This window comes from Phoenix dactylifera, chromosome 1 (genome assembly GCF_051530095.1).
Source record: "Phoenix dactylifera cultivar Ajwa chromosome 1, Ajwa_hap1_PhDact_Kaust_v1.1, whole genome shotgun sequence".
Lineage (NCBI taxonomy): Eukaryota > Viridiplantae > Streptophyta > Magnoliopsida > Arecales > Arecaceae > Phoenix > Phoenix dactylifera.
In genome coordinates this window covers 31,076,160-31,148,124 of record NC_143190.1, presented here as the reverse complement: position 1 = coordinate 31,148,124, position 71,965 = coordinate 31,076,160, and the positions used below count along the sequence as shown (strand labels likewise).

General features: G+C 42.6%; 1 protein-coding gene and 1 pseudogene across 1 annotated transcript; both read left to right on the top strand.

Moving 5' to 3' along the window:
* Positions 1-18,518: 18,518 nt before the first annotated feature.
* On the top strand, positions 18,519-19,890 carry LOC103723873 (expansin-A23-like). The gene is made up of 2 exons (XM_008779338.5): positions 18,519-18,591; positions 19,271-19,890. The coding sequence occupies exons 1-2, from the start codon at positions 18,519-18,521 to the stop codon at positions 19,888-19,890; spliced, it is 693 nt and encodes a 230-aa protein (XP_008777560.4).
* A 20,492-nt stretch (positions 19,891-40,382) lies between these two features.
* LOC148715148 (expansin-A2 pseudogene) lies at positions 40,383-41,205 on the top strand (annotated as a pseudogene).
* Positions 41,206-71,965: the final 30,760 nt, after the last annotated feature.

Sequence of the window (71,965 nt, the reverse complement as noted above, 5' to 3'; positions counted from 1 at the left end):
AGCTATGGTGAGAAAGTAAATAGAGATGAGTTCAGATCTAGAAAACTAGATAATTATGAAATAAAAATAGATCCAGAACTCAAAAATGTCATGTCCAATCTGGTGAATGGGGTGAATCTAAGCAAAAAGTTGGATGCTTTCACTATATCCACTAGTTCAAGTTCATATAAAGAGTCAAATCCCATCATGAAAGTGGATCACGAGTCATATAGTTTGTGTGTCTTGTGTAACAGTCCGGAGCATCTAGTGGAGTGCTGCCCTAATCTGCCCACCATAAAGGCCGAGCAAGCAAATGCTCTAAATTCATATAGTGCCTTCAAGAAGCCCACTCCCAATTCATTCAGCTCAGTCTACCACCCTGATAATAGATTCCACCCAAATTTCTTATACAAGCAAAATGAACCTATTAGCATCAAGGTGATCCACCAGATTTTCAGAGAAACTTTTCCAAGATAGGTCCATCACAAATGAACCAACCTTTAGTTCCATCTGTACCTCGTTACAATACCCCTATCCCACAACAATCTTCACCATTAGAAACCATGATGGCTAATATGATGAAACAGCAACAAGATTTTATCCAACAGCAACAACAAACCAACATGACCCAAACCCAGACTAATAAATTCCATGCGCAAGCAATTGCAAAACTTGAAGTTAGTCTGAGTCAAATAGCAAACTCTCTAGGGGATAGGAAGAAAGGTGAACTACCTAGTCAACCAGTGCCTAACCCTAGTAGACAACAAGGTCAGGGAGGTCAGTATCAAATCGATTCTAATGAAAATCCGACCCATGAAGTCCAGACAATTACCACTTTAAGGTCTGGCAAGCAAGTGGACAATAAACTCCAACTTCCAAAACACGTAAAAGAAAATAAACATGAACCCAATAAGAACCCTATTCAAAAGAGGGGTCAAGAACAGGACAAACCAGAAAAAAAGGAAGAACCCATAGAAACATACAAACCTAATGTTCCCTTTCCCAGTAGACTTCAGGACTCCAAGAAACAATCTAACTTTGATGAAATAATGGAAGTCTTTGAAAATGTTCAAATAAATATACCTTTCCTCGATGCCATACGACAAATTTCCTCCTATACAAAATTCTTGAAAGAGCTCACCACGGTCAAAAGAAAAACCAGCATTCCTAGGCAAGCTGTTATGGCTGCACAGGCTTCATCTCTCATTCAACAACAGATTGCCCCAAAATACAAAGATCTTGGTTGCCCTACCATTGAAATAAAAATAGGAGAAACGATCATCCAGAGAGCCCTATTAGACTTAGGAGCAAGTGTAAACCTGTTACCCTATTCTATCTACACCGAACTAGGTTTGGGGGAATTAAAGCCCACAAACATTACTTTGTCATTAGCAGATAGGACTGTGAAGTATCCTAAGGAAATTGTAGAGGATGTAATTGTAAAGGTAAATGAGTTTTACGACCCTGTGGATTTTGTAGTCCTAGAAACTGAACCAGTGAAAAATCCAGGTAGTCACATCCCGGTAATCCTAGGCAGACCATTTTTGGCCACGTCAAATGCTGTGATAAGTTGCCGAAATGGGATAATGACCTTAACATTTGAAAACTTGACTGTCCAGCTCAATGTCTTTCACAGTAGTAATCAACCATCTGAGATAGACGATTTAGAAGAAATTCACATGATTGAGAATATAATCAACAAGTCCTTCGAGGAATCAAGTTATTCTGATCCACTAGAAAGATGTTTGGCCCAATTCAGTCAAGATTGTGAGGAAGGAGAGTCGAATCAGAAGGTTAATGCATTGTTAGATTCCATTCCTGTAATGGATACTAGCAGATGGGCTACTAAATTTGAATCATTACCTATACCTGAATCCCAGCTAGTACCTTTAAGTGTCAAACCTCCCCAGCTTGAACTTAAAGATCTGCCTGAAAACTTAAAATATGCATTTCTCGGGGCCAACAACACCTTACTTGTTATTATTGCATCAAATTTAACTGAAGAACAAGAAGAGAAGTTGTTAAATATCCTTCAGAAAAATCAAGAAGCAATCGGCTGGTCTATAGCTGATATCAAGAGGATTAGCCCTTCTGTGGGCCAACATAAAATTCATTTAGAAGAGGATGCAAAAACCTCTAGAGAACCACAAAGGTGACTTAACCCAGTCATGAAGGATGTGGTTCGAGCTGAAATCATTAAACTTTTAGATGCAGGGATTATATATCCTATTTCTGATAGCCAGTGGGTGAGCCCAGTTCAAGTCGTACCAAAGAAATCTGAAATCACTATAATTAAGAATGACCACAATGAGTTAGTCCCAACTCGAATCCAAACTGGATGGCGAGTATGCATCGACTACAGAAAGCTGAACGCCATGACTAGGAAAGACCACTTTCCACTACCCTTCATTGACCAAATGTTAGAACGTCTAGTTGGCCACTCTCATTACTGTTTCTTTGATGGTTATTCTGGATATAACCAAGTTCCAATTGCACGTGAGGATCAAGAGAAAACCACATTCACCTGTCCCTATGGCACTTTTGCCTATCGTCGCATGCCTTTTGGGTTATGCAATGCACCGGCTACATTCCAGCGGTGTATGATGAACATTTTCTCTGACATAGTGGAGAAATTTTTAGAAGTTTTTATGGATGACTTTTTTGTATTTGGATCTAATTTTAATGAATGTCTGCATCACTTGACCCTTGTTGTAGAACGATGTAAAGAGAAAAATTTAGTTCTCAACTGGGAAAAATGTCATTTTATGGTGTAATCAGGTATTATTTTGGGACACATTGTGTCACAAAGAAGAATTGAGGTGGATAAAGCCAAAGTAGAATTAATTGCTAAGTTACCACCTTCCAAAACTGTTAGGGAAGTCAAATCCTTTTTAGGGCATGCGGGTTTTTACCGCCGCTTTATCAAGAATTTCAGTAAGTTATCGAATCCCTTATGCAATCTGTTGGCGAAAGATGCTACTTTTAATTTTTCGCCAATTTGTATAACTGCTTTCAAAAGACTGAAGTCTGAACAAACCTCAGCACCTATCATAAGGTCTCTTGATTGGAATCTGCCATTTGAAATCATGTGTGATGCATCTGATTGTGCAATAGGTGCCGTCCTAGGTCAGCAAGTGGGGAAGCTTCCCCATGTGATTCTTTATGCGAGCAAAACTCTGAATGACGCCCAACTCAACTATTCTACCACTGAAAAAGAGTTGTTGGCTGTTGTCTTTGTTCTTGACAAATTTCGTCCTTATCTGATAGGATCCAAGGTTCTTATTTATTCTGATCATGCCGCCCTTAAGTACCTTCTCACAAAGAAGGATGCCAAGGCAAGACTCATTCGTTGGATCCTATTGCTTCAGAAATTTGATCTTGAAATACGAGATAAAAAGGGATCTGAAAATGTTGTAGCTGACCACTTATCCAGATTAATTGTTGAATCATCTGGAGAATCTATGCCTGTGTCCGAGACCTTCCCTGATGAACAATTAATGATGATTTCCCATACCAATATTCCATGGTATGCTGATGTAGTCAACTATCTAGTTACTGAACGAATGCCCAGTTCATGGACCAAATAAGAGAAATTTTGCTTTTTAGCTCGTGTAAAATAGTATTTTTGGGATGAACCATACTTGTTCAAATACTGTCCTGATCAAATCATCAGACGATGCATCCCTGAACACGATCAAAGGAATGTCCTTTTTTTTTGTCATGACCATGCTTGTGGTGGTCATTTTAGTGGAAAGAAAACTGCTGCAAAAGTTTTGCAGTGCGGATTTTACTGGCCCACACTTTTTCGAGATGCGCATGACTATTGTAAATCTTGCGATCGATGTCAACGGTTAGAAAAACTTTCGAAAAAGAATGAGATGCCCCTGAACCCTATCTTAATTGTAGAAATCTTCGATGTTTGGGGTATTGATTTTATGGATCGTTTTTCTATGTCGTTTGGGCACCAGTACATTCTTGTGGCAGTTGACTATGTATCAAAATGGATTGAGGCTATCGCATGTAAGACCAATGATCACAAAGTGGTGGTCAAGTTTCTTAAAGAATCTATCTTTGCTCGTTTCGGCACCCCTCGTGCTATCATTAGTGATGGAGAAAAATATTTTTGTAATAAAATCTTTAAAGCCCTTATGAGAAAATACAATATTAATTACAAGGTCAGTACACCATATCATCCACAAACAAGTGGACAAGTCAAAATTTCCAATCGCGAAATCAAGATCATCCTTGAAAAAACTGTTAATACATCTCGAAAGGATTGGTCTCTTAGGCTAACAGACGCACTATGGGCATATCAGACGGCTTACAAAACACCAATTGGAATGTCTCCATATAAAACTGTGGCAAGGCCTGCCATTTACCTGTCGAGTTAGAGCACAAGGTCTATTGGGCTATTAAACATTTAAATTTCGATCTTGACAAAGCGGGAGAACATAGGAAGCTTCAGCTCGATGAGCTTGAAGAAATTAGAAACGATGCTTACGAGTGTGCCAAGAAGTACAAAGATCGCATGAAGATCATGCATGATAAAATGATCATCCGTAAGGAATTTCACCCAGGACATAAAGTTCTTTTATACGACTCTCGATTACATCTGTTCCCTGGAAAACTTAAATCCCGCTGGACTGGCCCATACATTGTGGAGAAAGTGCATCCGCATGGTGCGATAATTATAGGCAGTACCAAGGATGGCGGATCTTTTCAAGTTAATGGACATCGCCTCAAACCATACCTCGATTATCTGAGTCTAGAAGTTGAAGAAACACTTCTGGTATATCCTGTTTATACTAATTAAGTTAGAATTGTCTGGCTGAAGACATAAAACTTAGCGCTCTTGGGAGGCAACCCAACATGTAAATATTATAAAAAATAATAAATAAATAAAAATTAATAAATTACTAACATGCAGGTTTGGAGATTTTGCCCCAATTTTCAATTTACCCACCCATATCAGGTAACTTCTTCTCTGTCCTCTTACTGCTTTAAATTTTTTTAACATTGAGGACAATGTTAGATTTAGGTTTGGGGGTATTTTTAAGCATTTGAAATTTTATAAAAAAAATTAGTTAAAATTTTTGGAAAAAAATCTTTTAAAAAAAATTTTAATTTCTTTACAACACACAAGGTATATAAAATCTAAGACCCCAATGACTAGTCGGAAGTAGTGCAAAGTGAGTTCTTTTTATTAAATTCTTTTTAGTGAGTTGTAAGCTAATTAGTGCTTTGAATTTCACAACACATCTGGCCTGCATTTTCTAAGATATAGGTTCGACATTGTGTTGAGAATATGGTAGCAACCTCGAATCCTGATGAACCATCTTTTTCTGATCCAAAAAAAAATTATTATTATTTAGTGGATTTAGGCCCTGTTTGGGGGAGCTGTTGGCAGTAGAGCTGTTAGAAGTAGAGCTGTTGGAAGTAGAGCTGTTGGAAGTAGAGCTGTTATAAAAAGCTGTTTGCTGTTTGGTAACTACATTCATAAAGTGCTGTGGTACTTTGTTTTGTGTTTGGTAAACAAACTGAAAAAGTACTTTTGTATGACAAAATTACCATAAAGGACATTGCATAGTATTATACAACAGAACATAATAAAACATAACATAAATTAATACATAAATATACGATATAGTATAATATTATTGTAATATAAAATAATATTATGTTAATATAGCATAATAGTAATATAATTATTAGAGTAAATTATTATTTGGTAATATAACATAATATTAAATTATTTAACATAACATATTAATGTATTATGATATAATATAATATATATTATATTTATAGTATAATACAATAATAAAAGTATAAAATATTATAATTATTAGTATAAATTAATTTCTCATAATATAACATAATATTAAATTATTTAAAATAACATATTAATGTATTATAATGTAATGTAATATAATACAATATTTATAGTATAATACAATAATAAAGATATAAAATATTATAATTATTATTATAAATTAATTTTTCATAATATAACATAATATTAAATTATTTAAAATAACATATTAATGTATTATAATGTAATATAATATAATATAATATTTATAGTATAATACAATAATAAAAGTATAAAATATTATAATTATTAGTATAAATTAATTTTTCATAATATAACATGATATTAAATTATTTAACAAAACATATTAATGTATTATGATATAATATAATATGATATTATATTTATAGTATAATACAAAAATAAAGATATAAAATATTATAATTATTAGTATAAATTAATTTTTCATAATATAACATAATATTAAATTATTTAACATAACATATTAATGTATTATGATATAATATAATATGATATTATATTTATAGTATAATATAAAAATAAAGGTATAAAATATTATAATTATTAGTATAAAATAATTTTTCATAATAATTTCCCATAAAATAATTTTTCGCGGTCCAGGGGCTCTTCTTCGTGGTCCACGCTCGAGGAGGACCTCAGCGTGGGCCGCGAGGTTGATGATAAAAAAAAAACAATAGATTGATTTTGGAAGGTATGGAAAAGGATTAAAATTTTTTTCTTCTAAAATGTGGTTCAAGAGATGCATACAAAAATTGAAAAGAAAAATACCTTTTCTTACGGAAGGGAGTCTGACGGCTAGGATTCTTGACTCCAGCAGATTTTTAGGTTTATAAATGGACAAACTATGTAATTATGTTATTTTAATATGGGCATTTTTGTCAAAAATACAGCTTTCCAAAAAAGCTAAAACAGCTTCCTTCCAAAAGCTCCAAATTGGAGCTTCCTCCTAAAAGCTGTTTTCAGCTTCCCGCAAAAGCTGAAACAGCTTTTTGAAAAATTTACCAAACACAGTTTTTCATTTAAAAGTACTTTTGGAGGGTCAGAAAGTACTTTCTAGCCCTCCAAAAGCTCCCCCAAACAGGGCCTTAGTTAGGTACATCGAAAAGGGCTACCTATTGTCAAAGGTCAGCGGGCTTGTGATGAGGAACCCGAGCATAGGTCTATAGGGGAGTCTTGATGCCCGACACCTCATGCCAACTGGTGTGAGAATTGTCGACTAATTGCTCATTACATGAAGGAATCATTGCAGAAGTAAAAGTGCACAATATATACATTTTCATGTTTCTTAAAAATAAAAATAAAAAAAAGAAAAAAAGTATTTTGACCTTAAGAAAGACAATAGTGTGAAAGCCATCGTTGCAAAAATTTGAGTAAATTGGAATATTACAGATAAAGCCCATGAGGTATTAAAGTAAACATCCACAGCTCTCGAAATCCTGCAGATAAGATGATTTTGAATCAGCAAATAGATCTTGTCCGACCAATTCTTGGAAACTACTAGCATCAGCGATATTTTGGAGATCCGAAATGTTAGCTTGTGCATGATCCAGACTTTACTGAGCACTCAAGTATAAATAAGTCTTACAACTCCCTAACGAAAAACTTAATGACTTCAACTTAAATTGCATACTCACCTAGAATTTGGGCTACTTAGTAATTAAAACCTCTTATGTACTTAAAATTAGACTTTCATTTCATAAAACAAATCTTTGGGATTGAAGTTTGTGGGTAACTTCACTGCAAACCCTCATGAGACAACACTCGTCTACTAGGGTAACCTAGGGTTTAACGGCTTGTTGCACGTGCTAAGTGCAATCGTAATGCTCTACGAAAGTGAGTATTTATCTTAGTTAATGTACATATATAATAATAATAATTAATACTTTTGCACTCTCATTTCTGCACTAAATTGCTAAAGACTAGCAATAAGCTGGTTGGGGGGTGTGATGAGAGCACAAAAGTGCAATCGTCAGACCATTTTAATTAGTATTTTAGCTAATCATTAAAAATAAAATTAACTTATTAATGTTTTATTTGTGCAAGCATCCCACGTTCCATGCCCTGGTTCAACCGAGTCCCAGCTGCATCTGACTTCTCTTAATTCCCACGGCCATCACCCTGATGGAGTCGAGTCACTGCCGGCTGCCATCCCACTGTTGTCTCAGCCCAACTGTGATTCCAGCTCCCAATCGCGCGCATCAGCGTATCAGCCATTGATTCTGGTATGGCACCAACTTGACCCATGTATGGGACAAGCCAGCGTCATCCCTGTACCAGCCAGCATGCCATGCATGGCACGTCCCCCCATCTCAGCAATCAGCCCGTCGTCCGCATTGCAACGCCCGCGTACCAGTGTGCCAGCCGGCACGCCTCAGATCTTTCTATCTCAGCGTGCCAGCCAGCACGGCCGCCCGTTCCAACCGCATCCCACACCTCCTGTTCTTCATCTCCGTGATCCAAGCATCTCAAGCCATGATCCCAGGATAGCCCGAAGAAGGAAGTCCACGTCCGCCTCTTCCGTGTCTCCTCCCTTCCATTCCAGCACCGGGCCACAATCAACCGTCCTAAAAATTCCTCCCAAAGATCGCGCGTCCGTCCGTGATCCCACGCTTCACCCCGCCTTTGCATCCGTCTCTTCAGCGTCAAAAGGAAGAGCAATGATCCCGCATTCCCCTCTTTCGTGATCCTAGCACCTCACAGCTGTCCGCGCGTCCCCAGCGCGTCTCCAGCCATCCGCGCCTTCCGCATCAGGCGTTCGGCGATCCCGCATCCATGTTCCAAAGAAGAAAGTCCTCCAGATGAGCGATCCGCCCGGCAACCGCATTCTTCACGCGGTGAAAATGCCCAGATCACCTTCCATATTCACTGCTCTCCAAGGGCTATAAGAAGAGGGGAAGAAGGCAGGCAGAGGGGAGGGGGGGAGGTTCTCGGCCAAGGTAGAGGAGCTCACACCAAAGAACAGAGGAGGAAAGGGAGGCCATCGGTTTGGGAGAGAAGAGAGAAAGAAAAAAACAGAGGAAGCTCTATTTTGGGGAAGAAAAGAAAAAGAAAAAAATTAGTATTTTATGTTCCACCGAGAGGAAGAGGTTTTCTTTGATTTTTGTTATTTCTTTCTTTTCTTTATTTTATTTGCAGAAGAAAGGCAGCATCAAGCTACCAATCTTCATTTCTACCTTTATAATTAATTTATTTTTATAAAATCTATCATTTCTCTTTCATGCAATCCTTGTTCTAGGTTCAGTTTAATTTCTGTTTTCTTTATGCAATCTTTTAATTTTTCTTTTTATGTAATACATTAAATCTTCCTTTATGCAATTTGTGTTCGCTTCAATCTTCTTGTTTTCATCCATTTTAATTCATGCCAAAGCTTTTCTTTGATTAGTTAAATATATAAATATTTTTCGAATTTAAATATCTATCTTTTTGTCAATTTCAAGTAGAAAATATTCTCTGGTAGCCCAGAGAATCATTCAAACATCCTCGAAGTAATGTTTTTCTTTTGTTATTTAAGAATCGATTTCGAATCCGAGTGAACGTTTTAATTTTTATGCAACTCCAATCGCCTTCCTATAGATCGACATCTTACGACCACTATTCTTCGAGTAGAACAGGTAAGAGTAAAATTAATTTAAACTTTGTTTGTCGGTTCTAACAATGATCTGTCTAGCATATTTTTAGGTAGACAGGAATCGACAACAACTTTCCTCTTGAATGGCCCAAAGTGGTGCGATTTGAATGACATAAAAACTTGCTCCGCATTTTAATTTCCTTCAAAATATTCCGCCAGCCCCGAGTGCCAAGGAACTCGGACCCTAAATCGGCAAGAAATCTTTTTTCTACTGTCTCATACTAAATTGTTGGTAAATGTTGCTAGAAATTGGACCCGGAGGTGACCGCGGATCGAGCAGGAGGAGCTCCGGCTGTGATGCAGTGGCGAACGGCTGTCTCCGACGGACCTGCAAGAAGCCTGGGCCGGGGGATCCGACGAAAGCCCTCCGATGCTTAAGTCAGAGAAGGATTTTGAGGTATTTAATGGAGAGATAGTTTTCGTAGAGGGAGAAAGGTCGAGAGAGATAGATCCCCGACCTCGCCAGCATTCCCCTTCTTTATAGGAGCAGGTGTGGCGGTTACTCATCCTTGATTGCGATTGCGCAGATCTCGGATTAAATAGGTTACCTTAGATGACGCGAGATTTCAGGATGGCTGGCGATCAGTTGAGATTATGAGGATTTAAATGTTGACAGCCGTTGTGGCAGAGATTGCGGAATTTGATCCCGGATATGGAGGACTTGATGACTCCTTCTTCATGTGGACGTTACGATGTAGGGGTCGGCTTGATTTTCGGTGGAGTGGGAGTCGGTTTCTCCCTTTGACTAGGTCTTCCTCGATCTTGAGGTCAATCGAGCTTAACTCAGCCGAGACCATACCTGCCGAGGTCATGCCTTTCGAGGACAGGCATGCCGAGGTCGTGCATGTTGAGGTCGCTCATGCCGAGGTCGTGAGCGCTGGGTCGTTCATGCCGAGGTCGTGAGCGCTGAGGTCATGCGCGCTGAGGTCGTGCGTATTGAGGTCATGCGCGCTGAGGTCATGACTATCGAGACCATGTTTGCCGTCGTCACGCTTGCCACCGGATTTCGATGCTTTGACCATGTGCTCCGGGTGATCCACTTTGTCCCCCAACACTACCCCCCAACTTTCGAGTTCGAGCCATCTCTGAGCTCGGGCGAAGGAAGTAGCCGTTTCTGTCATGCTGATGAGATTAGGCGGCTTTAAATTATTTTGTCGTTTTGAAAGGAGGGAAAATGACGCTTTTGAGTGTTTTCAATAGAGGCGACGACTTTTTATTTTTCAAGGCAATTTTGAGCTGCGGGTTCATGATGAGACTCCAGTAGTCGAAGAGATGGCTGCTTCGATTCTGCTTTTAAAGCGACGATCCAGGTTGATACGCTAGTTCGGTTTCTGAGGCCGGCACGTGGTGTGATCTGGGCAATAGACACGGCTTGCTCTCATCGATCCTATCCGTTGGAGGAATCAATATAAAGCCTAGTTTAGCCCTAGAATCTTTATTTGGCCGCCGTAGCTTTCATCTCCCCCTTTCTTCGTTTTCTCCTTGCCTCCGTTCATTGTGTAGTCTTCCTGAAGGTATTTTGGAGTGCTGTCCGGCAATTCTTTTAGCCGTCGGTGTTTTCGACGAGGACCACCGGTAGGTTCTTCAATCACGCTCGCTCGGAGGCTGGCTTTTTCTTCTTTTTCGTTCTCCTCATCCTTCTTCCTCTTCCTTTTTGTTTATTTCGTGAGCGGGGTAAATGTCAGGCGGTGCTTCATCTTCTACTGGGGCTCCTTCTCGTGAAGGAGCTCGGGCGTGATTCGAACCCAATTCTCCTTCCCACGCGAGTTTGCCTTTGAGTTCGCAGAGCCGTGGGACCGAGTTACTAGGTCCCCTCCAGGTCGGGTTGGAGCGTATATGGAAATATTTCGGGCCGGCCTGAGATGCCCCCTGCACGGGTTCGTGAATGAGCTCCTAGAGAGGTATCATCTCGTCCCAGCGCAGCTCGCTCCGAACTCGTGGAGGATAATTATTGGCTTTCTATCTCTTTGCCTTGCTCACGGGATATCGACCTCGGTAAATATCTTCCGCGGGTGTTATATGTTGAAATCTAACCTCGCAGATGGAGAATGGCTGTACTTTGCCCTTCGGAAGGTAGGGCGTTGTTCCGAGGTACTCCTACCTCTATTCGTGGATGGAAGGAGAAATTTTTCTTTTTCTCCTCCAAGCATTTGTGGGGGTTCAACCCGTTGTGGGGCTTGCCGATACTTAAGACCAATAATAAGACCACTGAACTAACCATGAGCGAGCAGAAAATCCTTGTGGCTTTTCACGGTCTAAAGGGGGATATCTCTCTAAACGATCTCCTGAGCGAGGAGACCCTGATAAACGTTTGCCTGAGCTCGGTGCGCCCTGGGGTAAGGACGGTTGTGCTGCTCCTCCCTTCACTCTATCGTTCTTCGTTTCATTTTTTTCTGTTTTTCTTCCTCCGTTTCTTTTTAGGGTTGGTATGACACTTGAGTTTCTTTCTCCCTTTTTCAGAGATCGCAGGGATGGTGTCAAGCAACGAGGCCCTTCTCGCCAGGTACAATAAGAGGGCAGCCGAAGCAGGCGGAGCTCGCCTGATGCCTAAGAAGATGCTTAGGCTGGCTTCGACCTCTACTCCGGTGGAGGTTGAAGATCTTGAGGCTGAGGCCTCCCAGCTCGTTCGGAAGAACAGCCGGAAGAGAGCAGGGGAGTCTAGATTGGAAGAGGCTCCCCCTGCCGATCGCGCAACTCGCTCCGAGGCCGCAGAGGAACCATCGGCCCGTACTTGCCTGTCCACGGGCCCTTCTAAAATCTGCAAGGTCATTCGTCTGTGGTGCTCGGGACCCGAGCCGGGCAGCAGCCTCAGGGTCCCGAGTTCTTCTCATGCCCCTCTGCCGAGCTCTTCAAGGTTCGGTGTCCCAAGCTTGTCGGGGGTTGGGGATCACCCTGAGAGGAGGCTCTACTGCCCCGAGTGGTTGGTCTTCGAGGATGACTTGGCCCTCCACAGCAGTGACGTCGCTCATGAAGTCGTTCGCTGCGCGTTGCTTCCAGCCAACCAAGCCGAGCTCGAAGCTGGCGAGATCGGCGATTTTGTCGACCAAGCCTACTGTTCCGCCGTCCGAGTAAGTCTTTCTCGAGCTTTCATTTTCATGTCCTTTTAAGTTTTTGACTTCGGCTAACCATCGCTTTCCTTCGTTACAGCACCTCCACGAAATCGATATGTTAGACTCTGCATTGGCTAACTATCAGGATCTGGCTTGGAAGAGTCAGAGGGGGTAGGAGTTCACTAAGAAAAAGCTCGCCGAAGCCGAGGCCAAGCAGATGGAGGCCACTGCGAGGGTGGAGGCTGCTGAGGCCGAGCTTGGATCCAAGGCCGAGCGCCTTGATGAGGAAGAGGCCTCGCATGCTTTGACCAGGTCGGAGCTCCGTGCCTCTGAAGCACGATTGGCCGACGCCCATTCTGAGCTCGCGGGCCAAAAGTATGAGGCGGGGGTCCTCAGGCTGAAGATCGAGCACCCTGAAGCTCGAGAGAAGAAGGCGCTGGAGCAAGCTCAAAATGCGGTGCAGATCTTCTGTGAGTCGGCCGAGTACCGGGAAGAGCTGGAGGAGGAGGCGGTCGATGGGCTTATTCGTGGCTTCGAGGATTTTCAGACCTAGGTGCAGAGGTTTTTCCCCAAGCTCGACTTTAGCAACCTTCGACCTCGTCTGTTCGGGGCCACTGAAGATGAGGATGTTCCGGACAGCCCTGCCCCTGTGCCCGTTGAGCCTGAGTCCGAGGTAGCTCCCGAGGCAGCCTGTGAAATTTCACCCGAGGTTGCTACAGTGAACGCTCTCAAGGCTGCTCCAGCAAAGGATCCCGGGGCTGCTCCTGTAGGGGATCTCGAGGTGGTTCTTGTGGAAGAACCCGAGGTCGGCGTCGAGATCATCGCCACCCCGGAGATATCTTAGGACTTAGCTTTTTCTTCCTCTTTTCTTTTTGTAAATGAGGCCGGCCATTGAAGCCATTGTGCGGCCGAGTGGGTCGGCCTCAGAACCAATATTTTGTACTTAGCCTTACGGCTTTTTATTAATAAAACTTCAGCTTTCTTCAATTTTGTTGTGTCTTTGGACTTGTTTCTGCTTGTGCTTTCAACGAACCTTTGTCTTTGACTATTTGTGTAGGACTTAGCGCGTCATTCACTTTTGAGCTTAATTTCGGCGCTCTTGTAGAATTTTACTAAGTCTCTGAACTTGGTTCTAGCTGTCGTGCGGGCGGAGGTCGACTTGTTATTCGTTTGTTCGGATCGTGAGCTTTTACAGGTTTGGATGTCCTTCGATCCATAGCATCTGCCTTAGGTGTCTCGGACTATAGCTCCCATTTTCGTTCGGTAGTACCCGAGGTCGAGAGAGCTTTTGCTCGCGGTCGATACAGCGGGGTATCCCAAGCTCGGTCGGGACGTCATTAGGTAGGACCCGAGGTCGAAGGAGACTTGGCTCGCGGTCGACACAGCGGGACGTCCCGAGCTTGGTCGAGATGCCATTAGGTAAGACCCGAGGTCGAGGAAGACTTGGCTCGCGGTCGACACAGCAGGGCTTTCTGAGCTCGGTCGGAATGTCATTAGGTAGGACCCGAGGTCGAGGAAAACTTGGCCCGCGGTCGACACAGTGGGGCATCCCGAGCTTGGTCGGGACGTCATTAGGTAGGACCCGAGGTCGAGGAAGACTTGGCTCAAACCATGAAGTAGTGAGAGGATCAAAACTTTGAACCACTTAATCTAACCATTTCAAACTATTTATTAATAGAGAGAACATCAAATTTTCCATTTATATGAATGAATATCAATGTTTAAATGTTAAAAATATGGAATGATTAAAGTACAATGACACATAGTCAGCTTAGTGAATAGAGGTTGGGTGATATTTTTGTGATGTAAAAAATATATGGTTTATAATCTAATATTTAATGAACTTTCATCGAGTTTCTAGTGATTTTTTTTTTCTTTGACCAAATGGTTTACCACAAAAATTAGACAATGGGTCATTGACTTGCAATTGCAACCATTAAATGGCCTAGCAATCCGTTAATTATCATTTCCATTTAAGTGGAGGTGTTTTTTTCTCATTTGCAAAATTTGGATCACTCACTTTCATAGGAGAGTATGATACCTGTGGAAAGCGAAGATATAAGTAAGTGGAGAAGAATACAAAAAATTTGCTGATATCCAAAGTTTAACAACAATATCGTATATAATCAACCTTTATACCTTTGATAAAGATACATGATTCTAAACTACAAATTAATAGCATGTATATCTTTCCATCACATTGTCCTCTATACAATACACCTCCCATAATTAAATCTATTGCTATAAGTTGATCAATTAGATAATCCTCATACAATAACTTCTATGGAAAACTTTTATATGCAGAAACGATTAAGGTCTCATTTGGTGTTGTTCAAGGCAGTACAATTTTTATATGCAGAGCTTTGGATAGTAGAGCTTTTGCTAGAAAAGTTTTTAATAAATACTATTTGTTATTTGCTAACTATATTTTTGCAACGTTGTGGAACTTTATATTTGTTGGGTAACCAAACTAGAAAGTGTTCGTGGCATAAGAAAATGTCAACATTAGTTTTATTCACCAGTACTTCACTTATATGAATTTTATTTTTGCTATAAAGCAATGCTTAAAATTTTTAAACTTCAAGGGTTTGACCAACAAAACAAAATTTAAGGGAGCACACCCTTAACTTCATATCTACGTCTCTGTCAAAGCTGCAAATTCTTTAACTCTGTCCCTCCATTTTCTGTGCAAGCATAAGTCGTGCATCATTTCATATATATCATTTTGCATGATAATTACTTGTTATGCACAAAAATTTTTAATGAACAATAAAAATGACGAGACCATTAGGTTGTGCTCCATCTGAACGTCAAATTAATCCTCCAAATTTATAGAAGAAATCATGCATACAAACTTTGGCATAATATCATGAACTAAAAACATATAGAAGAAAAATAAAAAATTGAAAGACCTTCAAATCTGTCTGAAGTGTAAAAGAAACTTTCCAAGCTTTTTGAACTTCATTGAACAGCAGAATGCATTGATCATTGGCACCTTTGAGAGCAAGCTTTAGTTCAATATCCATCTTATTGGTAATGAATGTTGTTGTAGAAGCTAAGATTAAATCTTGTTGATGTTTATGCAGTCTCTAGTTGAACTAAAGAGAATTATTCTAATTCCATTATTCGAAATAATGGAAGTTTTTGGTTGGACTAGGTCCAATGATTTTTTTCTTCACATTGGAGAATTTTCTACATTACAAAAATGTGTTGCCTCTTATTTATGGATTGTTTGATTATTTTGCTTGTTAATTAATTGTTTGAGTAGATGGTAGAGATTATTGTTGCTGGGTGAATGATATCCTATTTGATTAACGAAGAAGAAAAAGAAGTTGGCGGCATCATTATTTCTTGATTGAATTTTTTCAATTGTACATTCTTACTTGAGCTAGTCTAGGCAAATAAAGATGCAAATGGCTCTAGCTTAGGCCAAAGTTATCCGACATTTACCACTAGAGAAGCATCATGGTTAGGCTTGAACGATTTATTGTATGGCCTATATGCTAGTTCATTTTCATTTCTATAAACAACATACAAAAATAGAAGAACAAGATCAAGAAGTAACATTACTATGTCTTTATTTTCTCCGGTAGCCATGGTTCTTTTTCTTTTGGCTTTAGGAAAAATTGCTCTAGGTAAATGAGATATTGCTCAAGGTTAATGTAATGTTTAATTTGATTTTTTTTTTTTTTTTTGTGCACACTTGGTGAGGATTTTCTTGCCTTTTTCTGTTTAGAAGAGAAATATAAGGCAATTAAAATATTTTACAAAGAATGATGCAACATGTAAGATTTCACAGTAACACAAAAGGAAGAAACTTGACAAACAACCATCTTTGGTCACTTTGATTCAACCATCTTTATTCAAAGGGGAAAAAAATATAATAGTTAACCTTCCAACAACATTTTTCTTTGATTAAGCAACAATATTACATTATGTAATGGTCTATCCAAATCCTAATCCTGGCTAATGAAAAGTGCCAACATGTGACAGCTGGCTTATATGGCTATGAAATAGGAATGGGCTCTTGACTATGAGGATGAATTTTTTTTCCTTAATTAATATATAAACATATAAAAATTATCTAATTACCTCTATAATGCGTCAAATGCTCACAACTTCTTGCGAATCTTTTTTGTAAACACTCCATTTTTGTCACGCCCCCGCCTCTGCGAGGCACGTGAGGCACCTAGTGCCCACGTGGGGGCCACATGAGGGGGGAACACGGGGCTCCCCTGCCAGATATTGTCCGGTTCTGGGGCTTCACGCAAGCGTCCTTCACCCCTCCCCGGTTTTGTTTTCCACCCATGCCAGATATTGTCCGGTTCTGGGGCTTCACGCAAGCGTCCTTCACCCCTCCCCGGTTTTGTTTTCCACCCAAAACGCGTCTGCAGAATTAGGAGACACCCGCCTCATATGCCCAGGCTCTGGAACGAGTCTTTCCGATGTGGGACTATTGGGCCTCACAATTTTAGTCATTGATTTGCCCTCTTTTGGTAAAAATTTTTCACTTTAATTTTTTAAATAATAAAAGTTATTTAAAAATATAAAAACAGAAACAAGATAAGTAAATATATTTGCTACATTGGATTCTACATTTCAAGTTTTAAAAAAAACTTTAAAAAGTTACCAATCACGCAATAATCCTATAGACTGGTATTTTCTCCTCATGCACCAAAATGGGGGAATCAATTAATTGTGGGAAGATTTCAGGCCAGGCGAGTTGCCTATTTCTTCTCTCTCTGAGCTGTGAAAAGAGTAGTCTCCGTGGCCTCGCAATGTTAGAGAAGACAAAATTGGAGAATCAAGTCAGCTGGCCCCACGATCCAAAAATAATCCAATGACTTTGTATGGAAACTCTCCAACTCTAGAGAATTCTCTGTCAAATTTTTTTATGCGTCCCTAAACAATAGAGCACTCTTATGGCTATACTGCAAAGCTCTTGGGAAGGTAAATGGTCCGGAAAATGTAAAAAAAATTTGATGGCTCGTCCTAAGACATAGGCTAGGAACCAAAGAAAATTTAGCTAGGAAAGGATGGCCTGCAAGCCCTGGTTCTTACTGATATGACGCTCCCTAGGAAATAACCACTCGCTAATTCTTTCATTATCCATTTGTTAAACGAGTATGGCGAACCATAAAAAATTACCTGAATTGGTGTCCTCCCTTGCTTAGGGTGGACGCCTTAAGAACGAGTTTTATGAGACTTCTTTAAAGTTGGTGGCAGATGCAGAACTTGATTTCAAAACTTGAAGTAGATCTGGATCAGTGTAAGTAATAGTAAAATCTACCTAAATGCGATCCGAATATATGTAACTCTACTAATCACCTAAACTTTGTTTCAGTTTTTTTTTTTTTTTTTTTGTTATGTTAATCATGCAGCAGTGCTAAACATTTACCACACAAGGCCTTGTCCCAGGCCCAATGTCCTCGGAATGATGCCAGGCCGGCCGGTTTGATACGTGTGAATTGGTAGCCATAAATGGACTCGATGTTGCAGGTTCACTACACCATCTGGACGTCCAATTTTAGGCGTGCATGCTAATTGGATATTCTTCATTTAAGTTCTTATTTTCTCTTTCTTGTTTTAACTGTTGCTAGAATTAAATCAACCTTACTATAAACTCATTTGCAGCACTTCACTTTCCTCTTGAATGGCCCAAATTGGTGCGATTTGAATGACATAAAAAATTGCACGGCATTTTAATTTCTTCAAAATATTCCGCCAGCCCCGATCGAGTGCAATGGATGCCGGTCACTAAATCAGTAATAAATCTTTTTGCTACTGAAAGATTTTCAAATTGGCAACATCCATTGCGGAGTTCATACTAAATTCTTTGGATCCTCTCGTCACATTAGTTCTTTACAATTAAAGATGTTTTTTCTCCTATAAATAGCATCTGGTTTGGCTGCTCTGATCAACTGATAGCAAGAGAGCGGAGATGGCAAAAATTGCTATTGCCATCGTTTGCATTGCAGCTACTGCCTTGCTCATGGCCTTCGGAGCCATGGCCCAAGGCAGTGGATGGGAAACCGGAACTGCCACTTTCTATGGAGACATGAGTGGAGGAGAGACCATGAGTAAGTATATTGATCTTTTCTATCATTAGGAAAATAATAACGTCTTCACTCACAAACTATTTTTCTTTGTATTTATTCTTTTGTTAGAGCCATTTTCTTTATTACCATTTGTTTAGTAGCAGTATATATAGGATTGTTTCTTTGCAATTAAGATTCGCTGATATGTGGTTTTGAGAGTCTTTCCTCGAAAAAGAACGGAGGACTTGATCAATATATTTTTTTATCAAAAGATCTGCAAAATATTTTTAACTTGGTATGCAAGATATGCAAGATTATAAAGAGTTTAGAATCGAGATCCTTGTATAATGATTTTTCATTCGTGACTAGCTTGATATGTCTTGGCTCTTGCTCTAACAATCTTGGAATAGATTTTCATTCGCTTGTTTGATGCTTCATGCAACAAATGATCAGCTAGCTAGCATGCATTGTGTCATCATGGATTACATGCAATCAAGATAGCAGCATCATGCGACTGGAATGCACTTGCACACTGGTCCTAACTCCGTGCACGACCAGTTTCAAGATGGAATTTGGCAATACTAGCTTTTCATTTTTTTTTGGGCCTAACAGCATCAGAGATATAGCTAGTGTCCTAGTTTAATAACAGATGATGACATCTTGCAACGTGCTTAATTTGCCTTTGAAAACATCTCTGATTCCTTCCGTTCCACTCAAACAGAAGGAGCGTGCGGATATGGCGATCTCATCAAGCAAGGGTACGGCCTCGAGACGGCAGCTCTAAGCACAGCCCTCTTCAACAATGGTCTCACGTGTGGAGCGTGCTATGAAATCCAGTGCTACAACGACCCACAGTGGTGTGTCCCGGGAAGCATTACCATCACTGCCACCAACTTCTGCCCCCCGGATCCCTCGAAGCCCAGTGACAACGGTGGCTGGTGCAACGCACCCCGCAAGCACTTCGATCTCTCCATGCCGATGTTCGTCAAGTTGGTGAAGGACTACCATGCAGGGATCATCCCGGTGCAGTACCGGAGGGTGCCGTGCGTCAAGAAAGGAGGGATGAGGTTTGAGATGAAGGGCAACCCCAATGCGATCCTTGTGTTAGTCTACAACGTCGCGGGTGCTGGAGACGTGACCGCGGTGTCGGTCAAGGGCTCGAACACGGGCTGGATACCGATGACGAGGAATTGGGGCGAGAACTGGCAGACTGATCAGAAGTTGGTAGGTCAGAGTTTGTCGTTCCAAGTGACTGCAAGTGATGGGAGGAAGGTGGAGTCTGATAATGTTGTTCCTGCGAATTGGAATTTTGGGCAAAACTTTGAAGGGAATCAGTTCTAATGGGGATGGTGATGGGGACATCGGAGCTGATTATGTCCCCGCTTAGTCCACCATTTTATTTTTCATATTTGTTTTATGTTATTTCTGGGCTTGTTTGCATTTTAGGGCTTATTTGTGTTATTCGTGAGCTTATTAGGATTTATTTTTGTATAAGGGGATTTATGCAAATTGTGTATTTGGGCCCTATATATAAGGAACTATTTTCATGATTAGGGTTTTAATGAAGTGAATTGAAATTTCTCCTCTACGTTTTCCTCTCATCTTTCTTTTCCCTCTCCTTCTTCTCTTCTCTTCCTCTCCTCCTCTATTCTCCTGCGTCTCTATAACCTCTTCTTCCTTCTCCCTCTCTTGTTCTTCCTTCTTCTCCTCTTTTCCCGCACTTGTGCTTCATCAACTTGGTATCAGAGCCGCCGGCTTTGCCCCCGCTGCCAAAGCCACAAGCTAAGTTATCTGCCCACGCCCGGGATCTAGTTCTCTTTCTCTCTTGGTTCACGCCAGAAGGGGAAGATCCCCTCTCTTGGACCTCACCAGAAACAAAAAAAAAGAACAGCCCCTTCGTGGTTGGCCCTTCCCTGTCGTTGTGCCCACACCCACCGCCGTCTCCCCTCACGACACTGCCGTGCCGCTGGTTCGCCGCCGGAGATCATCGCGCCCCACGAAAACCCACTGTGCCATGATTTCCACGGTTCTACCACCGTCGGTCCCGCGATCGATTGTCGGAAGAAGTCGCTGCCCGCCGGAAACCCATGCTCGACTACCCTGGCACCACCATCTACGGAGCCGCAACCGGGCCTCTGCCTCCGTCCTGCAACCACCGTCGTGAAGACCGCGGCATTACACCAAGTCCGTTAGCAGTTGAAGACGGACTTCATTAACGGGTAAGATCCAAACCCGTTAACCCGCTAGCCCGGTTCCGCTAAGAGAGAGAGAGAGCCGCACGTGATCTGCGCGTGCTTCCCTTGCATGTGCGTCACACGTGCTTGCCACAAAACCCTTGCACGTGAGTCACACGTGTTTGCAAAAAAAAAAAAAAGAAAGGAAAAAGAGAAAAAAAAGGGAAAAAAAACCTACCTCTATTCATCTTCTTCCGCAGCCGTTTCGCCACATGCCTCCGCTGTCGCTTCCCCGCCACCGCCTATGCCGCCGCCACCTCGCCATCTCTACTGCCATGCGCTGTCGCTGCCCCGTGCCCTGTTAGATGTATGCCCTAGAAGCTAATTTTGGCTGACATTATTAATTCTAAGACATAATTTGTACTTGACTTTATTATTATTGAATAAATGAAAGGCATCTTTTTTATTCATATTATTATTGTGTCTATGAATCGTCCAAGAAATTAATAAGATGATGATGCATATTCTCAAGAGTTGAGAATTTTGAGCCATGTATCATTAGTGATTAATTTCTGAACGCTCCTGATCGATGGATCATTACGAGGACGGTGATCGATCCGATGAGATCAGTGCACAGATTACTTTCCTTATGGATGGACGAGACTCGAGTCCACAGTGTGGCGACACTGAAGTAATAGTGCAGGTGCTTGTTAAGAACAAGGATACTGAGCGTGACCAATACAAGAAGTCACTTGGATGTCTATCCACTCGTCAGTGACTTGCTTGATGTTGCAGTAGTGTGACTGGTCCTTTGACCTGCGGTGCTTCGGCTACTCACAGTGAGGTTATTGTAGTTTGACTGCACACATACATGGTCTCTAGCCATATGGGTCCATGCAGTGTAGATTGGCTGCATTAAGTTCACTGTAGGAGTAGGGTATGCACCTATAAGGAATCTATCGACCTTGATAGATAAGGAGAGATCCTATGTAATTTATAAGACTGAGTTCGTAAGACCTCGGCCGGGGCAGTATGCACAGTGGAGAAAGAGTTTTCCACTCTTGAACTTAAGTCGAATAAATCTTCACATATGACAGACGATGGAGTTTGACGAGTTGTCCATGACCTCCGTCCTGTAGGGATCCACGATAGTAGGACTGTATCACATGATAACTGCACCTAGAGGTTCATCATTCTATTCTACTGGGTAGCCACTACATGCTGCTAGGTGTCACTAGTGGATGGTGGGACTCACAGGGATTATCTCGATGATCGATAAACCCTAATGAGTAGAGTTGGAATCGTTCCAATCCATTGAAAGGAGTTTTCAATGATATTATGATAGAGATCATAATATATCTCACTACCAGTCAGAGTAGAACCTATGGGGTCACACACACTAGAAGTATTGACCGATCCGATGGTTGAAAAGTGATTATGAATCACGAGTAATCAATTCGATTGATAATAAGTTGAAGAAGGAACAATGGGAATTGATTAATTGGACTTAAAACACAAATCCTACTTAGAGTAGAATTTCTAGAGTCCTAATTGGATTAGGACTGGGAATCCTATTTGGAGTAGGACTGGGATTCCTACTTGGAGTGGGATTCCTAAAATCCTAATTAGATTAGGATTTTGAATTTATTTTTGGATTCCTACTTAGAATAGGATTCCTAGAAATTCTAATTGGATTAGGACTTCGGATTCAAATAAGAGTCCTAATTAGATAAGGACTAAAATCAAATATATCCTAATTTGGATTAGGATTTCTTAAGTCCCAATTAATTATTAATCTAATAAATCAATAAGACTCCTAATTGGATTAGGATTGAAGAGTTCAATTGAGTCAAAATTGATTTAAGTTCTAATTGGATTAGGACTTACCTAGATTGGATCCAAATTGGTTCACCCTTGGGCTAAGCCTAATTGGATTTGGGCTTGACCACATTAGGGCATTCCAAACCCTACTAAATGTGGATTAGGGTTTACCAAGAGGGAGGGGCGCAAGCCCCTCCCCTTTTTGCTTCCTTGGTGCGGCATGAAGAGAGGGGGCCGGCGCCCCCTCTTAGGAAACTAGTCTAGGGCTCCTAAGTTGTAGGAGCCCTAGATGCTTTATAAAGAGGTGAAAAGGGGGCTGACGCCCTAAGCATTGATCTCCTCTCCTCCCAGCCGTAGCCACCCTCTCCCCTCTCCTTGTTTCATCCGCAAGCAAGAAGAAAAGAAGAAGAAGCCTTGGCGGCCTCCTCCCCTTCCCTTCCTTCATCCAACGCAGGGAAAAGAAAGGCTGCAGTAAGGGCTTTGGTTCTTCTTCAAGATCCCTCCTTCTTCTTCCTCCTCTCAAGCACAATCAAGGGTTGATTGATAGAGACGAAATCAGCCATCCAAAGTTGTCTCTGCAAGGGAGCTAGCACCCCGGGGAGACAAGGAAGCTTTGATCGGTCCTCTACTTCGTGTGGATACCCGTAGAGGCCGTGTACTTGAACGTCTTCAAGCGAACCTTCATCCTAAACCACGAACTTCAGTTTGCGGTGATCATCTACCCGGACAAGGTGAAGATCTGATCTTCCTAAAGTTATTAAAAATTTTTAATCCTTACCTAACTACGAACGGTTATCAAATGATGTTCATGCGATGAACGTCGATCCCGCACATGCCCCTTCCGCTGCCATCTGATTTTGTTTTGAAATATCAGCGGCACTTAGGCTTCGTAGATTAAGGTAAGAATTAATTATCTAAAGGCTTATTAGATCTGAAAATTGAATGATCATGCATGCTGAAAACTTCTGCATGCAGATTTTTCAGGGTTGCTGAATTTTTGCATGCTGATTTTTATGTGATAAGATGATGATTCTAATTGCATTGTTAATGAGATTACAAAGTTTAGAATCATGATTAGCATGATCAGCAACCTATGTCATAACATAATCAATTAATTCTCAGATCTGAAAATTATAATTGTTGCATATGGTGATAATCATAGGATTCAAACCCTTTTGGTATCGAATGTAATGACCTGCGATGTGATCTGTAATGTCATGTAATTTTTCAGATGCTTGCATGCATCTTATTTAATGTTTTGAGAGGCCTGCGTGCCTCCTAAAAGGGAGATGTAATTTATTTTTGTTTTTATTTTATATCTGGTTGTATTTCTGTGATGTGATGTACGTCAACGATCAAGTCAAAGATGATGCATGAGATGAGCAGGGGTCTAAGCGGTTGATGGCGATTGGATCAAGAGTTGGTCATGGATCGAATCAAGGAGGCTTGGAACCAATTCAAGAGTTGAAGACCAGTTGATCGATTGACGTGCATGTGCTTGTAATACGACCTAACTAGAATCCATGATCATCACCTATTTAAAGTTTAGCTTTAATTATTGCTACGATTATAACTGCCTGCAATGTGCCGTTTGCATGTGATGTGAATGAGAGTCGGGTAGATAGGTTTACATGTGATGTAGCAAACCCAATTGAGACCTAAATTAAAACCTCCTCAATCAAGTCGAGAGTGAACCGACATGAGCAAGTCATATTAGATTAATTGATCTAATTGGTGTCTAGGAAAGCATGAAAGGTGGTTACTTAATTAGGACCTTACTCTCTGAGTAAGGGGAGCCTCCCACCTGCTTACCTGGCCAATTATTCGACTACCTCTTATGAAGAGCTCAAGTTGCAAACACTAAGACCTGATTAACCAATATTAAGTCAATAGGTCTTCCACTGTAGTAGAGCTGCTAAGGTCTTTCTGATGTTGATTTGTCTCGGCTGGACACAGTGGACAAGTTGCATCGGGGGGCTGGACCTCTCTATAGACATGAGATGTTGTAGAGTAAAGGTGGGGTTGGGCACCAATAACTGTTAGGTGAGGACCCAATGACGACTTTATTCCTACGGTTATACGGTGGGTCTGACTTAACTAAAAAATGGCACCAATAACTGTTAGGTGAGGTTTTCATGGCTTAGAGACCAAGTTACACTGCAACATGCTTGAGAAGCATTGTACAAGAGTTGTACATTCATCAATCTATGTGTCACCAATAACTGTTAGGTGAGGTGGCATGTAAATCGGTGGGACCGCAGTACCCACTAGAAACCCTAGTCGTGTGGGATTTCTGTTTTCCTACCAGGAGAGTGTGAGGGATTCGAGAAAATGGTGGGAGTTACATTTGTTCTAAAAGACCTTAGAACAGATTAGGATCAAGTACAAAAGTCTAACTAGAATCTTTACTCTCTGCAGATCATAATGTCAGCCTCAAACGCTTTGACCCGTATTCTTGAGACCAACCGATTGACCGGCACCAATTACAGAGACTGGCTTAGGAATCTCAAAATTGTTCTGAGTTGCGAGAAAATAGGCTATGTGCTCGACAATGACATCCCCGCATTACCAGCACGTCCGACCACTGATCAGCGTATGACGCATGAGAAGTGGACAGACGATGACACTAGGGTCAAGTGCTATATCATGGCATCCATGTCCAACGAACTACAATGCCAGCATGAAAATATGAAGACTGCTAGGGAGATACTGGCACACCTGCAAGAGTTGTATGGTGAGCAGAGTCGCACAGCTCGTTTTGAAGTGTCCAAGAGGCTCTTCAAAGCAAAGATGCGCGAGGGGCAGTCCGTCCATGATCACGGTCTGACTATGATCAAGGACCTAGAGGAGCTTGAGAAGCTCGGTATGAACATGCACAAGGAATTGCAAGTTGATCTGATCCTTCAATCCCTTCCTAATTCATTTGGTCAGTTTATAGTAAACTACCATATGAATAAGATTAAATGCACTAAGACTGAACTAATAAATATGTTGGTAACTGCTGAGGGAGCCTAGAAAGGTTCAAGGGGCGATGTCCTTGCTGCTGAGTTGACTTCTGGTTCCAAGAGAAAGTCTACTTGGAAGAAAAAGAAGCCTGCTAAGAAGCAGAAGAAAGACAAGAAGCCAAAGAAGGAAGTTCAAAAGAAAAGGACCAATGACAAAGGAAAATGTTTCCACTGCAATGTCGACGGCCACTGGAAGAGGAATTGTCCTTCATACCTCGAGAGCCTGAAGAACAAGAAAGGTGACACACCTTCAGAAGGTATAGACTTGCTCATAATTGAAACTAATCTAACAGTTTCTTCTACTTCTAGTTGGGTTATAGATTCTGGTTCTAGTGCTCATCTATGCACTACCATGCAGGGTCTAAAGGAAAGTAGAAGGCTGGCGAAAGGTGCAGTAACCCTTCGGGTTGGCAACGGGGCAAAAGTTGCTGCTGTGGCTGTGGGCACCTACCATCTGCGACTACCGTCTGGTTTTAGTTTATTACTTAGAGACTGCTATTATGTACCTGTTGCTAGCAGAAATTTGATTTCTATTTCATGTCTAGCACAAGAAGGTCATGTTTTTACATTTGACAAAGACTGCTGTTCTATTTATTTAAGAAATAAAATAGTCGCACGTGGTTTTATGATTGACAGTCTCTATCATTTGCATATGGATGTATCTATAAATGTGTCTGAGCAAGGAGTGCCAAAGGATCCAAAAGATCCAGAGATGAGATAAACCAAAAATATTTGTGTTACCTCAGGCTTGGCCATAATGGAGAGGACAAAATGAACAAAATGGATAAAGATGGACTTCTCGACTCATTGACTTTCGAGTCATATCTAGTTTGCGAATCCTGTCTTCAAGGAAAAATGGCTAGATTGCCCTTTGTAGGACATGGGGAGAGGACCACTGAAATGCTACCCTAGTACATACAGATGTATGTGGCCCATTCGATGTGATAGCCAGGAGACGTTATTCGTACTTCATTATCTTTACCGATGATTATTCACCGTATGGGTATGTGTATCTTATGAGACACAAATCTGAATCTTTTGAAAAGTTCAAAGAATTCAGAAATGAAGTAGAAAAACAAACTAGAAAACCCCTTAAGGCTCTTCGATCAGATCGAGGAGGAGAATACCTTAGTGGAGAATTCCGGGACTATCTCAGGGACAATGGCATAGTCTCACAATGGACACCTCCTGGTACACCTCAACTCAACGGGGTGTCAGAGAGGAGGAATCGGACCCTATTGGATATGGTCAGGTCCATGATGAGCTTCACTGATCTACCGATGTTTCTTTGGAGAGATGCCTTACTTACCGCAGTATATCTACTTAATAGAGTTCCCTCTAAATCCGTTCCTACTACACCGTATGAGATATGGCATAGTAAGAAACCATGTCTTGGTCATCTCAAGATTTAGGGATGTCCGGCCCACGTCAAGAGACTACAGGCAGACAAACTAGAGGCTAGGACCATAAGTGCTCGTTTTATAGGATATCCCAAAGAGTCATTAGGATACAATTTTTACGTCTCAGAGGATCACAATGTGTTTGTGAGCCGTCATGCCATCTTCTTGGAAAACCAGTTTATCCTTAATAGAAGCAGTGGGAGGAAAATTGAGCTTGAAGAGAAAGTCTCTGAAAAGCAACGAGTCATGGATCCTATCGAACCCATTAATACCGAGCCAGTACACGATGTCCCTCAACCACCTCGCAGATCAAGTAGGGTCTCCCATCCTCCCGATAGATACTTAGGTATACTAGAAGAGGATACCGAGGAAATGTTCCTAGTGGGAGATAGGGATCACATACAGGATCCCAAAACCTACAACGAGGCGATATCTGATGTCGATTCTGAGAAATGGTTGGAAGCTATGAAGTTAGAATTAGACTCCATGCATTCCAACCAAGTTTGGACCTTAGTAGATCCACCAGAAGGTATTGTACCTATTGGATGCAAATGGATCTACAAAAGGAAGATAGGTTCGGATGGAGAGGTAGAGACCTATAAGGCAAGGCTTGTGGCGAAAGGGTATAGTCAACGAGAAGGCATTGACTATCAGGAGACCTTTTCACCTATAGCCATGCCGAAATCCATCCGAACATTGCTTGCCATTGCAGCATTTTATGATTATGAAATCTAGCAGATGGATGTGAAAACTGCTTTCCTAAATGGATATCTTGAAGAAGATATCTATATGGAACAACCTTTGGATTTCACTTCCTGTGATAGAGATCACAAGGTCTGCAAGCTGCAAAGGTCCATTTATGGACTAAAGCAAGCATCTCGGAGTTGGAACGCTCGTTTCGATGACGCAATCAAAATGTTTGATTTCATCAAAAATAAGGAGGAACCGTGTGTTTACAAAAAGGTTAGTGGGAGCGCTGTCGTATTTCTCGTACTGTACGTGGACGACATTCTCCTGATAGGGAATGATATTCCCATGCTAACCTCGATCAAGGTCTGGTTGTCAAAAGAGTTCTCCATGAAAGACCTTGGGGAAGCATCCTATATTTTGGGAATAAAGGTATAGAGATAGATCTAAAAAGATGCTTGGCCTATCACAGAAGATGTACATAGAGGAAGTGCTGAAAAGGTTTAGCATGGAAAACTCTAAAAGGGGTCTCTTACCCCTAAGACATGGAATTCATCTCTCCAAGAAGATGTGCCCCAACACATCTGAAGAGATTCAACGCATGAGCAAGATCCCTTATGCATCGGCAATAGGGAGCCTCATGTATGCCATGCTATGTACACGATCTGATATAGCTCTTGCTGTGAGTGTCACAAGCAGATATCAGTCGAATCCAGGTGAAGAACACTGGACAGCTGTGAAGAATATTCTTAAGTACTTGAGAAGAACTAAAGATTTATTCTTAGTCTTTGGAGGATCATCAGAGTTAAAGGTAGAAGGGTACACAGATTCAGACTTCATGACTGATGTCGATGATAGGAAGTCAACATCTGGATATGTGTTCTTGTGCAATGGTGGTACGGTGAATTGGAAGAGTTCCAAACAACCGATCATTGCTGATTCTACTATGGAAGCTGAATACATCGCCGCCTCCGAAGCTGCTAAGGAAGGCTTCTGGTTCAAGAAATTCATTGCGGAATTGGATGTAATGTCATCAGATGCCATAACACTATACTGCGATAATAATGACGCCATAGCCCTTGCTAAGGAGCCAAGGTCTCATCAGAAGTCCAAGCATATAGAGCGGCGCTTCCATCTCATACGCGACTATGTTGAGAAGAAGTATGTCGAAGTGCAGAGAGTAGACTCCGCAGACAACGTGGCAGACCCGTTCACTAAATAGCTAAGTCAGCAAAAGACTGAAGTCCACCTTGAGAAGATGGGACTAAGATATATGACTGATTGGCTTTAGTGCAAGTGGGAGATTGTTAGATGTATGCCCTAGAAGCCAATTTTGGCTGACACATTATTAATTCTAGGACATAATTTGTACTTGACTTTATTATTATTGAATAAATGAAAGGCATCTTTTTCATTCATATTATTATTGTGTCTATGAATCGTCCAAGGAATTAATAAGATGATGATGCATATTCTCAAGAGTTGAGAATTTTGAGCTACGTATCATTAGTGATTAATTTCTGAACGCTCCTGATCGATGGATCATCACGAGGACGGTAATCGATCCGACGAGATCCGTGCACAGATTACTTTCCTTATGGATGGACGAGACTCGAGTCCACAGGGTGGCGACACTGAAGTAATAGTGCAGGTGCTTGTTAAGAACAAGGGTACTGAGCGTGACCAATACAAGAAGTCACTTGGATGTCTATCCACTCGTCAGTGACTTGCTTGATGTTGCAGTAGTGTGACTGGTCCTTTGACCTGCGGTGCTTCGGCTACTCACAGTGAGGTTATTGTAGTTTGACTGCACACATACATGGTCTCTAGCCATATAGGTCCATGCAGTGTAGATTGGCTGCAGTAAGTTCACTGTAGGAGTAGGGTATGCACCTATAAGGAATCTATCGACCTTGATAGATAAGGAGAGATCCTATGTGATTTATAAGACTGAGTTTGTAAGACCTCGGCCGGGGCAGTATGCGCAGTGGAGAAAGAGTTTTCAACTCTTGAACTTAAGTCGAATAAATCTTCACATATGACAGACGATGGGGTTTGACGAGTTGTCCATGACCTCCGTCCTGTAGGGATCCACGATAGTAGGACTGTATCACATGATAACTGCACCTAGAGGTTCATCATTCTATTCTACTGGGTAGCCACTATATGCTGCTAGGTGTCACTGGTGGATGGTGGGACTCACAGGGATTATCTCGATGATCGATAAACCCTAATGAGTAGAGTTGGAATCGTTCCAATCCATTGAAAGGAGTTTTCAATGATATTATGATAGAGATCATAATATATCTCACTACCAGTCAGAGTAGAACCTATGGGGTCACACACACTAGAAGTATTGACCGATCCGATGGTTGAAAAGTGATTATGAATCACGAGTAATCAATTCGATTGATAATAAGTTGAAGAAGGAACAATGGGAATTGATTAATTGGACTTAAAATACAAATCCTACTTAGAGTAGAATTTCTAGAGTCCTAATTGGATTAGGACTGGAAATTCTATTTAGAGTAGGACTGGGATTCCTACTTGGAGTAGGATTCCTACTATCCTAATTAGATTAGGATTTTGTATTCATTTTTGGATTCCTACTTAGAATAGGATTCCTAGAAATCCTAATTGGATTAGGACTTCGAATTCAAATAAGAGTCCTAATTAGATTAGGACTAAAATCAAATATGTCCTAATTTGGATTAGGGTTTCTTAAGTCACAATTAATTATTAATCTAATAAATCAATAAGACTCCTAATTGGATTAGGATTGAAGAGTTCAATTGAGTCAAAATTGATTTAAGTTCTAATTGAATTAGGACTTACCTAGATTGGATCCAAATTGGTTCACCCTTGGGCTAAGCCTAATTGGATTTGGGCTTGACCACATTAGGGCATTCCAAACCCTACTAAATGTGGATTAGGGTTTACCAAGAGGGAGGGGCGCAAGCCCCTCCCCTTTTTGCTTCCTTGGTGCAGCATGAAGAGAGGGGGCCGGCGCCCCCTCTTAGGAAACTAGTCTAGGGCTCCTAAGTTGTAGGAGCCCTAGATGCTTTATAAAGAGGTGAAAAGGGGGCTGACGCCCTAAGCATTGATCTCCTCTCCTCCCAGCCGTAGCCATCCTCTCCCCTCTCCTTGTTTCATCCGCAAGCAAGAAGAAAAGAAGAAGAAGCCTTGGTGGCCTCCTCCCCTTCCCTTCCTTCATCCAACGCAGGAAAAAGAAAGGCTGCAGTAAGGGCTTTGGTTCTTCTTCAAGATCCCTCCTTCTTCTTCCTCCTCTCAAGCACAATCAAGGGTTGATTGATAGAGAGGAAATCAGCCATCCAAAGTTGTCTCTGCAAGGAAGCTAGCACCCCGGGGAGACAAGGGAGCTTTGATCGGTCCTCTACTTCGTGTGGATACCTGTAGAGGCCGGACACTTGAACGGCTTCAAGCGAACCTTCATCATAAACCACGAACTTTAGTTTGCGGTGATCATCTACCCGCACAAGGTGAAGATCTGATCTTTCTAAAGTTATTAAAAGTTTTTAATTCTTACCTAACTACGAACGGTTATCAAACGATGTTCATGCGATGAACGTCGATCCCGCACATGCCCCTTCCGCTGCCATCTGATTTTGTTTTGAAATATCAGCGGCACTTAGGCTTCGTAGATTAAGGTAAGAATTAATTATCTAAAGGCTTATTAGATCTAAAAATTGAATGATCATGCATGCTGAAAATTTCTGCATGCAGATTTTTCAGGGTTGCTGAATTTTTGCATGCTGATTTTTATGTGATAAGATGATAATTTTAATTGCATTGTTAATGAGATTACAAAGTTTAGAATCATGATTAGCATGATCAGCAACCTATGTCATAACATAATCAATTAATTCTCAGATCTGAAAATTATAATTGTTGCATATGGTGATGATCATACGATTCAAACCCTTTTGGTATCGAATGTAATGACCTGCGATGTGATCTGTAATGTCATGTAATTTTTCAGATGCTTGCATGCATCTTATTTAATATTTTGAGAGGCCTGCATGCCTCCTAAAAGGGAGATGTAATTTATTTTTGTTTTTATTTTATATCTGGTTGTATTTCTGTGATGTGATGTACGTCAACGATCAAGTCAAAGATGATGCATGAGATGAGCAGGGGTCTAAGCGGTTGATGGCGATTGGATCAAGAGTTGGTCATGGATCGAATCAAGGAGGCTTGGAACCAATTCAAGAGTTGAAGACCAGTTGATCGATTGATGTGCATGTACTTGTAATACGACCTAACTAGAATCCATGATCATCACCTATTTAAAGTTTAGCTTTAATTATTGCTACGATTATAACTGCCTGCAATGTGCCGTTTGCATGTGATGTGAATGAGAGTCGGGTAGATAGGTTTACATGTGATGTAGCAAATCCAATTGAGACTTAAATTAAAACCTCCTCAATCAAGTCGAGAGTGAACCGACAAAAGCAAGTCATATTAGATTAATTGATCTAATTGGTGTCTAGGAAAGCATGAAAGATGGTTACTTAATTAGGACCTTACTCTCTGAGTAAGGAGAGCCTCCCACCTGCTTACCTGGCCAATTGTTCGATTACCTCTTATGAAGAGCTCAAGTTGCAAACACTAAGATCTGATTAACCAATATTAAGTCAATAGGTCTTCCACTGTAGTAGAGCTGCTAAGGTCTTTCTGATGTTGATTTGTCTCGGCTGGACACAGTGGACAAGTTGCATCGGGGGGCTGGACCTCTCTATAGACATGAGATGTTGTAGGATAAAGGTGGGGTTGGGCACCAATAACTATTAGGTGAGGACCCAATGACGACTTTATTCCTACGGTTATACGGTGGGTCTGACTTAACTAAGAAATGGCACCAATAACTGTTAGGTGAGGTTTTCATGGCTTAGAGACCAAGTTACACTGCAACATGCTTGAGAAGCGTTGTACAAGAGTTGTACATTCATCAATCTATGTGTCACCAATAACTGTTAGGTGAGGTGGCTTGTAAATCGGTGGGACCGCAGTACCCACTAGAAACCCTAGTCGTGTGGGATTTCCGTTTTCCTACCAGGGGAGTGTGAGGGATTCGAGAAAATAGTGGGAGTTACATTTGTTCTAAAAGACCTTAGAACAGATTAGGATTAAGTACAAAAGTCTAACTAGAATCCTTACTCTCTGCAGATCATAATGTCAGCCTCAAACCCTTTGACCCGTATTCTTGAGACCAACCGATTGACCGGTACCAATTACAGAGACTGGCTTAGGAGTCTCAAAATTATTCTGAGTTGCGAGAAAATAGGCTATGTGCTCGACAATGACATCCCCGCATTACCAGCACGTCCGACCACTGATCAGCGTACGACGCATGAGAAGTGGACAGACGATGACACTAGGGTCAAGTGCTATATCATGGCATCCATGTCCAATGAACTACAATGCCAGCATGAAAATATGAAGACTGCTAGGGACATACTGGCACACCTGCAAGAGTTGTATGGTGAGCAGAGTCGCACAGCTCGTTTTGAAGTGTCCAAGAGGCTCTTCAAAGCAAAGATGCGCGAGGGGCAGTCCGTCCATGATCACGGTCTGACTATGATCAAGGACCTAGAGGAGCTTGAGAAGCTCGGTATGAACATGCACAAGGAATTGCAAGTTGATCTGATCCTTCAATTCCTTCCTAATTCATTTGGTCAGTTTATAGTAAACTGCCATATGAATAAGATTAAATGCACTAAGACTGAACTAATAAATATATTGGTAACTGCTGAGGGAGCCTTGAAAGGTTCAAGGGGCGATGTCTTTGCTGCTGAGTTGACTTCTGGTTCCAAGAGAAAGTCTACTTGGAAGAAAAAGAAGCCTGCTAAGAAGCAGAAGAAAGACAAGAAGCCAAAGAAGGAAGTTCAAAAGAAAAGGGCCAATGACAAAGAAAAATGTTTTCACTGCAATGTCGACGGCCACTGGAAGAGGAATTGTCCTTCATACCTCGAGAGCCTGAAGAACAAGAAAGGTGACACACCTTCAAAAGGTATAGACTTGCTCATAATTGAAACTAATCTAACAGTTTCTTCTACTTCTAGTTGGGTTATAGATTCTGGTTCTAGTGCTCATCTATGCACTACCATGTAGGGTCTAAAGGAAAGTAGAAGGCTGGCGGAAGGTGCAGTAACCCTTCGGGTTGGCAACGGGGCAAAAGTTGCTGCTGTGGCTGTGGGCACCTACCATCTGCGACTACCGTCTGGTTTTAGTTTATTACTTAGAGACTGCTATTATGTACCTGTTGCTAGCAGAAATTTGATTTCAGTTTCATGTCTAGCACAAGAAGGTCATGTTTTTACATTTGACAAAGACTGCTGTTCTATTTATTTAAGAAATAAAATAGTCGCACGTGGTTTTATGATTGACAGTCTCTATCATTTGCATATGGATGTATCTATAAATGTGTCTGAGCAAGAAGTGAGTGCCAAAGGATCCAAAAGATCCAGAGATGAGATAAACCAAAAATATTTGTGGCACCTCAGGCTTGGCCATATTGGAGAGGACAGAATGAACAAAATGAATAAAGATGGGCTTCTCGGCTCATTGACTTCCGAGTCATATCCAGTTTGCAAATCCTGTCTTCAAGGAAAAATGGCTAGATTGCCCTTTGTAGGACATGGGGAGAGGACCACTGAAATACTTACCCTAGTACATACAGATGTATGTGGCCCATTCGATGTGTTAGCCAGGGGACGTTATTCGTACTTCATTACCTTTACCGATGATTATTCACCGTATGGGTATGTGTATCTTATGAGACACAAATCTGAATCTTTTGAAAAGTTCAAAGAATTCAAAAATGAAGTAGAAAAACAAACTAGAAAACCCCTTAAGGCTCTTCGATCAGATCGAGGAGGAGAATACCTTGGTGGAGAATTCTGAGACTATCTCAAGGACAATGGCATAGTCTCATAATGGACACCTCCTGGTACACCTCAACTCAACGGGGTGTCAGAGAGGAGGAATCGGACCCTATTGGATATGGTCAGGTCCATGATGAGCTTCACTGATCTACCGATGTTTCTTTGGAGAGATGCCTTACTTACTGCAGTATATCTACTTAATAGAGTTTCCTCTAAATCCGTTCCTACCACACCGTATGAGATATGGCATGGTAAGAAACCAAGTCTTGGTCATCTCAAGATTTGGGGATGTCCGGCCCACGTCAAGAGACTACAGGCAGACAAACTAGAGGCTAGGACCATAAGTGCTCGTTTTATAGGATATCCCAAAGAGTCATTAGGATACAATTTTTACGTCTCAGAGGATCACAATGTGTTTGTGAGCCGTCATGCCATCTTCCTGGAAAACCAGTTTATCCTTGATAGAGGCAGTGGGAGGAAAATTGAGCTTGAAGAGAAAGTCTCTGAAAAGCAACGAGTCATGGATCCTATCGAACCCATTAATACAGAGCCAGTACACGATGTCCCTCAACCACCTCGCAGATCAAGTAGGGTCTCCCATCCTCCCGATAGATACTTAGGTATACTAGAAGAGGATACCGAGGAAATGTTTCTAGTGGAAGATAGGGATCACATACAGGATCCCAAAATCTACAACGAGGCGATATCTGATGTCAATTCTGAGAAATGGTTAGAAGCTATGAAGTCAGAATTAGACTCCATGCATTCCAACCAAGTTTGGACCTTAGTAGATCCACCAGAAGGTATTGTACCTATTGGATGCAAATGGATCTACAAAAGGAAGATAGGTTCGGATGGAGAGGTAGAGACCTATAAGGCAAGGTTTGTGGCGAAAGGGTATAGTCAACGCGAAGGCATTGACTATCAGGAGACCTTTTCACCTGTAGCCATGCTGAAATCCATCCGAACATTGCTTGCCATTGCAGCATTTCATGATTATGAAATCTGGCAGATGGATGTGAAAACTGCTTTCCTAAATGGATATCTTGAAGAAGATATCTATATGGAACAACCTTTGGATTTCACTTTCTGTGATAGAGATCACAAGGTCTGCAAGCTGCAAAGGTCCATTTATGGACTAAAGCAAGCATCTCGGAGTTGGAATGCTCGTTTCGATGACGCAATCAAAATGTTTGATTTCATCAAAAATAAGGAGGAACCGTGTGTTTACAAAAAGGTTAGTGGGAGCGCTGTCGTATTTCTCGTACTGTACGTGGACGACATCCTCTTGATAGGAAATGATATTCCCATGCTAACCTCGATCAAGGTCTGGTTGTCAAAAGAGTTCTCTATGAAAGACCTTGGGGAAGCATCCTATATTTTGAGAATAAAGGTCTATAGAGATAGATCTAAAAGGATGCTTGGCCTATCACAGAAGATGTACATAGAGGAAGTGCTGAAAAGGTTTAGCATGGAAAACTCTAAAAGGGGTCTCTTACCCCTAAGACATGGAATTCATCTCTCCAAGAAGATGTGCCCCAACACATCTGAAGAGATTCAATGCATGAGCAAGATCCCTTATGCATCGGCAATAGGGAGCCTCATGTATGCCATGCTATGTACACGACCAGATATAGCTCTTGCTGTGAGTGTTACAAGCAGATATCAGTCGAATCCAGGTGAAGAACACTGGACAGCTGTGAAGAATATTCTTAAGTACTTGAGAAGAACTAAAGATTTATTCTTAGTCTTTGGAGGATCATCAGAGTTAAAGGTAGAAGGGTACACAGATTCAGACTTCATGACTGATGTCGATGATAGGAAGTCAACATCTGGATATGTGTTCTTGTGCAATGGTGGTACGGTGAATTGGAAGAGTTCCAAACAACCGATCATTGCTGATTCTACTATGGAAGCTGAATACATCGCCGCCTCCGAAGCTGCTAAGGAAGGCTTCTGGTTCAAGAAATTCATTGCGGAATTGGATGTAATGTCATCAGATGCCATAACACTATACTGCGATAATAATGGCGCCATAGCCCTTGCTAAGGAGCCAAGGTCTCATCAGAAGTCCAAGCATATAGAGCGGCGCTTCCATCTCATACGCGACTATGTTGAGAAGAAGTATGTCGAAGTGCAGAGAGTAGACTCCGCGGACAACGTGGCAGACCCGTTCACTAAACAGCTAAGTCAGCAAAAGACTGAAGTCCACCTTGAGAAGATGGGACTAAGATATATGACTGATTGGCTTTAGTGCAAGTGGGAGATTGTTAGATGTATGCCTTAGAAGCCAATTTTGGCTGACACATTATTAATTCTAGGACATAATTTGTACTTGACTTTATTATTATTGAATAAATGAAAGGCATCTTTTTCATTTATATTATTATTATGTCTATGAATCGTCCAAGGAATTAATAAGATGATGATGCATATTCTCAAGAGTTGAGAATTTTGAGCTACGTATCATTAGTGATTAATTTCTGAACGCTCCTGATCGATGGATCATCACGAGGACGGTAATCGATCCGATGAGATCCGTGCACAGATTACTTTCCTTATGGATGGACGAGACTCGAGTCCACAGTGTGGCGACACTGAAGTAATAGTGCAGGTGCTTGTTAAGAACAAGGGTACTGAGCGTGACCAATACAAGAAGTCACTTGGATGTCTATCCACTCGTCAGTGACTTGCTTGATGTTGCAGTAGTGTGACTGGTCCTTTGACCTGCGGTGCTTCAGCTACTCACAGTGAGGTTATTGTAATTTGACTGCTCACATACATGGTCTCAGCCATATAGGTCCATGCAGTGTAGATTGGCTGCAGTAAGTTCACTGTAGGAGTAGGGTATGCACCTATAAGAAATCTATCGACCTTGATAGATAAGGAGAGATCCTATGTGATTTATAAGACTGAGTTCGTAAGACCTCGGCCGGGGCAGTATGCACAGTGGAGAAAGAGTTTTCCACTCTTGAACTTAAGTCGAATAAATCTTCACATATGACAGACGATGGGGTTTGACGAGTTGTCCATGACCTCCGTCCTGTAGGGATCCACGATAGTAGGACTGTATCACATGATAACTGCACCTAGAGGTTCATCATTCTATTCTACTGGGTAGCCACTATATGCTGCTAGGTGTCACTGGTGGATGGTGGGACTCACAGGGATTATCTCGATGATCGATAAACCCTAATGAGTAGAGTTGGAATCGTTCCAATCCATTGAAAGGAGTTTTCAATGATATTATGATAGAGATCATAATATATCTCACTACCAGTCAGAGTAGAACCTATGGGGTCACACACACTAGAAGTATTGACCGATCCGATGGTTGAAAAGTGATTATGAATCACGAGTAATCAATTCGATTGATAATAAGTTGAAGAAGGAACAATGGGAATTGATTAATTGGACTTAAAACACAAATCCTACTTAGAGTAGAATTTCTAGAATCCTAATTGGATTAGGACTGGAAATCCTATTTGGAGTAGGACTGGGATTCCTACTTGGAGTAGGATTCCTACAATCCTAATTAGATTAGGATTTTGTATTCATTTTTGGATTCCTACTTAGAATAGGATTCCTAGAAATCCTAATTGGATTAGGACTTCGGATTCAAATAAGAGTCCTAATTAGATTAGGACTAAAATCAAATATGTCCTAATTTGGATTAGGGTTTCTTAAGTCACAATTAATTATTAATCTAATAAATCAATAAGACTCCTAATTGGATTAGGATTGAAGAGTTCAATTGAGTCAAAATTGATTTAAGTTCTAATTGAATTAGGACTTACCTAGATTGGATCCAAATTGGTTCACCCTTGGGCTAAGCCTAATTGGATTTGGGCTTGACCACATTAGGGCATTCCAAACCCTACTAAATGTGGATTAGGGTTTACCAAGAGGGAGGGGCGCAAGCCCCTCCCCTTTTTGCTTCCTTGGTGCGGCATGAAGAGAGGGGGCCGGCGCCCCCTCTTAGGAAACTAGTCTAGGGCTCCTAAGTTGTAGGAGCCCTGGATGCTTTATAAAGAGGTGAAAAGGGGGCTGACGCCCTAAGCATTGATCTCCTCTCCTCCCAGCCGTAGCCACCCTCTCCCCGCAAGCAAGAAGAAAAGAAGAAGAAGCCTTGGCGGCCTCCTCCCCTTCCCTTCCTTCATCCAACGCAGGAAAAAGAAAGGCTGCAGTAAGGGCTTTGGTTCTTCTTCAAGATCCCTCCTTCTTCTTCCTCCTCTCAAGCACAATCAAGGGTTGATTGATAGAGAGGAAATCAGCCATCCAAAGTTGTCTCTGCAAGGAAGCTAGCACCCCGGGGAGACAAGGAAGCTTTGATCGGTCCTCTACTTCGTGTGGATACCCGTAGAGGCCGGGCACTTGAACGGCTTCAAGCGAACCTTCATCCTAAACCACGAACTTCAGTTTGCGGTGATCATCTACCCGCACAAGGTGAAGATCTGATCTTTCTAAAGTTATTAAAAGTTTTTAATCCTTATCTAACTACGAACGGTTATCAAATGATGTTCATGCGATGAACGTCGATCCCGCACATGCCCCTTCCGTTGCCATCTGATTTTATTTTGAAATATCAGCAGCATGGGCGGGTTCTAACATGCCCTCCCCGCTGATCCGCGCTGCCTGCGCACGACTCACCGCACCGTCACCGAAGTCGAGCTCCGCCTCCTCTTTCGAGTCGCCGTCGCTGCTGCCACTCCACCGTTTTTGCGTCGCCTCCGCTGGGCTCCGCCTCCACCGAGCCTCATCCGCTGATGCCGCTGTGTCCGCCTTCACTGCGACCCGCCGACATCGCCCGTGAACGACACCGAAACCCACGCCATCCTCGCCACTGCCTCCCCGATCACCACCACAGCACCTCCCCGACTTCGGCCGCCATCCCCACCCTCGCCTCCCTCATCTTCTCTCCCACTTTGCCCTTTTTCCCTTGTCCTCCATCCTTCCTACCCGAACCAAGGGCCAGCGGCTCCAACGCCACTGACTCACCCCAACCGCTCTTGCTCCCGCATGCCGCAAGCCCATCTTCCATCATTTGACCCGTGCACCAGTTCCTTTGAGCACGACCCAAGCCCAAGTGGCCGGAGGTCCGGCTTTGCCCTGGCCCGCGTGCACGCTTCTTTAAGCGCGGACCAAGGACACTTGGCCGTAGGTCCTGTTTCAGGTCTGATCCAGAGTCTCCTTCAGCTCATTTCAGAAGCCCAGGAGCCTTTGTGCTGCAGATCCAGGCCCATCGCTCCAGCTAGCTCCGCCTAGCACCAACTTCGTGTTTGAGACTCTACAACGGACGCTTCCGGTTTACTGCATCCGCCACAGGTAACAGGTTCTTCTTTCTTTTGGGCTTGCTTATCTAATTATGTTCTAATTCTCTTGTATGACATTCCTATTTTGCAAACTTACTTTTCTGTCAAACTGCAAAACCTAAAACATCTACTACCACACTCATCCTACCCACCATTTAATTCTAGATATTAAATTAGCAAACCTTAGCGACAGGATAATTCTCAACATCCGTCGATCATATTACTTTAGGATTAGAACGACTGTAATACGTGCTTGCAACCTAACTTCTTATAGTGACTAATTTCCTACTTTAATTCTGAAATAACCAAAGTACAAATTAGTAACATTTAATTTTAAGTTATTTTTGTGAAAATTTGCTGATTTCCGAATTCATAGTAGGTTGCATTAGTGGGTTGTCCTTCATTACATTTGATAAGTTAGGGTTCATTAGTAGCATTGCATGTCATATCATCAACTAGTCTAGTCCCTGTATGCCAACCCATAGTGGTAGAGTACCTCCTCACTGACTCTAAGACCCCTTTAACCACTATGGACCCCAGAGTTCTGCAAGATCTTGTGGAACAAATATCTGCATTACGAGCTGATCATGACGAATTCGAACGAGAGATCCGTGCTCTAGTGCAACATCCTAGGACTCCTGAACCGTCAACCCCAATCGCGGCTTATCCCGAGTTTGCCTTTGAAATCATCTCTGATTCCTTCCGTTCCACTCAAACCGAAGGAGCGTGCGGATATGGTGATCTCATCAAGCAAGGGTACGGCCTCGAGACGGCAGCTCTAAGCACAGCCCTCTTCAACAATGGTCTCATGTGTGGAGCGTGCTATGAAATCCAGTGCTACAACGACCCACAGTGGTGTGTCCCGGGCGGCATTACCATCACGGCCACCAACTTCTGCCCCCCGGATCCCTCGAAGCCCAGCGACAACGGTGGTTGGTGCAACGCACCCCGCAAGCACTTCGATCTCTCCATGCCGATGTTCGTCAAGCTGGTGAAGGACTACCATGTAGGGATCATCCTGGTGCAGTACCGGAGGGTGCCGTGCGTCAAGAAAGGAGGGATGAGGTTTGAGATGAAGGGCAACCCCAACGCGATCCTTGTGTTGGTCTTCAACGTCGCGGGTGCTGGAGACGTGACCGCGGTGTCGGTCAAGGGCTCGAACACGGGCTGGATACCGATGACGAGGAATTGGGGTGAGAATTGGCAGACTGATCAGAAGTTGGTAGGTCAGAGTTTGTCATTCCAGGTGACTGCAAGTGATGGGAGGAAGGTGGAGTCTGATAATGTTGTTCCTGCGAACTGGAATTTTGGGCAAAACTTTGAAGGGAATCAGTTCTAATGGGGATGGTGATGGGAACATCGGAGCTGATTATGTCCCCGCTTAGTCCACCATTTTATTTTTCATATTTGTTTTATGTCATTTCTGGGCTTGTTTGCATTTTAGGGCTTATTTGTGTTATTCGTGAGCTTATTAGGATTTATTTTTTGTATAAGGGATTTATGCAAATTGTGTATTTGGGCCCTATATATAAGGAACTATTTTCATGATTAAGGTTTTAATGAAGCGAATTGAAATTTCTCCTCTACGTTTTTCTCTCTTCTTTCTTTTCCCTCTCCTTCTTCTCTTCTCCTCCTCTCCTCCTCTATTCTTCCTGCGTCTCTATAACCTCTTCTTCCTTCTTCCTCTCTTGTTCTTCCTTCTTCTCCTCTTTTCCCGCACTTGTGCTTCATCAACTTGGTATCAGAGCCGCCGGCTTTGCCCCCGCTGCTAAAGCCACAAGCTAAGTTATCTGCCCATGCCCGGGATCTAGTTCTCTTTCTCTCTTGGTTCATGCCAGAAGGGGAAGATCCCCTCTCTTGGACCTCACCAGAAACAAAAAAAAAGAACAGCCCCTTCATGGTTGGCCCTTCCCTGTCGTTGTGCCCACACCCATCGCCGTCTCCCCTCACGACGCCGCCGTGCCGCTGGTTCGCCGCCGGAGATCATCGCGCCCCACAGAAACCCACCGTGCCACGAGTTCCACGGTTCTACCACTGTCGGTCCTGCGATCGATTGTCGGAAGAAGTCGCTGCCCGCCGGAAACCCATGCTCGACTACCCTGGCACCACCGTCTACGGAGCCACAACTGGGCCTCTACCTCCATCCTGTAACCACCGCCGTGAAGACCGCGGCATTACACCGAGTCCGTTAGCGGTTGAAGACGGACTTCATTAACGGGTAAGATCCAAACCCGTTAACCCGCTAGCCCGGTTCCGCTGAGAGAGAGAGAGAGAGAGAGAGAGAGAGCCGCACGTGATCTGCGCGTGCTTCCCTTGCATGTGCGTCACACGTGCTTGCCACAAAATCCTTGCACGTGAGTCACACGTGTTTGCAAAAAAAAAAAAGAAAAGAAAAAGAGAAAAAAAAGGGGGAAAAAAAACCTACCTCTATTCATCTTCTTTCGCAGCCGTTTCGCCACATGCCTCCGCTGTCGCTTTCCCGCCACCGCCTACGCTGTCGCCACCTCGCCATCTCCACTGCCATGCGCTGTCGCTGCCCCGTGCCCTCCCCGCTGATCCGCGCCGCCTGTGCACGACTCACCGCATCGTCACCGAAAACGAGCTCCGCCTCCTCTTTCGAGTCGCCGCCGCTGCTGCCGCTCCACCGTTTTTGCGCCACCTCCACCGGGCTCCGCCTCCACCAAGCCTCGTCCGCCGACGCCACTGTGTGCGCCTTCACTGCGAGCCACCGACATCTCCCATGAACGACACCGAAACCCACGCCATCCTCGCCACCGCCACCACAGCACCTCCCCGACTTCGGCCGCCATCCCCACCGTCACCTCCCTCATCTTCTCTCCCACTTTGCCCTTTTTCCCTTGTCCTCCATCCTTCCTACCCGAACCAAGGGCCAGCGGCTCCAACGCCACTGACTCACCCCAACCGCTCTTGCTCCCGCATGCCGCAAGCCCATCTTCCATCATTTGACCCGTGCACCAGTTACTTTGAGCACGACCCAAGCCCAAGTGGCCGAAGGTCCGGCTTTGCCCAGGCCCGCGTGCATGCTTCTTTAAGCGCGGACCAAGGCCACTTGGTCGTAGGTCCTGTTTCAGGTCTGATCCAGAGTCTCCTTCAGCTCATTTCAGAAGCCCAGGAGCCTTTGTGCTGCAGATCCAGGCCCATCACTCCAGCTAGCTCCGCCTAGCGCCAACTTCGTGTTTGAGACTCTACAACAGACACTTCCGGTTTACTGCATCCGCCACAGGTAATAGGTTCTTCTTTCTTTCGGGCTTGTTTATCTAATTATGTTCTAATTCTCTTGCATGACATTCCTATTTTGCAAACTTACTTTCCTGTCAAACTGCAAAACCTAAAACATCTACTACCACACTCATCCTACCCACCATTTAATTCTAGATATTAAATTAGCACACTTTAGCGACAGGATAATTCTCAACATCCGTCGATCATATTACTTTAGAATTAGAATGACTGTAATACGTGCTTACAACCTAACTTCTTATAGTTACTAATTCCTACTTTAATTCTGAAATAACCAAAGTACAAATTAGTAACATTTAATTTTAAGTTATTTTTGTGAAAATTTGCTGATTTTCGAATTCATAGTACGTTGCATTAGTGGGTTGTCCTTCATTACATTTGATAAGTTAGGGTTCATTAGTAGCATTGTGATGCAGATCAAGGAATTGCTGAAAATTCCCCTATTGCTGAAGTTCTGCTGGCCTGGGAACAGGGTGGGTATGGACGAGACGAAACCAAGGAAGACGATGCGGATGGAGTGCGATCCTTGGATTCCAACAATTCCCACTTGATCTCCTGATCCTAGAGATCAATCCCACGGTCTACAAGATCCTGAATGTTAGTTTAATTGAGTCCTACTTTGTTTGAAACTTCTGAACTTGAGTCTGTTAAAGTCTGAATTTTGTTCTGAAATCTGGCTTGATTTTAGTTTGATTAGGAGTCTGTTTTAATTCGAATTTGGTTAGGAATTGAGTCCTTATTGTTAGGGTTTAGAGGGAGATCGTGGCCCTATAAAAAGGATTGGTGTAAAGGGTCGCCGCCTCTCTTTTCCTTTTGGCTTGTTTTTTATATGGTGAATAAAGAAACTTGAAGCTCTGTTTTCCTGAGCCCAAACTCCTCTATTTTCTATTGCTGTGAATTGCAGCGGGCTGCAGGAGATTGAATCCCACGCTTCCCCGCATCATTTGGTATCAGAGCAGGCTTCTCCTGCTTTGATGGCGGATGACAGCACTGCGAGCGTTCACCCCGGCAACGGTGATCACGGGGTGCCGGCCCTTTGGGCAGCGATCCGAGGCCTTGAAGGTGCTGTGCGCGACATCCAGCATGCACTTCAAGAGTTGAGGATCGGAAATCATGGAGATCTCAATCGGGATCGGGTGCCGGCCGACGAGGCCTTCCCTCGTGGACCACCAGCACCGGCGCGAGATCTTCCCCACCGGCATAGGCAGCAGCCCCTCATGGACTCGTCCGAAGAGGAGGAAGAAGGACCCGCCTTCTTCGAGTTCGATGGTCTATGCCCGAGAAGAAACCCCGAGCAGGCTGATTTCAGGCGTGCAGGGGACGAACGACGACGTCGATCGCCTGATGGAAGAGGGGTCTACGACGACGTTGGCGGGTGGCGTCCGCAACGGAACCAGGAACCAGCGGGTTTTCGGCGTGAAAGAGGAGACCATGGCTCCTCTGATTTTAGACTAAAAGTGGATCTTCCAACCTTCAGCGGCACCCTCCACATCGAGGGATTTCTGGATTGGCTGGCCGAGGTGGAGAAATTCTTCGATTACATGGAGATCCCAGATCAGAAAAAAGTGAAGCTGGTTGCCTACAAGTTGAAGGGTGGAGCCTCCACGTGGTGGGAGCAACTACAGTACAACCGTCTGCGGCAGGGAAAGATGCAGATCTCTACCTGGCGCAAGATGAAGCAGCACCTGCGAAGTCGTTTTCTCCCGCCTGACTACGAGCAGGCACTCTACCACCAGTATCAGAATTGTCGACAGGGCCCCCGAACGGTGATCGAATACACAGATGAATTCAACCGACTCAATGCCCGCAACAACCTGTCAGAAACAGAAAATCAGCAGGTGGCGAGGTACATTGGTGGGTTGAAGCCGGCGATCCGAGACCAAGTGGATCTCTATCCCGTGTGGAGTCTATCCGAAGCCACGAGCTTAGCCTTGAAACTGGAGGCACAGGCGACGCGAAGGGCAAATTAGTTTCAGCCCACAAATCGAGCTACTCCTTCACGCCCCACCACGGCGAAACCGAAGGGCGTTGATGGTGCCACCTCTTCGAGTCAGCCTCTACCTCCAACTGCATCAAGGGGCGCCGGAAATTCTAGCAAGCAACCTGTGGCACCGAGGGCAGCAATCCTTATGAAAAGCCTATGCCCATCAGATGTTACAGGTGTCAAGAGGTTGGGCACCATTCCAATGAGTGCCCGAGGCGGCGGACCGTTAACGTAGTAGAGGCGGAGGAGGATGAAGGGGTGTTGTATGAGGAAGAAGAGCAAGAGGAGGAGTGGTCAGAAGAGGAGGAGGTGACCGTGACGACGCCTAATCAGGGGGTTCCAGCTTCTTTTGTAGTTCAGCGAATTTTGCTTTGTCCAAAGGTTAAAGAGGAGTCCCAACGCCACAACATCTTCAAAACTTGCTGTACTATCACTAAAACAGTATGTAATGTGATCATTGATAGTGGCAGCAGTGAGAACATTGCTTCCTTGGCACTGGCTGGTGCAATGGGATTGAAGACCGAAGATCATCCGTCTCCTTACAACATCGGGTGGATTAAGAAGGGTGCTGAAACAAGAGTGGACAAGGTGTGCAAGGTCCCATTATCAATTGGACGGTATTACCAGGATGAGGTTGTGTGTGATGTGGTGGACATGGATGCTTGCCATGTCTTGCTTGGGCGCCCATGGATGCATGACACGGACGTCACTTACAGGGGTCGGGACAACACCTATTTGTTTCGGTGGCACGGCCGGAAAATCCTCCTAGTTCCCATGAATGAAAGGTGCATCCCCAAATCTTCTCAAGTGGAGGGGAAATCCTTTCTTGCAGTTTCAGCAGAGCAGTTCATGGAGGACGTCAAGGAGACCAAGCAAATTCTGGTGCTGGCCGCAAAGCAATCAAATTCAGCAAGCATGCAGCCAGTGCCCAAGGAGTTTGAGGAGTTGCTGATGGAATTTCAGGATATTACACCTACAGAATTGCCGTATGGGCTGCCTCCCATGCAAGAAATTCAGCACCACATTGATTTAGTGCCTGGCGCCAATCTACCTCATTACTGCCTGAGCCCTAAGGAGAGCCAAATTCTGCAGCAGCAAGTTGAAGATCTGATGAAGAAGGGGCTGATTCGAGAGAGCATGAGCCCATGCGCAGTGCCAGCCTTGTTGACACCGAAGAAGGATGAAAGTTGGCGCATGTGTGTGGACAGCCGTGCGATCAACCGGATAACGGTAAAGTACCGATTTCCCATACCCTGCTTGACTGACATGCTGGAAGGAGCAAAGGTCTTCTCCAAAATTGATCTTCGGAGCGGCTACCATCAGATCCGAATTCGGCCCGGTGACGAATGGAAGACGACATTCAAGACGAAGGATGGACTTTACGAGTGGATGGTCATGCCTTTTGGCCTATCCAACGCACCGAGCACCTTCATGAGGATAATGAACCAGGTATTAAAACCATTTATTGGAAAGTTCGTCGTTGTCTATTTTGATGATATCCTGGTTTATAGCCGTAAAGAGATTGAGCATAAGGAACATTTGAGGGCGGTTTTGCTTGCATTGAGGGAAAATAAATTGTTTGTCAATCTTAAGAAGTGCCACTTTGTAACTACCCTGTTGCCCAGAGAGACAACCCAAGAGGGGGGGGGGGGTGAATTGGGTTTTTAATATAATTTGGCTAATTAAAACTTAGTGGATGATTAATTAAAAACTATAGCAAGTTATTTAATTAAAGCCTAGTGCTGTGAGTAATGTGCGGGGAAGAAGATGAGAGACAATGCACTACAAACACAAAGTTTTATAGTGGTTCGGAGCTAACCCTTGCTCCTACGTCCACTCCCCAAGTCTCACTTGGGAATTTCACTATAACCCCCTTGGATTACAGCCGGTTGTTTTGCAAGCTCACAACCAAACTTGTTGTTTTACGAGCTCACAACGAACTCGGTCGGTTTTCCCAGGCTCACCGACTAGAACCAACCCCGATTGTTTTCCCGGGCTCACAATCAAACCCTTACACACGTTGGTTTTAACTTGGCTCACCAACCAACCTTAAACCCCTTGATTCAATCCCCCGATTGAATCAAGTAGATACAAGAGATAGAAGAAAACAGAAAATAGCTTCTCAAAAAGCAGATTTAAGACAATATAATCGTAAGGGAGTTAGAAGCCCTCAAACGCTTTTAAGCTGGTGAAGAGGTATGGCTTCTGGAACTCCGGTCTCCTCTTGAAAGAGTGGTCGACTTGAATGCAGGAGGAGGAAGCTTTGATTGTTGGGAAGAAGTTGTTGGAGCAGTAAATGCAGATCTCCCCTTTTTCGTTTAAGAGCACTTGGAGAGCTTGAAAACTTGAATGCTTGGAGTGGAATATCTGTTCTCTACCTTGCTACAGTCCTCTGTGGCTATTTATGCCAACCCCCACGGAAACTAGCCGTTACTCTGCTTTTTCTGGCCATTCTGCACACTCTGCGCAGCCTGACAATATGACCGTTGGTGGGTTGGAGTCGACTCGCGCGATCAGGAGTCGACTCGTCTGTAGCAGGAGTCGACTCACGCTTTTCCGGAGTCGACTCGGCAACTGTTCCAAATTTGAATTAAAGTTGCCGTCTTGACTGGGAGTCGACTCGTCTTGACCTGGAGTCGACTCGCCAACTTCTGGAGTTGACCTGGCAATTTTTGGAGTCGGCTCATCCACTGAAGTCCGTGGATCCAAATTTGAATTTTGTCCACTCGAGTCGACTCGACTGTCCTGGGAGTCGACTCGAATCTCAGAGCCCGAACTCTCGATTCTCTGTCGTTTGGCTCATCCAGTCTTGGAGTCGACTCGAACCTCCTTGGAGTCGACTCGGCTCTCAGTTTCCGAAAGTTGGTCTTCTGCCTTTTGACGTGAAGCTTGTCTTGGAGTCGACCCGAGCTGTCTGGGAGTCGACTCGAATCTCAGAGGCAGTAACATGGTCTTCTGTCTGTTGATGGTCGCTCAGTCTCGGAGTCGACTCGTGTACTGCGGGAGTCGACTCGAATCTCAGAGTCCGAAAATCGTTCTCTGACTTTTTCCTTGTGTTCCTCTGAGAGTCGACTCTTACCTTCTTTGGAGTCGACCTGCCAACCATCGGAGTCGAATCGCGTTTTACTGGAGTCGACTCGAATCTCAGACCCGAAAACTGCTCTCTGACTTTTCTGCCTGTGACTGCTTGGAGTCGACTCTTACTTCCCTGGAGTCGACTCGGTGAACATTGGAGTCGACTCGCGCACTTCAGGAGTCGACTCGTTGACAGGTTCTGAGATGAAGCTTTCTGTTCTTCTTTCTGTTCTCAGTCGGAGTCATCTCGTACTAATCTGGAGTCGACTCGAGCTCGTGCCAGTGAACTTGATACGCTTGGAGTCGACTCGTGATACTCGGGAGTCGACTCGAGTCTCAGACATTGGTTCATGCAGACTTCTTAACTTATCCAAAATACTATGAACCAAGTCTAGAAACACTTGGACAGAATTTTCACTGAAACACTCAATTGAATTCATTAGTAATCACAAGATATACTCAATTGCTTTGAGCTCATCAAAATCAAATGGGGTTTTAATCAATCACTCCACAATCTCCCCCTTTTTGATGATGACAAAACTTTGAGTATATGTAAAATGAATTGCTCATAAAACAATGAAGTAAAATCCATAAATGAATTCAAATGTCTGATAATTTAATTTATCCAAGTTTGAAAGGAGTGAAACATTAAATTTCGGAGTTAAAGCTCCCCCTTTCATTTGGAATTATATAAGCCTTCATATTATGCAATCAATTGTTTGGCTTATATGTCATTAATGTTTTAGCTTGATTAAAATTCAGATTCTCCCCCTCAACATATGCATTCAACTATATTTTGATTTTCTGAATTTCCTCTTCATGCTTTGAAGTTTTTTTTGAACTGAATTTTATCTTTTTAGAGGAAAAATCTGTCAATTTGTTCTTGAGTAGGATTCAGCTAATCTCCGAATATCCCTTGAATAGATTCTGGAGATTACTCCATTAGGAGCCCCAAAAGAGAGATAATGAGCCTCGAGGTACCGAATCCACTTAGAACAAATTTGTATGTGTTTTTAAGAGTTTATCGTTTTATTTATTTCCATTGATTTCTTTTACATATTTTTTCAATATTTCTCTCCTTTTACATATTTTACCATATTTTATATATATTTCTCCCCCTTTTTGTCATCATACCAAAAAGGAGGTAATCACACACAATCAATGGCACAATCAACAAATGGCACATCAAATGGCACATAGTTAAAGATAAAATGTCTACTCATTGTATTGATATGAATGTGAATACATTTGAGCATACAATAAGTAAGGTAAAACAATACATCACACAAAAACATCTATGGCCTCCTCGAGGATGAGGCTCCCCCTCTCGAGGATGCATCTCCTCCTCTGGAGGATGTGGCTCCTCCTCTCGAGGATGTGGCTCCTCCTCTCAATCGGCTCTGCTCCATGAGGAGGGTGACTGCATCTGTCACATGGCCAAGCTGTGCGATGATAGACGTGGTGGCTCTGCTATGTGTAGTGGAGAGCTCTGTCACCGACGCCTGAAGCCCAGTCACCGATGTCTGAAGTGCGTCCAGCTTGTCGATGAGTACATTCGACAAGCGCTCGGCCCCCTCGGTGGTGGTGTGCATGTCACGACCTATCTCCTCTCGCATCTGTCGAGTGGAGCTCGTGACCTCACTCATGCTGTGGAACTGGGCCTGGACCAAACTCCGGATATTGTAGATCTCTTCCCGTACATGAGCCGTCATGTCAGTCACGGCTGTCAAGGAAGGGACCAACTGAGAAGATACGGGTGCAGGAGTGGGAGCAGGCACCGCACCTCGGAGCTCCCGAAGCAGCTCGTCCCTCAGATCTCGGACGATCTCCTGCCGCAGCTCCCGGAGCTGCTCTGGATCAATCCGAACCTCCATAGATGGTGTAGCTGAGGAGGAAGGTCCGGCAAAGGTGGTAGGAGCAGGAGGAGTGGATGGAAGGTCTGGATGGTCTGGAAGGTCTGGGTAGTCTGAATCTGGCTTAGGACTGGGTGATGGTCTGGTGGTCTGAGCAGTGAGAGTAGACTTCCTAACCCAGATCCCTTCTCTCTTCCGAAATCCCATCCTGTGCATAGTCCCCGTACACAAGCGATCAGTCCATCGCAAGGCACGAGAGGGTTCCCTCTCAGGAATGGAAATCTCGTACTGCCTAAAAAGAAGAGTGAATAACATCCCGTATGGGAGTGAGAGCCTAGGTCTATCTAGGGGCTCACACATATACCTATAAATGAGCTTTGGGAAGTTGATCGGGGTGTCCTGAAGGATATAAGACATAATAGCTAAGTCCCTCTCATTCACAAAATCAAATCTCCCTGTCTTAGGGAAGATGGACCTGGACAGAATGCTCAAAAGGATTCTCACTTCAATAGGAAGTGAGCTTGCAGATACCTCATCTAGGGGGGACTGAGGTGGATGCCCTAAGACGACCGTAAGGGCCGCAACTCTATCCTCAGGGTGTGCGGGAGCCACCCCTACTAATGGAAGGTGAAGGATATGGGCAATGAGGTCCTCTGTGACACGCAACGGGACACCTACTACCGTACCCTCGATACCTCCATCTCTCCGATGGACGGTACTGTAAAACTCTTGAACTAGGCCAGGATAGGTGGGAAGGTCCAAGGTGAGGAAGTACTCTAGGCCCTGGGCTCTAAGCCTATCGCCTATGGTGAACCCCTCCCGGGAGAGATAGTCGAAATCGACAAACCTCCCGGAGGTGACGGCCTTCCCGGCCAACGGCCTAACGAGAACCTCCCTAGGCGGGGAACGATCCGGAGGTGGTTGCCTCGCGGGATCGTGCCGCGCCTTGGAGCGTCGTTCGGGACCGGCCTCGGGACGGGACCTCTTCCTAACGACGGTCTTACGAGGCATCTTGACCTAAACGGGAAGAAAAATACCTAGAGGACGGTGAAGAACCGACAGAGGAAGCTCGGGACGGACCGGAAATGACCTAGGAACGGACGGAAACTCAATGTCCGGCGAAGAATCGACGGGAAAAGGGCTTGGAGACGATCGGGGATGACCTAGGAGTCGGCTCTAGGGCTTTGTGAACAGTGGCGGCTTGAGGAAAAGTGTTTGCGAAACGACAAACCTAGGGTTAAAAAGTCGGATCCCGACTGCGAGTCGACTCCCCTGATTCGCGAGTCGACTCGACCTCGAGTCGACTCCAGAATATGCGCGAGTCGACTCTCTGTTAGCGCATGTAGACTTCGAGTCGACTCCCGACAGTGTGCGAGTCGACTCCCCCTCAGCTGCCAACTGTGCGAGTCGACTCCCGCTAATGCGCGAGTCGACTCCCCCTTAGGAGCCGGCTCTGAAACTTACTCGAGTCGTCTCTAACCTTGGCACGCACCTAAAAACCATGCCATAATCGTGCCAAATGAGGGAAAATCACCTAATTAAGGACTGATTTGATGATCACTGCATAGAAACTCTATTTTAACCTCATTCTAATCATCAAAATCAATTAATCTAGTGAAAAACTCCCACTAGGATGGATCAATCACTCCTAATCCCCTTCTAAGCACACTAAACCTCTCTTCACTTAGGGGTTTTGTAAAAATGTCTGCTAATTGATTATCAGTACACACAAATTGGAGTGACACATCACCATTCAATACATGATCTCTTATGAAGTGATGTCTTATCTCAATGTGTTTAGTTCTTGAGTGTTGAATTGGATTTTTAGTTAGATTTATGGCACTTGTGTTATCACAATTAATGGAAATTTTATCTTGTTTAATGCCATAATCTTCTAATTGTTGTTTAATCCATAAGATTTGAGCACAACAACTCCCGGCTGCAACATATTCAGCTTCTGCAGTGGATAATGCAACCGAGTTTTGTTTCTTGCTAAACCATGAGATTAGGTTTTCTCCTAGAAATTGACAAGACCCGCTGGTACTTTTTCTATCAAGTTTACATCCAGCGAAGTCTGAATCTGTGTACCCTATTAAGTTTAGGCTAGATTCTTTAGAGTACTACAGCCCTATGTTCTTAGTTTCAATTAAGTATTTAAAGATTCTCTTAACTGCAGCTAGGTGTGATTCTTTAGGATTAGCCTGATATCTAGCACACATGCACACACTAAACATAATATCAGGCCTACTTGCAGTAAGATACAGTAAAGAACCTATCATACCTCTATAAAGTTTTTGATCTACAGATTTACCTGATTCATCTTGGTCTAACTTGCATGATGAGCTCATGGGGGTGCTGATTGACTTGTTTCCCTCCATATCAAACTTCTTGAGCATCTCCTTGATATATTTTGCTTGATTGATGAAGATGCCTCCTTCAGATTGTTTGATTTGAAGCCCTAGGAAGTAATTCAGCTCTCCCATCATGCTCATCTCAAACTCACTCTGCATCAAATCAGCAAACTCTTCGCAGAGGCGATTGTTAGTAGCACCGAAAATGATATCATCAACATAAATCTGTACTAATAACATATCTTTGTTTTGCTTTTTCAGAAATAATGTTGTGTCTACATTTCCCCTAGAGAATTCATGTTCTAATAGGAATTTACTAAGTCTCTCATACCATGCTCTAGGTGCTTGTTTTAGTCCATAAAGCGCTTTGTTCAGTTTATACAAATGATTAGGGTATTGATGATTTTCAAAACCAGGAGGTTGTTCTACATACACCTCCTCATTAATAAACCCATTTAGAAAAGCACTTTTTACATCCATTTGATATAGCTTGAAGTCCTTAGAGCATGCATATGCTAATAGAAGTCTAATCGCCTCAAGTCTAGCTACGGGAGCAAAGGTTTCATCAAAATCTATGCCTTCTTCTTGATTATAACCCTTTGCTACTAGTCTAGCCTTATTCCTTATAACAATTCCATTTTCATCTAGTTTATTTTTATATATCCATTTTGTACCTATTATTGGATATTCAGAAGGTCTCTCTACTAGATCCCACACTTTGTTTCTAGTAAATTGGTTTAGTTCTTCTTGCATTGCATTTATCCAATTTACATCATTTTCGGCTTCTTCTATATGTTTGGGCTCAAAGTGTGAAACAAAAGCTAGATGGTTATTCAAATTTCTAAGAGATGCTCTAGTCCTAACCGGTTGTGATGGATCATCTAGAATTAGTTCCTTAGGATGCCCGTGAGCATACCTCCAAGCTTTAGTTAGCCCATGATCCACTATAGGCTCTTGGTTTGATGATTCTCCTTCAATCAACTTTTGATTACCATCTTGTAATCCCACCTCATCTATCTTTTCTTCAAGTATTTCAATATCATCATCAAGATTGGCTTTCTTACTAGAGGAGATGTCATTAGAGTCATCAAAAACAACATGTATAGATTCTTCTATAACTAGGGTTCTTTTATTAAAGACTCTATAGGCTTTACTAGTTGTAGAATAACCTAAGAATATTCCTTCATCAGATTTAGGGTCAAATTTCCCTAGATTATCTTTCCCATTATTATGTACAAAACACCTACATCCAAAAACATGAAAATAGTTAACCTTTGGTTTTCTGTTTTTCCACAGTTCATAAGGTGTTTTCTTTATGATGGGTCTTAATAGAACTCTATTTAATATATGGCAAGAAGTATTAATGGCTTCTCCCCAAAAGTACTTAGGGAGGTTACTTTCACATAACATCGTTCTAGCCATTTCCTCTAGTGTTCTATTTTTCCTTTCCACAACTCCATTTTGTTGTGGTGTCCTAGGTGCAGAAAAATTATGGGTTATCCCCTTTTTACTACAAAATTCATCAAATAATTGATTTTCGAATTCGGTACCATGGTCACTTCTAATGGCTATGACTGAAGACTCTCTAGCATTTGTTACTTCCTTATGGAACTTTTTAAACATGAAAAATGCTTGGTCCTTATGTGCTAGAAACATGACCCATGTGTACCTAGAGTAATCATCTACTATGACTAGACCATATTTATTTCCACCTAGGCTTGTTGTTCTAGTTGGACCAAATAGGTCCATGTGTAATAATTCTAGAGGCCTAGAGGTAGAGACACATTTTATGGGTTTAAAAGAATTCCTAGATTGTTTGCCAAATTGACATGCTTCACAGATTTTGTTCTTTTCAAATTTTAATTTTGGCAAACCTATCACGGAATCTCTTTTAACTAATTTAGTTATTGTGTCCATGCTTGCATGACCTAACTTACGGTGCCATAACCAACTAGCATCATTATCTTTAGTTTCATTAACAACTAAACATTGGTTATGTTTTGCAAGGTCTTCTAGGTCTACCACATATACATTTCCACGTCTAATCCCTTTAAAAACTAAACTATTATCATTAGTATTTGTTATAATGCATAGTGATGGTTTAAACATAACATCATATCCTTTGTCACATAATTGACTAATGCTTAACAAGTTATGCTTAAGACCATCAACATATCTAACATTATCTATAAAAGTAGAAGGGGTGATTTGAACTTTACCAATACCAATGATGTGACCTTGGTTGTTGTCTCCAAACGTCACAGCACCTCCCTTCTTAGCTTCAAGGGTGAAAAATTGGTCTTTATCACCCGTCATGTGCCTTGAGCAGCCACTATCCAAATACCAGCAATTTTTGTTGACCTTGGCTGCAAGACACTCCTACACAAGCAAATCATGTCATCTTAGGTACCCAAGTTTTCTTGGGTCCTTCATGGTTAGTCAAGTTGGTTCCTTTTGGAACCCATACCCTTTTAATTTTTCTTTTAGTTTTACTTTTCCTAAAATTACATACATTTGCTTTATGGCCTACTGTACCACAACAAAAGCAGGTTATTTTCTTAGTTTTTGTTTCCCCAGCTTTAACAAAGAAGTTACTAAGAAGTTTTTGCTTATTCTTTGGTTTATATCCTAAACCGGCTTTATTAAACACTGCACGTTGACTATTTAGTATCATGTTTAATTTTTCAAAACTATAGGTAAATCTTTCAACTAAGGGTTTGTATTTGTTAAGTTCTTTAGTTAGTGTCTGATTTTCGGCTTTTAGATCATTAAGTTCTTTAGTAAGATCCTTATCTAAGGTTTGTTTATATTTTTTAAGTTCTGAAAATTCCTTAGTTAGTTTTTCATTTTCTTTAGTTAAGGTGTTGGTCTTTTGAGTTAAAAGTTGGTTGCTTGTTTTAAGTTCTATATTTTCTTTGGTGATTAAATCCTTATCCTTAACTAATTTATCGTATTTATGTAGGTATGATTGATTAGTTATTTTTAGTTCTTTATTCTTAAGATTTATAGCCTTATATTCTACCATTAATTCATTAAATGTATCATAAAGTTCATCAAAAGAAAAATCAGGATGCGTGTCGGAAGTTACCTCATTTTTGTTGGCCATGAAACAGAAATTGGCCTTCTCTTCTTGTTCATCATCTGATGAGGAGGATGATGAGTCGGAGTCCGATAGGGTAGTCACAAGTGCCTTTTTCTTCTTGTACTTACTCCCCTTCTTCAGTAAGGGGCACTCTGCTCTTATGTGACCCGGCTTCTTGCACTCGTAACAACCAATCCCCTCATTTTCCCTTTCCTTACCTTTGTCCTTCCGGTAGGAATTTGAGGGGCCTCTCCTTTGATGATAGGACTTCTTGTGGTTGATGAATTTCTTGAACTTGCGCACAAGAAGAGCCTCACCACCATCTTCCTCATCTTCTTCTTCTTCGCTGCTGCTGCTGCAAGACAAGTCCTTGTTAGAAGAAGTAGATTTAAGGGCTATTACCTTTTTCTTATGGAAGGACTCTTCCTCGTTGTGTTGTTTCATGGTGAGCTCGTGCGTCATGAGGGATCCAAGAAGCTCCTCAAGTGGTAGCTTGTTCAAGTCCTTGGCTTCTTGAATTGCTGTCACTTTAGCTTCCCACGACCTCGGTAGACACCGAAGGATTTTCCTGACAAGCTCACTGTTAGTATAGTTCTTGCCAAGGCTTTTTAGGCCATTGACAATATCAGTAAACCTAGTGAACATGGATGTGATTGTTTCATTTGAATCCATTTTAAATAGTTCATATTTATGAACCAAGATGTTTATTTTGGATTCCTTGACTTGATTCGTGCCCTCATGGGTCACTTCAAGTCTGTCCCAAATTTCTTTTGCTGAATTACAAGTTGAAATTCTATTGAATTCATTACGGTCTAAGGCACAATAGAAGACATTCATTGCTTTAGAGTTTAATTGTGCCTTTCTCATGTCATGTTCATCCCAGTCCATTTCAAGTTTAGGTACCTTAACACCATCTACGTATATGGATGGGATGTATGGCCCATTTACTACAATGGACCACATCTCATAGTCTTGGGCTTGGATGAATATTCTCATCCTAGCCTTCCAGTATGAGTAGTCAGATCCATTGAAGAAAGGGGGTTTTTGGGTGGACTGACCCTCAATGTGAGAAGATCCAAATGGGGTTGTCATTTTGATCTTTTAACTCTTGAGTGGAAGAGTTTTTGGCTCTGATACCACTTGTTGCCCAGATAGACAACCCAAGAGGGGGGGGGGGGGGTGAATTGGATTTTTAATATAATTTGGCTAATTAAAACTTAGTGGATGATTAATTAAAAACTATAGCAAGTTATTTAATTAAAGCCTAGTGCTGTGAGTAATGTGCGGGGAAGAAGATGAGAGACAATGCACTACAAACACAAAGTTTTATAGTGGTTCGGAGCTAACCCTTGCTCCTACGTCCACTCCCCAAGTCTCACTTGGGAATTTCACTATAACCCCCTTGGATTACAGCCGGTTGTTTTGCAAGCTCACAACCAAACTTGTTGTTTTACGAGCTCACAACGAACTCGGTCGGTTTTCCCAGGCTCACTGACTAGAACCAACCCCGATTGTTTTTCCGGGCTCACAATCAAACCCTTACACACGTTGGTTTTAACTTGGCTCACCAACCAACCTTAAACCCCTTGATTCAATCCCCCGATTGAATCAAGTAGATACAAGAGATAGAAGAAAACAGAAAATAGCTTCTCAAAAAGCAGATTTAAGACAATATAATCGTAAGGGAGTTAGAAGCCCTCAAACGCTTTTAAGCTGGTGAAGAGGTATGGCTTCTGGAACTCCGGTCTCCTCTTGAAAGAGTGGTCGACTTGAATGCAGGAGGAGGAAGCTTTGATTGTTGGGAAGAAGTTGTTGGAGCAGTAAATGCAGATCTCCCCTTTTTCGTTTAAGAGCACTTGGAGAGCTTGAAAACTTGAATGCTTGGAGTGGGATATCTGTTCTCTACCTTGCTACAGTCCTCTGTGGCTATTTATGCCAACCCCCACGGAAACTAGCCGTTACTCTGCTTTTTCTGGCCGTTCTGCACACTCTGCGCAGCCTGACAATATGACCGTTGGTGGGTTGGAGTCGACTCGCGCGATCAGGAGTCGACTCGTCTGTAGCAGGAGTCGACTCACGCTTTTCCGGAGTCGACTCGGCAACTGTTCCAAATTTGAATTAAAGTTGCCGTCTTGACTGGGAGTCGACTCGTCTTGACCTGGAGTCGACTCGCCAACTTCTGGAGTTGACCTGGCAATTTTTGGAGTCGGCTCATCCACTGAAGTCCGTGGATCCAAATTTGAATTTTGTCCACTCGAGTCGACTCGACTGTCCTGGGAGTCGACTCGAATCTCAGAGCCCGAACTCTCGATTCTCTGTCGTTTGGCTCATCCAGTCTTGGAGTCGACTCGAACCTCCTTGGAGTCGACTCGGCTCTCAGTTTCCAAAAGTTGGTCTTCTGCCTTTTGACGTGAAGCTTGTCTTGGAGTCGACCCGAGCTGTCTGGGAGTCGACTCGAATCTCAGAGGCAGTAACATGGTCTTCTATCTATTGATGGTCGCTCAGTCTCGGAGTCGACTCGTGTACTGCGGGAGTCGACTCGAATCTCAGAGTCCGAAAATCGTTCTCTGACTTTTTCCTTGTGTTCCTCTGAGAGTCGACTCTTACCTTCTTTGGAGTCGACCTGCCAACCATCGGAGTCGAATCGCGTTCTACTGGAGTCGACTCGAATCTCAGACTCGAAAACTGCTCTCTGACTTTTCTGCCTGTGACTGCTTGGAGTCGACTCTTACTTTCCTGGAGTCGACTCGGTGAACATTGGAGTCGACTCGCGCACTTCAGGAGTCGACTCGTTGACAGATTCTGAGATGAAGCTTTCTGTTCTTCTTTCTGTTCTCAGTCGGAGTCGACTCGTACTAATCTGGAGTCGACTCGAGCTCGTGCCAGTGAACTTGATACGCTTGGAGTCGACTCGTGATACTCGGGAGTCGACTCGAGTCTCAGACATTGGTTCATGCAGACTTCTTAACTTATCCAAAATACTATGAACCAAGTCTAGAAACACTTGGACAGGATTTTCACTGAAACACTCAATTGAATTCATTAGTAATCACAATATATACTCAATTGCTTTGAGCTCATCAAAATCAAATGGGGTTTTAATCAATCACTCCACATACCCGCCTGGTTTTTCTGGGGTTTGTTGTTGGGGCCGACGGTATACATGTTGATGAAGAGAAGGTGCGGGCAATACGGGAGTGGCCCACCCCCACAAATGTCAGTCAAGTCCGCAGCTTCCATGGGTTAGCAACATTTTATCGGCGCTTCATTCGAAATTTCAGCACCATTGTCGCTCCTATTACTGAATGTATGAAGAAAGGTCGGTATCAGTGGGGAAAGCCTCAGCAAGCCAGCTTTGAATTGATAAAAGTAAAATTATCTTTGACACCAGTGCTAGCTTTGCCAAGCTTTGAGAAGCTGTTTGAGGTAGAGTGTGATGCCTCGGGAGTCGGGATAGGGGCTGTTCTGACTTAAGAAGGGCGGCCCGTGGAGTACTTCAGTGAGAAGCTCAGCGAAGCACGGCAGAAATGGACTACGTATGAGCTTGAGTTTTATGCCATCATCCGGGCGTTGAAGCACTGGGAGCACTATCTAGTTCAGAGGGAGTTTGTCCTATACAGTGATCATCAAGCCTTGAAGTACATCAATAGCCAGAACCACTTGAACCGCATGCATGTCAGATGGGTAAGCTTCTTGCAGAAATTTTCTTTTGTGTTGAAGCACCGATCTGGACAACAGAACCGAGTGGCAGATGCATTGAGTCGGCGTAACACATTATTGACAACCTTGCACTTGGAGGTTGCGGGTTTCGTTTCGAATGCATGAAGGAGTTGTATGCTGAAGACGATGACTTCAAGGATGTGTGGGCCAAGTGTTCCAGCATTCATGCAATGGAAGATTTTCACATACAAGAGGGTTATTTATTTCGGGGTAATTCCTTGTGCATTCCTAGATCATCACTGAGAGAGAAGCTGATTAGAGACCTTCATGGTGGCGGGCTTAGTGGGCATCTAGGCCGGGACAAGACCATTGCTAGCCTTATGGAGAGGTATTATTGGCCACAAATGCGAAGAGATGTTGGCAAGTTTGTCCAGAGGTGTTATATTTGTCAAACAGCAAAAGGACAGTCTGAAAACACCGGTCTCTACATGCCCCTACCTGTGCCAAATGACAGTTGGGAGGATCTATCGATGGACTTTGTATTGGGTCTTCCCCGAACGCAGAGAGGTGTGGATTCAGTCTTCGTCGTGGTGGACAGGTTCTCCAAGATGGCGCATTTCGTCCTTTGTAAAAAGACATCAGATGCGTCCCATATTGCAAGGTTATTTTTCAGGGAGATTGTCCGTTTGCATGGAGTCCCACAATCTATCACATCGGATCGGGATTCAAAATTTTTGAGTCACTTTTGGCTTACTTTATGGAGAATGTTTGACACTTTCTTAAAATTCAGTAGCACTGCACATCCTCAAACTGACGGGCAGACAAAAGTCACTAATCGAACCCTTGGAAATCTAATTCGCTGTATTTGTGGGAATAGTCCGAAGCATTGGGATCATGCATTGCCCCAACCAGAGTTTGCTTACAATAGTGCTAATCATCGAAGCACCGGTAAATCACCTTTCTCTATTGTTTATACAAAAACTCCAAAGCATGTTGTGGATTTAGTTCGTCTACCAAAATTTTCCAGAAAGAGTGTAGCAGCAGAAAATTTAGCGGAGGAAGTTAAAGCAACACAGTTGGAGGTGAAGAAGCGCTTGGAAGGTATGAATGCCCGGTACAAGGCCAAGGCGGATGAACATAGGCGATATAAGGAGTTTAAAGAAGGAGATGAGGTAATGGCTTACTTGCGGAAGGAGAGATTTCTGGTGGGAGCATACAGCAAGTGGAAGCCACGGAAGTATGGGCCATACAAGATTTGAACGAAGATCAATAGTAACGCATATGTGATTGACTTGCCGGAAGACATGGGAATCTCAAAAACTTTCAATGTTGCTGATCTCTATGAGTATCATGATCCGGGAGAGCTGCTGTATCCTGAGAGAAACTCGGGGATGAGTTCTTTCCAAGTGGAGGGGACTGATGCAGATCAAGGAATTGCTGAAAATTCCCCTATTGCTGAAGTTCTGCTGGCCTGGGAACAGGGTGGGTATGGACGAGACAAAACCAAGGAAGACGATGCGGATGGAGTGCGATCCTTGGATTCCAACAAATCCCACTTGATCTCCCGATCCTAGAGATCAGTCCCACGGTCTACAAGATCTTGAATGTTGGTTTAATTGAGTCCTACTTTGTTTGAAACTTCTGAACTTGAGTCTGTTAAAGCCTAAATTTTGTTCTGAAATCTGGCTTGATTTTAGTTTGATTAGGAGTCTGTTTTAATTCAAATTTGGTTAGGAATTGAGTCCTTATTGTTAGGGTTTAGAGGGAGATCGTGGCCCTATAAAAAGGATTGGTGTAAAGGGCCGCCGCCTCTCTTTTCCTTTTGGCTTGTTTTTTATACGGTGAATAAAGAAACTTGAAGCTCTGTTTTCCTGAGTCCAAACTCCTCCGTTTCCTGTTGCTGTGAATTGCAGCGGGCTGCAGGAGATTGAATCCCACGCTTCCTGTTGACCGCCTAATGGATTTTGATGAATACAAAACACTAGAGTATAATTCCATTTATCTTAACAATTTACTTGAGGATTTTAGGTGATTAATTAAGAATATTGTTAAGAAATGTCTAGGCAAGTTTCCATATTTTTCAAGAATTTATTGAAGAATTTTTGAGTTGAAGAAAAACAGATCAGGGACAGCCGAGACGTCTCCGGGTCGTCTCAGAGACGTCTCTGGTACAAACAGGAAGAATTAGCACGTCTAGAGACGTCCCCGGCACCTGGCGAGGCGTCTCGCAGGGTCGGAGTCGACTCCCGACACTGCGGAGTCGACTCTCTCAGAGGCGGCAGAAAGGCCGATTTCAAGGGATGCGCGCGAGTCGTCTCCACAGGACGCGGAGTCGTCCCCGCGAGTAAAAAGCAGACCTTCCGAGTCGTCCCCAGAGAGCGCGGAGTCGACTCTCTCAGGGTATTCCAGAGGATGTGTTTTTCGTTGACAGAACTGCCGAGACGTCCCCTGAAAGCGCGGAGTCGACTCTCTCAGAGAATTCCAGAGGACTTGTTTTTCAGAGATAAAACAGCGGAGTCGTCCTCGAGGCAGCGGAGTCGTCCCCATGCAAAAAGCGTAAATATCCCGAGACGTCCCCGTAAAGTGCCGAGGCGACTCTCTCAGAAAAACAGAAAAACAAGAAGTCATAGAGTCCTTCTGCGGAGTCGTCCCCGTAAAGCGCAGAGTCGACTCCAAACATCGTCAAAAGAAAATTTATACAGCCGAGACGTCTCGCGTTGAAGCGGAGACGTCTCCGGAGTGCCTAGGATGCGACTGACACACTTTTTCAGGTAAATTTGAATTTCAAACGGTCATATTTTTGTGTCTAACGGATCTATTGCTTTTTGGGCTATAAAAGGGAGCTTTTAAGTGCCTTAAAACAACTTCTCACCAACCCAACACAAGATCATTCAAGAGAGAAGAAAGAAAAAGAGGTTCAAGGGAGTTAGAGCTTTCAAGAGGAGAAATCAAGTGCATTCAAGTTTTTCCAACTGATTTCGTGCTCAACCACTCACTCCCACTCGGCATTCAAAGCTCACATTCAACCCAACACGATCCACATCGGAAGAATCACCATTTTCCACGCTTCCAACGGCAAAAGGATTCTTCCAGGTTTTTCATTATTTCTCATTGTCATATTTGCTTATTAAGAGCTTTCAAATCTTTTGTAAAACCTTTGTTTATTGTGCTTGTTCCAGTCAAGGGACTTGGAACAAGGGATAGGCGTCCCAAGCCTAGGTTAAATTGGGGGATTGTAGGGTTCGTTGTTAGCCCGGGGTAAAACAACGAGTTGGGTAGTGAACTCGCAAAACTACCGTACTGTAATTGCTGATTATAGTGAAAATTCCCAAAGGTGTTTGGGGAGTGGATGTAGGAGCAGTGGAAGCTCCGAACCACTATAAACCTTTGTGTGTTTGCGATTGACTGTGATTGCTACTCTAGTTTTATCTTTGCACACACACTTGAGTATTTGATTTTAATTAGTCAAAAAGTTTTAAAACACCCAAGTCACCCCCCTCTTGGGTGACCATCTCTGGGCAACAAGTGGTATCAGAGCAGGTGCTCTGTGTATTTCTTGAAGACCTAACCGTCTTAGCCAAAGATCTAGATGGCAACACCCTTCAATAATATTCCTGCTGAGGGGCAGGCAACCAATAGACCTCCACTCTTCAATGGGACAAATTATACCTATTGGAAGACTAGAATGAGGATTTTTATTCAAGCACAAGATTATGCCTTGTGGAGGGTTATAATCAAGGGACCACACGAACCATCTCACATGGTTAATGGCATTCAAGTTTCCAAACCTGAGGAGGATTGGGATGAGAATGATAATAGGATGGTTCAACTCAACGCTAGAGCCATGAACTCATTATTCTGTGCTCTAGATGTGAATGAGTTCAATAGAGTTTCCACCTGTAATTTCGCCAAGGAAATATGGGATAGACTTGAAGTTACCCACGAGGGTACAAATCAAGTCAAAGAGTCTAAAGTGAACATTCTAGTTCACAAATATGAGTTATTTAAGATGAAACCCAATGAAACCATTTCATGCATGTTCACACGCTTCACGGACATAATAAATGGTCTAAAGAATTTAGGTAAATCTTACACTAACCCAGAACTTGTGAGTAAAATTCTCAGGTCTTTGCCAAAAGCATGGGAAGCGAAGGTCACGGTGATCGTAGAAGCCAAAGACCTCAACACATTGGGGCTTGAACAACTATTGGGCTCATTGATGACGCATGAGCTCACAATGAAGCAACATGAAGAAGATTTGCCAAAGAAGAAGACAATCGCACTCAAGGCTACTTCGAGTGTGTGTGAAGAAGAAAGTAGTGGGAGTGAAGAAGAAAGCGAAGATGAGGATTTGGGTTTAATAGTAAGGAAGTTTAAGAAATTCATGAGAAGAAAGAAACCCTTCCCAAGAAAGAAGTTTGGAGGGAGAAATGATTGGGAAAAGAAAAAACAAAAGGAAAGAGACCCAATCATATGTTATGATTGCAAGAGACCGAGACACATTCGTTCCGAATGCCCTCAACAGAAGAAGCACTTTGGAAAGAAGAAGAAGAAGGCGTTGAAAGCAACGTGGGATGATAGTGACACATCCTCCTCCGAGGAAGAGAAGGAGGAGACCGCCAACTTGTGCTTCATGGCATTCGAAGACGATGAGGTATGTCAAAGCTCAACTAAAAATTTTACATTAGAAGAATTATATGAAGCTTTTCAAGAACTCATGAGTGATTGTAGTATGCTAGGAGCAAAGAATAAAGAATTAAAGGCCTCCAATCAAAAACTAAAGGATGATATTATAAACCTATTGATTGAGAAGGAGAGCGTTAAAAATGTTAATACCATTGACCTAGAAAATAAAAATTCAAAACTTAGCATTGAAAATGAAACGGCAAAAACACTAATTAAGGAATTAAATCTAAAAGTTAAATCCCTACTGAATAGTAATACCTCACTTGCGCCAAATGTTGAATCCCTTAAAAATGATAAGGAAGAATTGGCTAAAGAAAATTTTATTCTTAAAAATGACGTACATAAGTACAAACCAATTGTGGAGAAATTTACACAAAGCTCTGAAAAATTAAATCTTATTGTATCCAATCAAAGAGCTGTTTTTAATAAAGCCGGATTAGGATATAAAACTAGCAAACAACAAAAGTATCTAAAGAATTTCTTTGTGAAAGCAAAAGATGTCAAAACTGAAAAACCTACATGCTTTCATTGTGGAAAAAGTGGACATAAAGTCTATTCTTGCATTCAAAGAAAGATTCAAACTAACAAGAATACATTTGTAAAGGGTAAAAACACAACTAAAGTATGGGTGCCTAAGGGAACCAACTACACTAACCAAGAAGGACCCAAGAAAACTTGGGTACCTAAGAGCTTCACATGATTATTTTGCAGGTATGCCTGGCAGCCGGGAGTAAAAAGAGAATGTGGTATTTTGATAGTGGTTGCTCAAGGCATATGACCGGTGACAAGAGTCTCTTCGTCACCTTGAAATCAAAAGAAGGAGGAGTAGTCACATTTGGAGACAATGCTAAAGGTCAAATCATTGGTGTTGGTAAAATCTCCATATCACCCTCCTCATTTATTGACAATGTATTGTTAGTTAATGGACTAAAACATAATTTATTAAGTATAAGTCAATTTTGTGACAAGGGCTTTAAAGTGTCATTTGAATCTTCACTATGCATAATTAGTAGTCCAGTTGACAATAAGATCATACTTACAGGACATAGGCATGGAAATGTTTACATGGTAGATCTTGATGATCTCACCATGAAGGATGGCCAATGTCTTGTAGCCATGAGTACCAAAGTCAATGAGACTAGTTGGTTATGGCATCGTAGGTTAGGGCATGCTAGCATGGATTTAATTTCTAAATTGATTACAAAAGATCTAGTAAAAGGACTACCAAAAATAGACTTTGAAAAGAACAAAATTTGTGCTGCATGTCAATTAGGGAAACAAACAAGAAGTTCTTTCAAGTATAAGAACATAGTCTCAACATCAAAACCCCTAGAACTAATTCACATGGATTTGTTTGGACCCACTAGAACTGCTAGTCTAGGGGGTAAGAAATTTGGTCTTGTAATTGTTGATGATTTTTCACGTTTTACATGGGTTTCATTTCTTGCACATAAAGATGAGTCCTTTCCCGCTTTTATCAAGTTTCATAACAGAATTTCGAATGAACTTAATCTTAAACTAAAAGCAATTAGGAGTGATCATGGTACCGAGTTTGAAAATCAGTACTTTGAAAAATTTTGTGACGAAAATGGTATCAATCACAATTTCTCGGCCCCTAGGACACCCCAACAAAATGGGGTGGTAGAAAGGAAGAATCGCACACTAGCAGATATGGCTCGTACCATGTTGTGCGAATCGGATCTACCAAAATATTTTTGGGCTGAAGCAATAAATACTGCATGTCACATTCTAAACCGTGCATTAGTCAGATCTATTTTAAAGAAAACACCTTATGAGTTGCTGAATAATAAGAAGCCAAATATATGTTATTTTCATGTTTTCGGTTGTCGTTGCTTTACTTTAAACAATGGAAAGGACAATCTAAGTAAATTTAGTGCTAAATCAGATGAGGGGATCTTCTTAAGTTATTCCTCATCTAGTAGAGCATACAGGGTCTTCAACAAGAGAACTCTCGTTGTTGAAGAATCCATTCATGTTGTTTTTGATGAAGCTAATGGAGATTCTTCTAGAAAAGAAGAAGATGGTGATGCAGGTATACTTGAAGACAGAATGAAGGAGTTCTCCATACAAGACAAACAACTTGAGGATGAAGTCAAGGAAGATACAATTCAGCAAGATGAAGAAGATCAACCCCAAACAAGAAATCAAGATCTTCCGAGGGAATGGAGGTATGCACATGGTCATCCAAGGGATTTAATCCTTGGTGATCCCTCACAAGGGGTAAGGACAAGATCCTCTCTAAGAAATACTAGTAATTATCTTGCTTTCGTTGCACAAATAGAGCCTAAATCACTAGAGAAAGCCGAAAAGGATGAAAATTGGATAAATGCTATGCAAGAGGAATTAAATCAATTTGAGAGAAATCAAGTTTGGACTCTAATGAAAAGACCCCCTAATGTTTCAATTATAGGCACCAAGTGGGTATATAGAAATAAACTAGATGAAGATGGAATAGTTATAAGAAACAAAGCTAGACTAGTTGTCAAAGGCTATAATCAGGAGGAAGAAATAGATTTTGATGAAACTTTTGCTCCTGTTGCTAGGTTAGAAGCTATTAGACTACTTCTGGCATATGCGTGCTTCATGGATTTTAAACTCTATCAAATGGATGTAAAAAGTGCCTTTTTAAATGGTTATATAATGGAGGAAGTTTATGTAGGACAACCTCCAGGTTTTGAAAACCACTTACATCCAGATTACGTTTATAAATTGCATAAAGCATTGTATGGACTTAAGCAAGCCCCTAGGGCATGGTATGAAAGATTAAGTAATTTTCTAATTGAAAATAAATTTAAGAGAGGAAATGTAGACAAAACCCTCTTCATTAAAAGAAAAGGGAATGACTTATTGCTTGCGCAAATTTATGTGGATGATATAATTTTTGGTGCTACTAATGATAGTCTTTGTCAAGAGTTTGCCAAGCTTATGCAGGGAGAATTTGAAATGAGCATGATGGGTGAGCTCAACTTCTTCCTTGGGCTACAAATAAAACAATCAGAGGAAGGCATCTTCATCAGTCAGTCCAAATATATCAAGGAAATGTTGGAAAAATTCAAGATGAAGGATGCAAAGGAAATCAGCACACCCATGGGCTCAAGTTGCAAGCTTGACAAAGATGAAAAAGGTAAAAGTATAGACTGCAAATTGTACAGAGGTATGATAGGCTCTTTACTTTACCTTACTGCTAGTAGGCCAGATATATTATTCAGTGTTTGCATGTGTGCTAGATACCAAGCATGTCCTAAGGAATCACACTTGCAAGCTGTTAAGAGAATATTCAGATATCTAGTAGGGACATCTAATGTAGGCTTATGGTACTCTAAACAATCTGATATAAACTTAATTGCTTATTCCGATGCTGATTTTGCCGGGTGCAAACTCGACAGAAAAAGCACAAGTGGCACATGTCAATTCTTGGGTGCTAATTTGGTTTCTTGGTTTAGCAAGAAACAGAATTCAGTTGCCTTATCCACAGCTGAGGCTGAGTACATTGCAGCTGGAAGCTGTTGTGCCCAAGTTCTTTGGATTAAGCAACAACTTGAAGACTTCGGTATCAAAATGGACAATATACCAAATAGATGTGATAATACAAGTGCAATTAATTTAACAAAAAATCCTGTCCAACACTCAAAATCAAAACATATAGAGATTAGGCATCACTTTATAAGGGATCATGTGCTGAAAAATGATGTGATGATTGAGTATGTATGTACTGAAAATCAATTGGCCGATATCTTTACAAAGCCCCTTTGTAAAGATAGGTTCAACTTCTTAAGGAATGCTTTGAGCTTGTATGATCCTAGCAAATAAATTGAACTTGTATTGCAATGCTTTGCTACTCAAACTAGTAATCCACCTCAAAGTCACAAATAGCAAACCTAGTATCTATTAAGTGAAAGCATGAATCTATCTAAGTTAAATGACGAACTGTTTGACTTTCCGGAGGATGGTTACCCTCCCTTGGACTCTTCATGGAGATATTTTCAGAGCCTATTTCATAGGTATTCGAAATTTGGTCAAACATTCCTCATTTCAATATTAATAATTCAAAAATCATTGTCAAACTTTTATAGGGTGTATTATTAAAGAGGAGGATCACAAACAAACTCACTCTATATTCACCAAAAGAAATCATGTTGATTAGTGTGGTTAAATAAAATAAATTGGGAAAAGATAGAAATCATTCAGAAAATTTTCAGTGCCGGAGACGTCTCTGGAAAATCACAGAGACGTCCCCCCGGCGAGACGTCTCGCGTTAGTCGTGGAGACGTCTCGGGGACCGAACGAAAGTTTTTAAATTAGGTCGAAATAGCTCGAGCCGACCCGAGCTATCCTCTTTCATCCCCAATGAAAACACAAAACCCTAGCTTCCATTTTCTCTCCACCACAAACCCTAGCCTCTTTCTCCCCATTTTCCTAGGGTTTCCGAGCCATGGCACCTAAAAGAGCTAGGAGAACCTGTGGGAGGCGTCCTAGGGTAGCGACCGACGACGAGGAACGGAGGGAAGAGCCTTCCGCGCCGTCTCCTCCGGTTGCTCCGCCAACCACGACCCTTTCCTGTGCAAATCGCACAGTAACCACTGGTAGGTACATTGACTTCCAATTTCTAGATAGTGAGGGGTTCTCTATTGGAGAGAGACTCCGTGCCCAAGGTTGGGAATACCTTTGTACCCTAAACACATCAACCTATCCCGGCCTAGTTAGAGAAATGTTTAGCAACATGGCCTTAGGGGACTCGGGGTACACTGGATATGTCCGAGGGACATTGATAGAGTTTAATGAGGATATCCTATCTAGCATATTGCAAATCCCTAAATACGGTGAGGCTCCGACCTCACATCCCCAAAGGGAGATTGCCCTAAACCTAGTTTTAGGACGAGAGGGCTGTGGCCCTCTTGATGTAGTTAACTCCCAAGACCTCAATGCCGAAATGAGATTGCTTTTGAGCATTGTGAACCGGGTCTTGTTTCCAAAAACCGGCCGCTTCGATTTCGTTTCGGAGCGAGACTTAGCTATCATGCACCATATCTTACTAGGGATTCCCCTAAACCTCCCTAGACTTATGTTAAACTACATCTCTATATGTCATAGGTATTCTAGGTTTAGCATACCCTATGGAATGATCTTTACTTTACTGTTCAAACATTTCAAAGTTCCCATTCCAGAAAATGAGCCTGCAAAACCTTTAAGAAACATCGACTACTATAATGAAAGCACAATGCGTAGAATGGAGTTTCACAAGGTAGATGGGTCTTGGGTTAAGGTCCCTAAAAGAAAACCTCAAACCTTAGAGCCCGAGATCCCACATCAGGAGCCTGACCACCACTCTCCTCCACATAGCCATATGGCCTTCCCTGATGTACCCTCCAGCTCAGCTGGACCTTCCACCTCTATGCCTCCTCCTCCTCCAGTCAGTGGGCCTTTCTCCCTATCAGATGAACAGATGCACACTCTAGCATCTGTGATATGCCAGCAGATGAGGGAGGAGATGAGATCGATGATCACTGCTGAGTTGGCCCCCATCCGTACCTCACATGAAGCTCTCCTACAAGAATTGAAGGAAATCAAAACTCAGGTAGAAGCTACAGCATCAGAGTTGGTTCATGTGAGTACCATCCAAACTATAAGATCAATTGAGCTACAGGAGAAATTGAAGATCATATCAGATGGTCTTCAAGAGTTGACAAGCCCTGGAGGCAGTGTAGGCACCGTGGCTGCCCAACTTAAAGGAAAAATTGAAAGGGCGAGTCTTGAGTTTGAAGCACTAGTAGCAGCCTTCCATCAATCTCAGAGAGATCAGTTTAAGACTCTACTAGATTCAATAAATGCATTTATAGAGGCAGCGGCTAGAGCTATTGAGCAACGTCGCCGGTGAAGGACATCTTGTAGACATCTAGGGTTCTTCTTCTTTTTGTAAACCCTATGCTCATTTTGAAACTTCTTTTGTATTAGGAATCAATACTTGTAATGATTTCCTTTCTTAACTTTGTAATGACCTCAAATGATTGTAATGATATATGAATGTCATACAATTCCTTTGAAACTTTGTGTATGTTTCAAATTCTGTGGAATCAAACTTTGTGTATGTGATTCTGTGATGTGCCATAAAAATCTCACAACATACCTTAAGTGTTCAAATTTGACACAACTTATCAATGCATATAAAGCAGGGGGAGCACATCTTGTGATAACTATTTTAAACAAAAAAAAGGGTCTGAAATGAATTCCAAAACAAAGGGGGAGTGAAATGAATGCTGCATTCATTAATAAAAATAACTTGGACAGAGGGAGCATAACTTGAATATCCTTAAGTGAATCATGGTAACATGCTGAATTCCACTAGAAATTGTATTTTAAGTACCTAAGGATAATTTGTCCCCTTCATTGTTGATGACAAAAAGGGGGAGTAGATATATAGAACCTATATATGGAGTATATGAAGTATATGGAGTAGAACCTAAATATGGAATGCAAAATTTACACTCATACTTAAAAGTTGAATTAGAAAAGACAAAATTGAAGAATATTGGCTTTAAGATAATTGCCCTTCTGGAAAAGAAAGGGGGAGTCAAAAAGTACTTAGCCTTCAATTGTCTTTAGCATCAATATTTCAGTAATTGACAATTTGACTTGATTCAAATTCAGTTGATATACCAAAATTGCTCAAGAGCTACTAAGACCAATACTTATGCATAAAGGAAGAACTGAAAGTTGACTATTTTGACTTATGCATACTGTATCTAGCTCTAACCAAAACACAATAATTGTACATCTGATCAAATACTGTGTATATGTTTAAATTTCAAATTTTGCATATACTCAGTGTTTTGTCATCATCAAAAAGGGAGAGATTGTTGACCGCCTAATGAATTTTGATGAATACAAAACACTAGAGTATAATTCCATTTATCTTAACAATTTACTTGAGGATTTCAGGAGTTTAATTAAGAATATTGTTAAGAAATGTCTAGGCAAGTTCCCATATTTTTCAAGAATTTATTGAAGAAATTTTGAGTTGAAGAAAAACAGATCAGGGACAGCCGAGACGTCTCCGGGTCGTCTCAGAGACGTCTCTGGCACAAACAGGAAGAATTAGCACGTTTGGAGACGTCTCCGGCACCTGGCGAGGCGTCTCGTAGGGTCGGAGTCGACTCCCGACACTGCGGAGTCGACTCTCTCAGAGGCGGCAGAAAGGCCGATTTCAAGGGATGCGCGCGAGTCGTCTCCACAGGACGCGGAGTCGTCCCCGCGAGTAAAAAGCAAACCTTCCGAGTCGTCCCCAGAGAGCGCGGAGTCGACTCTCTCAGGGTATTCCAGAGGATGTGTTTTTCGTTGACAGAACTGCCGAGACGTCCCCTGAAAGCGCGGAGTCGACTCTCTCAGAGAATTCCAGAGGACTTGTTTTTCAGAGATAAAACAGCGGAGTCGTCCCCGAGGCAGCGGAGTCGTCCCCATGCAAAAAGCGTAAACATCCCGAGACGTCCCCGTAAAGTGCCGAGGCGACTCTCTCAGAAAAACAGAAAAACAAGAAGTCATAGAGTCCTTCTGCGGAGTCGTCCCCGTAAAGCACAGAGTCGACTCCAAACATCGTCAAAAGAAAATTTATACAGCCGAGACGTCTCGCGTTGAAGCGGAGACGTCTCCGGAGCGCCTGGAATGCGACTGACACACTTTTTCAGGTAAATTTGAATTTCAAACGGTCATATTTTGGTGTCTAACGGATCTATTGCTTTTTGGGCTATAAAAGGGAGCTTTTAAGTGCCTTAAAACAACTTCTCACTAACCCAACACAAGATCATTCAAGAGAGAAGAAAGAAAAAGAGGTTCAAGGGAGTTAGAGCTTTCAAGAGGAGAAATCAAGTGCATTGAAGTTTTCCCAACTGATTTCGTGCTCAACCACTCACTCCCACTCGGCATTCAAAGCTCACATTCAACCCAACGCGATCCACATCGGAAGAACCACCATTTCCCACGCTTCCAATGGCAAAAGGATTCTTCCGGGTTTTTCATTATTTCTCATTGTCATATTTGCTTATTAAGAGCTTTCAAATCTTTTGTAAAACCTTTGTTTATTGTGCTTGTTCCAGTCAAGGGACTTGGAACAAGGGATAGGCGTCCCAAGCCTAGGTTAAATTGGGG

What these genes read in the sequence shown, in the direction of transcription:
- LOC103723873 (XM_008779338.5), top strand. Translation starts at nt 18,519, where the DNA reads ATGGCCCAAGGCAGTGGATGGGAAACCGGAACTGCCACTTTCTATGGA. An exon ending in GAGTGGAGGAGAGACCATGA is followed by an intron (nt 18,592 to 19,270) that starts GTAAGTATATTG and finishes CCACTCAAACAG; the next exon opens with AAGGAGCGTGCGGATATGGC.